Raw genomic sequence first — 68,978 nt, 5'->3', positions numbered from 1 at the left:
GCGGTGCTGCTGACCGCCGTCTAACGTTACGTTACTGTGTGTGATACATTGACTAACGTAATGTTACGTGTAGCTACCTCATGCAACCCTGCTTCAAAAAAATCACTTGACAAAAAGTATGAATAAGGTAGCAAACTGCAGTAGACGCAACATATTGAAGTGTTTGCAATGACGTTATAACCATAGACATCTTATAAGTAGACGCAGCATTGGCTGCTGTGACGCGAGCAATTTGGCCGCCATCTTGAAGTGGTGACGAGGAGCCGGCGAGCAGCCGAAACTGACAGTTGACAGGTAGAAAACAAAGATGCTAAACTGACAGTTGACAGGTAGAAAACAAAGATACTAAACTTACAGTTGACAGGTAGAAAACAAAGATGCTAAACTGACAGTTGACAGGTAGAAAACAAAGATGCTAAACTGACAGTTGACAGGTAGAAAACAAAGATGCTAAACTGACAGTTGACAGGTAGAAAACAAAGATGCTAAACTGACAGTTGACAGGTAGAAAACAAAGATGCTAAACTGACAGTTGACAGGTAGAAAACAAAGATGCTAAACTGACAGTTGACAGGTAGAAAACAAAGATGCTAAACTGACAGTTGACAGCTAGAAAACAAAGATGGTGTTCAGCGTTTTCCTAGTCAAATGAGCGGACTGTTGAAAATAGGAATCGGGGGATTACTTTTCACTAGTAAGATTTAACATTAACATACTATTAGTTGTATTTTGTGAAAAGAATATTAGCACAGAGTTGAGAAGGAGCAAAGATCTTCAATATTTGTACCGGTAAGTGAAAACCACAAAGAAATCTTCTGGGGGAGGATGACTCCCCTACAGAGGTTTGCTTTACAAACTTTCAGCCCCACCTAAAACAAAATTCACCAGCCGCCCCTGATTATGATGCATTCTCATTGTAGGCAAAGTATAAGACAATACTTTCTTAACAGTATAATTGTAACCAGGAATAAGTCTTCAAGTAACAATATTCAAATACTAACATTGTTGGGTAAGACAGAATTTGGTTTTATTGTGAATCCAGTGAAACAGATTGGTGGTTTTAGCTGATATAAAGGCTTTCAGGTGTTTATATATGTTTATGTTGAAGTATTTGGCAGATGCTTTTATCCAAAGCGACATACATAAAAATACATATAAAACAATCAGTGTAAACATGATCATTTAAGGGAAGAATGTAATAGAAAATATCAATACAAAGTGTCAAGACAGAATAAACTCTGCTCCTGCAGCAACAGAGACCCTAACCCTAACCCTAACCCTAGGGTTAGGGTTAGGGTTAGGGTTAAGTTTAGGGTTGGGGTTGGGGTTAGGGTTAGGGTTAGGGTTAGGGTTAAGTTTAGCGTTAAGGTTAGGGTTAGGGTTGGGGTTGGGGTTGGGGTTAGGGTTAGGTTTAGTGTTTAGGGTTAGGGCTAGGGTTAGGGTTAGGGTTAGGGTTAGGGTTAGGGTTAGGGTTGGATACAGTCTATAGGTCCCTAAGATATATAGATATTTAATGTATTCATACATTGTTTTTTTGTAGGACATACACATGTATATATAACCTAATCATATTGTTACTTTATTATTATTATTAGCCTTTATTTAACCAGGTAAAATCCCATTGAGATCAAAGATCTCTTTTCCAAGGGAGACCTGGCCAAGAGGGCAGCAGCAAGGTTACATTAAAAACAGTAAACAACACATAAAACATCACATTTACAACATTAAAACTTGCTGACATGACACATGTGCATACAGACAAGGTAGACTGCAATCCTTTCACAGAAGCTTTCAACTCATTCAACGTAACTAGGGTTTGAAGTTGAAGATTGGATTGTAGGTTATTCCAAGCCTTCACTGCTGAAAACCTAAATGCTTTCTTGCCCAGTTCAGTTCTTACTTTGGGGACGACAAATTGCAGAACATTCATTGAACGAAGATTGTGACTTCCTTGTTTCTTTGTTAAAAGACAAGACAGATAAGATGGAGTGATACCCAGAATGGTTTTGTAGATGAAAACATACCAATGATTGAGGCGTCGAGCACATAAAGATGTCCAGTTAACCATTGAGTATAACACACAATGGTGAGTAAGTTAACCATTGAGTATAACACATAATGGTGAGTAAGTTAACCATTGAGTATAACACACAATGGTGAGTAAGTTAACCATTGAGTATAACACACAATGGTGAGTAAGTTAACCATTGAGTATAACACACAATGGTGAGTAAGTTAACCATTGAGTATAACACACAATGGTGAGTAAGTTAACCATTGAGTATAACACACAATGGTGAGTAAGTTAACCATTGAGTATAACACACAATGGTGAGTAAGTTAACCATTGAGTATAACACACAATGGTGAGTAAGTTAACCATTGAGTATAACACACAATGGTGAGTAAGTTAACCATTGAGTACAACACACAATGGTGAGTAAGTTGGTGATGCCCCGTGGTACACACTATCCAGCTTGTGGAGACAAGCAGCAGTAGCATTCATGTACAACACATCTCCATAGTCAATAACAGGTAAAAAGGTTGTTTCCACCAATTTCTGTTTCACAGTAAAAGAAAAGCAAGACTTGTTTCTAGAATAAAATCCCAGTAAAAGTTTCAGGTTTTTTTACAACATACTGAATGTGCTCCTTAAAACTCAAGTGGTCATCAATTAAAAATCCTAAATATTTAAAAACAGATACTAACATAATTTGTTGCCCATTTCTTGTTCAAATATTCTCACATTTTAATTTAAAAATAGCTGACCGTATTTTTAGGGTTATGGTTAGTGTTGGAGTTTAGGGTTAGGGTTAGGGTTAGTGTTAGGGTTGGGGTTGGGGTTGGGGTTAGGGTTAGGGTTAGGGTTATGGTTGTGTTAGGGTTAGGGTTAGGGTCGGGGTTGGGGTTAGGGTTAGGGTTATGGTTGTGTTAGGGTTAGGGTTAGGGTTGGGGTTGGGGTTAGGGTTAGGTTTAGGTTCAGGGTTTAGGGTTAGGGTTAGGGTTAGGATTAGGGTTAGGGTTAGGGTTGGGGTTGGGGTTGGGGTTAGGTTAGATACAGTCTATAGGTCCCTAAGATATATAGATATTTAATGTATTCATACATTGTTTATGTAGCATGTATATATAACCTCATCATATTGTTACTTTAATTTAAAAATAGCTGACTGTTATTTTAGGGTTAGGGTTAGGGTTGGAGTTTAGGGTTAGGGTTAGGGTTAGGGTTAGGGTTAAGGTTAGGGTTAGGGTTAGGGTTAGGGTTGGGGTTAGGGTTAGGGTTAGGGTTGGTGTTGGGGTTAGGTTAGATACAGTCTATAGGTTCCTAAGATATATAAATATTTAATGTATCATACATTGTTTATGTAGGACATACGCATGTATATATAACCTAATCATATTGTTACTTTAATTTAAAAATAGCTGACTGTTATTTTAGGGTTAGGGTTAGGGTTGGAGTTTAGGGTTAGGGTTAGGGTTAGGGTTAGGGTTAGGGTTAGGGTTAGGGTTAGGGTTGGGGTTAGGGTTAGGGTTAGGGTTAGGGTTGGGGTTGGGGTTAGGTTAGATACAGTCTATAGGTCCCTAAGATATATAGATATTTAATGTATTCATACATTGTTTATGTAGCATGTATATACAACCTAATCATATTGTTACTTTAATTTAAAAATAGCTAAACGTTTTTTTAGGGTTAGGGTTAGGGTTAGGGTTAGGGTTAGGGTTGGAGTTTAGGGTTAGGGTTAGGGTTAGGGTTAGGGTTAGGGTTGGGGTTGGGGTTGGGGTTAGGGTTAGGGTTAGGGTTATGGTTGTGTTAGGGTTAGGGTTAGGTTAGATACAGTCTATAGGTCCCTAAGATATATAGATATTTAGTGTATTCATACATTGTTTATGTAGGACATACGCATGTATATATAACCTAATCATATTGTTACTTTAATTTAAAAATAGCTGACTGTTATTTTAGGGTTAGGGTTAGGGTTGGAGTTTAGGGTTAGGGTTAGGGTTAGGGTTAGGGTTAAGGTTAGGGTTAGGGTTAGGGTTGGGGTTAGGGTTAGGGTTAGGGTTAGGGTTGGGGTTGGGGTTAGGTTAGATACAGTCTATAGGTCCCTAAGATATATAGATATTTAATGTATTCATACATTGTTTATGTAGCATGTATATACAACCTAATCATATTGTTACTTTAATTTAAAAATAGCTAAACGTTTTTTTAGGGTTAGGGTTAGGGTTAGGGTTAGGGTTAGGGTTGGAGTTTAGGGTTAGGGTTAGGGTTAGGGTTGGGGTTGGGGTTGGGGTTAGGGTTAGGGTTAGGGTTAGGGTTATGGTTGTGTTAGGGTTAGGGTTAGGTTAGATACAGTCTATAGGTCCCTAAGATATATAGATATTTAGTGTATTCATACATTGTTTATGTAGGACATACACATGTATATATAACCTAATCATATTGTTACTTTAATTTAAATATAGCTGACCGTTTTTTTAGGGTTAGGGTTAGGGTTAGGGTTGGAGGTTAGGGTTAGGGTTAGGGTTAGGGTTGGGGTTGGGGTTAGGGTTAGGGTTAGGGTTGGAGTTATGGTTGTGTTAGGGCTAGGGCTAGGGTTAGGGTTAGGTTTAGGTTTAGGGTTAGGGTTAGGGTTGGGGTTGGGGTTAGGGTTAGGTTAGATACAGTCTATAGGTCCCTAAGATATATAGATATTTAATGTATTCATACATTGTTTATGTAGCATGTATATATAACCTAATCATATTGTTACTTTAATTTAAAAATAGCTGATAGTTTTTTTAGGGTTAGGGTTAGGTTTAGGGTTAGAGTTGGGGTTAGGGGGGGGGGGGTTATATATATATAACCCTAACCCTAAGTAGTGTGTATTATTAGTGTGTACAAAGTATAAAGTAGTGTGTACTACTAGTATGTACAAACTATAAAATAGTGTGTACTACTAGCGTGTACAAAGTATAAAGTACAGTGTATTATTAGTGTGTACAAAATATAAAATAGTGTGTACTATTAGTGTGTACAACTATACAATAGTGTGTACTATTAGTGTGTACAACCATATAATAGTGTGTACTATTAGTGTGTACAACTATATAATAGTGTGTACTATTCTTGTGTACAACGTATACAATAGTGTGTATTCTTCATGTGTACAAAGTATAAAATAGTGGGTACTACTAGTGTGTACAAAGTATAAAATAGTGTATACTATTAGTGTGTACAAAGTATAAAATAGTGTGTACTATTAGTGTGTACAAAGTATAAAATAGTGTATACTATTAGTGTGTACAAAGTATAAAATACTGTGTACTATTAGTGTGTACAAAGTATAAAATACTGTGTACTATTAGTGTGTACAAAGTATAAAATTGTGGGTACTATTAGTGTGTACAAAGTATAAAATAGTGTGTACTATTAGTGTGGACAAAGTATAGATAATGGATACTACTAGTATGTAAAAAGTATAAACTAGTGCGTACTACTAGTGTGTAGAAAGTATAAAGTAGTGTGTATTATTAGTGTGTACAAAGTATAAAATTGTGGGTACTATTAGTGTGTACAAAGTATAGATAATGGGTACTACTAGTATGTAAAAAGTATAAACTAGTGGGTACTACTAGTATGTAAAAAGTATAAACTAGTGCGTACTACTAGTGTGTAGAAAGTAGAAAATAGTGCGTACTACTAGTGTTTAGAAAGTATAAAATAGTGTATACTATTAGTGTGTACAAAGTATCAAATAGTGTGTACTATTAGTGTGTACAAAGTATAAAATAGTGTGTACTATTAGTGTGGACAAAGTATAAAATTGTGGGTACTATTAGTGTGTACAAAGTATAGATAATGGGTACTACTAGTATGTAAAAAGTATAAAATAGTGCGTACTACTAGTGTGTAGAAAGTATAAAGTAGTGTGTATTATTAGTGTGTACAAAGTATAAAATTGTGGGTACTATTAGTGTGTACAAAGTATAGATAATGGGTACTACTTGTATGTAAAAAGTATAAACTAGTGGGTACTACTAGTATGTAAAAAGTATAAAATAGTGTGTACTACTAGTGTGTAGAAAGTATAAAATAGTGTATACTATTAGTGTGTACAAAGTATAAAATAGTGTGTTTTCTTCATGTGTACAAAGTATAAAATAGTGGGTACTACTAGTGTGTACAAAGTATAAAATAGTGTATACTATTAGTGTGTACAAAGTATAAAATAGTGTGTACTATTAGTGTGTACAAAGTATAAAATAGTGTATACTATTAGTGTGTACAAAGTATAAAATACTGTGTACTATTAGTGTGTACAAAGTATAAAATAGTGTATACTATTAGTGTGTACAAAGTATAAAATACTGTGTACTATTAGTGTGTACAAAGTATAAAATTGTGTGTACTATTAGTGTGTACAAAGTATAAAATTGTGTGTACTATTAGTGTGTACAAAGTATAAAATTGTGGGTACTATTAGTGTGTACAAAGTATAGATAATGGGTACTACTAGTATGTAAAAAGTACAAAATAGTGCGTACTACTAGTGTGTAGAAAGTATAAAGTAGTGTGTATTATTAGTGTGTACAAAGTATAAAATTGTGGGTACTATTAGTGTGTACAAAGTATAGATAATGGATACTACTAGTATGTAAAAAGTATAAACTAGTGGGTACTACTAGTATGTAAAAAGTATAAACTAGTGCGTACTACTAGTGTGTAGAAAGTATAAAATAGTGCGTACTACTAGTGTGTAGAAAGTATAAAATAGTGTATACTATTAGTGTGTACAAAGTATCAAATAGTGTGTACTATTAGTGTGTACAAAGTATAAAATAGTGTGTACTATTAGTGTGGACAAAGTATAAAATTGTGGGTACTATTAGTGTGTACAAAGTATAGATAATGGGTACTACTAGTATGTAAAAAGTATAAACTAGTGGGTACTACTAGTATGTAAAAAGTATAAACTAGTGCGTACTACTAGTGTGTAGAAAGTATAAAATAGTGCGTACTACTAGTGTGTAGAAAGTATAAAATAGTGTATACTATTAGTGTGTACAAAGTATCAAATAGTGTATACTATTAGTGTGTACAAAGTATAAAATAGTGGGTACTATTAGTGTGTACAAAGTATAGATAATGGGTACTACTAGTATGTAAAAAGTATAAAATAGTGCGTACTACTAGTGTGTAGAAAGTATAAAGTAGTGTGTATTATTAGTGTGTACAAAGTATAAAATTGTGGGTACTATTAGTGTGTACAAAGTATAGATAATGGGTACTACTTGTATGTAAAAAGTATAAACTAGTGGGTACTACTAGTATGTAAAAAGTATAAAATAGTGTGTACTACTAGTGTGTAGAAAGTATAAAATAGTGTATACTATTAGTGTGTACAAAGTATAAAATAGTGTGTTTTCTTCATGTGTACAAAGTATAAAATAGTGGGTACTACTAGTGTGTACAAAGTATAAAATAGTGTATACTATTAGTGTGTACAAAGTATAAAATAGTGTGTACTATTAGTGTGTACAAAGTATAAAATAGTGTATATTATTAGTGTGTACAAAGTATAAAATACTGTGTACTATTAGTGTGTACAAAGTATAAAATAGTGTATACTATTAGTGTGTACAAAGTATAAAATACTGTGTACTATTAGTGTGTACAAAGTATAAAATTGTGTGTACTATTAGTGTGTACAAAGTATAAAATTGTGTGTACTATTAGTGTGTACAAAGTATAAAATTGTGGGTACTATTAGTGTGTACAAAGTATAGATAATGGGTACTACTAGTATGTAAAAAGTATAAAATAGTGCGTACTACTAGTGTGTAGAAAGTATAAAGTAGTGTGTATTATTAGTGTGTACAAAGTATAAAATTGTGGGTACTATTAGTGTGTACAAAGTATAGATAATGGGTACTACTAGTATGTAAAAAGTATAAACTAGTGGGTACTACTAGTATGTAAAAAGTATAAAATAGTGCGTACTACTAGTGTGTAGAAAGTATAAAATAGTGCGTACTACTAGTGTGTAGAAAGTATAAAATAGTGTATACTATTAGTGTGTACAAAGTATAAAATAGTGGGTACTATTAGTGTGTACAAAGTATAGATAATGGGTACTACTAGTATGTAAAAAGTATAAAATAGTGCGTACTACTAGTGTGTAGAAAGTATAAAGTAGTGTGTATTATTAGTGTGTACAAAGTATAAAATTGTGGGTACTATTAGTGTGTACAAAGTATAGATAATGGGTACTACTAGTATGTAAAAAGTATAAACTAGTGGGTACTACTAGTATGTAAAAAGTATAAAATAGTGCGTACTACTAGTGTGTAGAAAGTATAAAATAGTGCGTACTACTAGTGTGTAGAAAGTATAAAATAGTGTATACTATTAGTGTGTACAAAGTATAAAATAGTGTGTACTATTAGTGTGTACAAAGTATAAAATAGTGTGTACTATTAGTGTGGACAAAGTATAAAATTGTGGGTACTATTAGTGTGTACAAAGTATAGATAATGAATACTACTAGTATGTAAAAAGTATAAACTAGTGGGTACTACTAGTATGTAAAAAGTATAAAATAGTGCGTACTACTAGTGTGTAGAAAGTATAAAGTAGTGTGTATTATTAGTGTGTACAAAGTATAAAATTGTGGGTACTATTAGTGTGTACAAAGTATAGATAATGGGTACTACTAGTATGTAAAAAGTATAAACTAGTGGGTACTACTAGTATGTAAAAAGTATAAAATAGTGCGTACTACTAGTGTGTAGAAAGTATAAAATAGTGCGTACTACTAGTGTGTAGAAAGTATAAAATAGTGTATACTATTAGTGTGTACAAAGTATAAAATAGTGTGTACTATTAGTGTGTACAAAGTATAAAATAGTGTGTACTATTAGTGTGGACAAAGTATAAAATTGTGGGTACTATTAGTGTGTACAAAGTATAGATAATGGGTACTACTAGTATGTAAAAAGTATAAAATAGTGCGTACTACTAGTGTGTAGAAAGTATAAAGTAGTGTGTATTATTAGTGTGTACAAAGTATAAAATTGTGGGTACTATTAGTGTGTACAAAGTATAGATAATGGGTACTACTAGTATGTAAAAAGTATAAACTAGTGGGTACTACTAGTATGTAAAAAGTATAAAATAGTGCGTACTACCAGTGTGTAGAAAGTATAAAATAGTGTATACTATTAGTGTGTAGAAAGTATAAAATAGTGTATACTATTAGTGTGTACAAAGTATAAAATTGTTGGTACTATTAGTGTGTACAAAGTATAAAATAGTGTGTACTATTAGTGTGGACAAAGTATAAAATTGTGGGTACTATTAGTGTGTACAAAGTATAGATAATGGATACTACTAGTATGTAAAAAGTATAAACTAGTGCGTACTACTAGTGTGTAGAAAGTATAAAGTAGTGTGTATTATTAGTGTGTACAAAGTATAAAATTGTGGGTACTATTAGTGTGTACAAAGTATAGATAATGGGTACTACTAGTATGTAAAAAGTATAAACTAGTGGGTACTACTAGTATGTAAAAAGTATAAAATAGTGCGTACTACTAGTGTGTAGAAAGTATAAAATAGTGCGTACTACTAGTATGTAGAAAGTATAAAGTAGTGTGTATTATTAGTGTGTACAAAGTATAAAATAGTGTGTACTAAGTCTATTAGTGTGTAGAAAGTATAAAATACTAAATATATATTCTCTCTCTATGCCTCAGAGTGACTGCAGACAGTCTGTTTCAAAGCTGGTAGCAAACATGGCGTCCTGTTGTCACGTGAGGGGCTTTTGACCAATCAGACGGAGTATGGCCAGACAATCTCTTTAAACGATTGGTGACGACCGGGCGCCATGTTTGCTACCAGCTTTGAAACAGGGTTGTCCATACTCGGCTCTGCCCCTCCCCCCCCCACTGAAAGGGGCGGAGCCTCCTCCTCAGACAGCGATGGAAGAGCAGCAGGTCTCCATAGAAGCAATGTGCTCTCCAGTCTGCCAGTCAGCTGCACCTTCACCACCTTCTGACGTCGCAGCTGCCGCATGGACGGCGAGGATGGACACGAAAGGAGGCGAGGACGGAGCGGCCATGTTGAGTGAATGAATGAATGAATCGGTGATTTCATGTTTGCAGGTAAGAAGAATGTTCTCATCAATACTAATAATCATCCATGTTTGCACGGCTCGTCTTTTTGCTTGCATGCATGTAGCAATCATTTCATATTTATATCATATTTTTACATACTGTACATATTTCCATATACAGTACATGTGATGTACAGTACATGCATGGTCATCATCACGTCGTTAGAAGGATACACCCACATAACCTTGACAATATACCCCCAAACAGACAGACGCACATTTACATAACCACACACACACACACACACACACACACACACACACACACACACACACACACACACACACACACACACACACACACACACACACAGCAGATGCTGCAATGAAAACGAGTTAAATAGAAATCAAAGCAGCTTGCACAATCCCAGACATCTCCTGTCCTTATATGTACTTTAACCTGCTGCACAATGTGTATAAATGTATAATACAGGTAAAAGCCAGTAAATTAGAATATTTTGAAAAACTTGATTTATTTCAGTAATTGCATTCAAAAGGTGTAACTTGTACATTATATTTATTCATTGCACACAGACTGATGCATTCAAATGTTTATTTCATTTAATTTTGATGATTTGAAGTGGCAACAAATGAAAATCCAAAATTCCGTGTGTCACAAAATTAGAATATTACTTAAGGCTAATACAAAAAAGGGATTTTTAGAAATGTTGGCCAACTGAAAAGTATGACAATGAAAAATATGAGCATGTACAATACTCAATACTTGGTTGGAGCTCCTTTTGCCTCAATTACTGCGTTAATGCGGCGTGGCATGGAGTCGATGAGTTTCTGGCACTGCTCAGGTGTTATGAGAGCCCAGGTTGCTCTGATAGTGGCCTTCAACTCTTCTGCGTTTTTGGGTCTGGCATTCTGCATCTTCCTTTTCACAATACCCCACAGATTTTCTATGGGGCTAAGGTCAGGGGAGTTGGCGGGCCAATTTAGAACAGAAATACCATGGTCCGTAAACCAGGCACGGGTAGATTTTGCGCTGTGTGCAGGCGCCAAGTCCTGTTGGAACTTGAAATCTCCATCTCCATAGAGCAGGTCAGCAGCAGGAAGCATGAAGTGCTCTAAAACTTGCTGGTAGACGGCTGCGTTGACCCTGGATCTCAGGAAACAGAGTGGACCGACACCAGCAGATGACATGGCACCCCAAACCATCACTGATGGTGGAAACTTTACACTAGACTTCAGGCAACGTGGATCCTGTGCCTCTCCTGTCTTCCTCCAGACTCTGGGACATCAATTTCCAAAGGAAATGCAAAATTTGCATGGTTGGGTGATGGTTTGGGGTGCCATGTCATCTGCTGGTGTCGGTCCACTCTGTTTCCTGAGATCCAAGGTCAACGCAGCCGTCTACCAGCAAGTTTTAGAGCACTTCATGCTTCCTGCTGCTGACCTGCTCTATGGAGATGGAGATTTCAAGTTCCAACAGGACTTGGCGCCTGCACACAGCGCAAAATCTACCCGTGCCTGGTTTACGGACCATGGTATTTCTGTTCTAAATTGGCCCGCCAACTCCCCTGACCTTAGCCCCATAGAAAATCTGTGGGGTATTGTGAAAAGGAAGATGCAGAATGCCAGACCCAAAAACGCAGAAGAGTTGAAGGCCACTATCAGAGCAACCTGGGCTCTCATAACACCTGAGCAGTGCCAGAAACTCATCGACTCCATGCCACGCCGCATTAAAGCAGTAATTGAGGCAAAAGGAGCTCCAACCAAGTATTGAGTATTGTACATGCTCATATTTTTCATTTTCATACTTTTCAGTTGGCCAACATTTCTAAAAATCCCTTTTTTGTATTAGCCTTAAGTAATATTCTAATTTTGTGACACACAGAATTTTGGATTTTCATTTGTTGCCACTTCAAATCATCAAAATTAAATGAAATAAACATTTGAATGCATCAGTCTGTGTGCAATGAATAAATATAATGTACAAGTTACACCTTTTGAATGCAATTACTGAAAAAAATCAAGTTTTTCAAAATATTCTAATTTACTGGCTTTTACCTGTATACATATACATCCTTTAACCTGCTGCACAATGTGTATGAATGCATAATATACATATACATCCATTCTATATATATATATGATGTAAAAAAGTCCAAATATTTTTCCACAATTAAGTCCAATTCAATTAATTTTTAAAATGCATTTTAATAAATATGTTTTTAATTTAAATTTTATTCATTTATTTACAAGGAATTAAAATAGAATATTATCATTACTAAAAATATAAATAACTCCTATAACGATTGTCTTTTTCCTGACAGTTTTAAAAACAAAAAGTACAGAATGTTTAGAGAATAACATATATATATATATATATATATATATATATATATATATATATATATATATATATATATATATACACACACATATAATAATGTTGTTTTTAACGGTATGTAGTTGTATATATATATATATATATATATATATATATATATATATATATACATATATATATATATATATATATATATATATATATATATATATATATATTAGACGTTTCTCTTCTTTTTTGATCATTAAATATTCCTGATTATCTTGGTTCTTTATACAGCAAATATGATGTACTAACTACTACAATAATGTTAATCATATAAGGAAATATTATATATAATATATTTAAATCTAAATAAGTTACTAAAATAGAATAAAAATACTTAGATAGTGCTACAGTCATTTTAATATTACATGAAGAAATATTGGATAATTTAGAAAAATGTAATTCATGATCATTGAAAACATAAATAACTCCTATAACGAATGTCTTTTTCCTGACAGTTTTAAAAACAAAAAGTACAGAATGTTTAGAGATTGGACTTTTCTTTCATTCTTTTTTTGGATAATTAAATATTCCTGATAATCTTGGTTCTATATATATGATGTACAAAAGTCCATTCCAAAATGTGTATGAATGCATAATATACATATACATCCTTTAACCTGCTGCACAATGTGTATAAATGCAGAATATACATATACATCCTTTAACCTGCTGCACAATGTGTATAAATGCATAATATACATATCACTAGTAGATCCTTTTAAGGAGCGTTATTGCAGCATCGTTTCACAATAAAAGAAGGCAGTGAAGAGTTGAATCATTTCAAATGTGAACAGCAGAAGATCAAACGTTCTGTCAAACAGGCACAAAAAATAAGGGAAACATTTTTGCAAAAATATGTCATCTTTAATATGGCAATATAAAAAACAAAACAAATAGTCCGTTGTTTTTAAATGTAAAGTTTTTTTTAAAATTTTAAGTGATCATGTGTACTTTTACAACATGTTTTGTATTGATTTATTTTGTATAATTAAAATTATGGTAGCACTTCATGAGACATTTTTTTTAAACTTAAGTAACATATTTAAAATAAACTTTTTTTAAATCATCCAATATTTCTTTATGTATTAATAAAATCACTAGCACTATCCAAGTATTGTTTATTCTATTTTATTAACTTATTTAGATTTTAAAATATGTTATGTAATATTTCCTTATGTATGATTAACATTACTGTCGTACACAAAAAAAACATTTTCTGTCAAGAAAAAGACAATCGTTACAGTAATTATTTATATTTTTAATGATCATGAATTACTTTTTAAATCATCCAATATTTATTCATGTATTATTAAAATTACTGTAGCACTAAGTATTTTTTATTCTATTTTAGTAACTTATTTAGATTTTAAAATATTTTATGTAATATTTCATTATGTATGATTAACATTACTGTAGTACATAAAGAAACATTTTCTGTATTTTTGGTAACTTAGATTTTTATTCAGAGTTTTTTTTTAAATGTATTAATACGTTTATCGTAGCAATTTATTATTTTATTAAATATAATATTATATTTTAATTAATTGTAAAAAATAAATAAATATTAACACAGCGAAAATGCATTTATTAAAATACATTTTAAAATTAATTGTATTGGACTTGTGAAAAAAAATATTTGGACTTTTGTACATCATATATATAGAACCAAGATTATCAGGAATATTTAATTATCCAAAAAAAAGAATGAAAGAAAAGTTCAATCTCTAAACATTCTGTACTTTTTGTTTTTAAAACTGTCAGGAAAAAGACATTCGTTATAGGAGTTATTTATGTTTTCAATTATCATGAATTACATTTTTCTAAATTATACAATATTTCTTCATGTAATATTAAAATGACTGTAGCACTATCTAAGTATTTTTATTCTATTTTAGTAACTTATTTAGATTTAAAAATATTTCCTTATATGATTAACATTATTGTAGTAGTTAGTACATCATATTTGCTGTATAAAGAACCAAGATAATCAGGAATATTTAATGATCAAAAAAGAAGAGAAACGTCTAATATATATATATATATATATATATATATATATATATATATATATATATATATATATATATATATATATATATATATATATGTTATTCTCTAAACATTCTGTACTTTTTGTTTTTAAAACTGTCAGGAAAAAGACAATCGTTATAGGAATTATTTATATTTTTAATAATGATAATATTCTATTTTAATTCCTTGTAAATAAATGAATAAAATTTAAATTAAAAACATATTTATTAAAATGCATTTTAAAAATTAATTAAATTGGACTTAATTGTGGAAAAATATTTGGACTTTTTTACATCATATATATATAGAACCAAGATAATCAGGAATATTTAATTATCAAAACAAAAAAGAAAACATTCTGTACTTTGTTTTTAAAAAAGATAAACCTTTATAGTAGTTATTTATATTTTTAATTATCCTTAATTATATTTTTTTATAATAATAAAAATGTATTGTTTCTGAATGAACTATTGAGGAATAAAAGAATGAAATTGCAGATTTAAGGACCAGCGTGTTGTTGGTAGTTGAGCTCCCTCTAGTGGTCATTAACACAACTGCAGACATTTTATTGCGCCAAAACTGATGAAGAACGCTCTTGTTCCTCCGGCAGGTTGGGTCCATGATGGAGTCGTCCCACCTCCTGGCCGCCGCTAAGAAGCGCGTGAAGATCCACCCTCACACGGTCACCGCCAAGTACGCTACACACCCCCCCTACTCCCCGCAGCCTGGAGGCCACACCCACTTCCCCCAGCCCGGGGACGAAGGCTACGACGACGCGCCGTCTTTTGAGGACTTCGGCTCCTTCCTGGAGGAGACCTCGGACCGGAAGCCGCTGTCGGAGGCCAAGCCGTGGCCCCTGAGTCTGTTCGGGTCCAAGGACAAGGAGAAGGGCGCCGCCCCGAGACCCCAGGCGGACTGCAGCGGCGATGCCGCAGCCAAGGTGGCGAAAGCCTCCGGGAAAGGAGTCGGGGAGCAGCTGGCCAGTTTCGGGGAGGCCTCCGTGTCCGCGTCCCGGCTCACCTGGGTCGGAGTTCTGGGGGCGGCGCTGGCTAACGGCTGCGTGATTATTCTGACTCGTGTGGCGTCGGAGCGGCTGGGCTTGGGCGCCATCTTTCTTCTCTTGGTGCGCTGCGTGGTGCAGCTGCTGGCCGTGGTCGTGCCGCTCCACCGGGGGGAGAACCCTTTCGGACCGGAAGGCTACCGTCTGCGTCTGCTGGGTTACGGCGTGGCCTACTCCCTCTCGCTCTGCTGCGCCTACTCCTCGCTGACCTTCGCCAACCCAGACACAGCCGCCACCACCTGGCGCCTGGCGACCACGGCGCTGTCAGCCGCCCTCGCCTTCCTGCTGCTGGAGGAGCGTCTGGGCCTGGCGGACGGCATCACCTTAGGGGCGGGACTGTGCGGCTTGGGGGTTCTGCTACTTCCGGCTGCAGATGAGAGCAACTCCGACTCCCCGACTGACCCGGTGGTGTTCTGGAGGGGGGCCTTCGGGTGGTCGCTGGCTGCCCTCGCCGGGCTGTGGATGGCCCTGGCCTTAGTTGGGTACCGCTCCCTGAAGGAGCGAGTGGGCGTGGCCACGGCTCTGTTCACAGTGAGCTGGACTGGATGCCTGCTGGCCCCGCTGGCGCTGGTTCTGCTCCAGGAGGGCTGGTCTTGGCCCCAGGGAGCCCAAGCCTGGGGCCTGATCCTGGGCTTGGTGGCCTGCTCGGCCGCCGCCTTCCTGGGGGTGACCCACGGCCTGGCCCGCCTCCACCCGGCGCTGGTGTCTGCCTGCCAAAGCATGGAGGTGCCGCTGGCCACGGCGCTGCACCTGGCCTTGCTGCCCATGGCGCCTACCGCCACCGAGGTGGTGGGGAACACCATGGTGATACTGAGTGTAGGCTGGTTGGTCGCCGTCAAGCTGCTTCCCTCACGCGGCGCCGGGCGGCGCCACCGGGAGGAGTACGAGGAGATCCTGGACTCGCCCATTAAATAAAGACTAAATACCTCTGCCAAGCACAAAGTTCATGAACTGATCGCCATTTCTTTGTTTCATGGCCACTTTTACTCGACTTTATTACCTCTGCCAAGCACAAAGTTCAGTATCCATCGCCATTTCTTTACCGGGTTTTCTGCTCCGCCGCTCCCAGTCTGTGGAACGCTCTCCCTGACCACCTGAGGGTACCACAGACTGTGGATGCATTTAAAAAAGGCTTAAAAACCCTTCTTTTTAAAAAAGCCTTTTTTTTTTTTCTTTTTTTTTTAGATATATGCATACTAGTTTTAGCTATTTGGCTGTTCTACTTTTTATTAGGGACCGAGTCCCTTTGGGACAGAGGACCCTATTGTATTTCTAGCGTTTTATTATTATTATTCCGCCACCTCTTTGAGCTGTAATTTGACCCCCTTAACATGCTCTAAAACTCACCAAATTGGACTAGCGAAAATTGCGATCTAATCAAAAAACCAAACCCCAAAACTCAAAATTGCGCTCTAGCGCCCCCTAGGAAGAAAACACAGACAAAACTGCCTGTAACTTCCAGTAGGAATGTCGTAGATACATGAAACAAAAACCTCTATGTAGGTCTCACTTAGACCTAGATTCCATACACTGACAACCCTCAGCAAAAATCTACAGGAAGTTTGCAATTCCCCCTTCAAAACAAAAGTTGAGTAAAAACAGTCACCTTTTTTCAAACATTATCTCCTCTGAGCGCGTTTGTCGTGTCGGCTTCAAATTAGCACAGGAGAGAGATTGAACCCTTCGGATTAAAAGTTGATGAAAGAGTTTTAATTACTGCTCCGGTTTGGATTTTATGAGCCGTCAAAGTCGGTCCCGTCCATCGCTGCTTGCAGTTTTTTTTTTTTTTTAATTATTTTATTTATTTTTAATACACTGTAGCACTTTGAGGTTGTTTACTCAATGTAAAGTGCTTTTTACAAATACAATCTATTATTATTATTTTTTTGTTTCATGGCCACTTTTTCCCCGGCTCGCTTGATGCCAACAACAACAAGAAGGACAATAAATTATTTCACGGTTCTGGGAACAATCAAGTCGTGAGTCCAGGCTTGTTTCTGACATTATGGAACGCCCGCTTTTGGCTCCAAGATGTGGGCGGGGCTAGATCGGCCCGCTGACGTCACAGACGGAAGACAATATTTCACGACGCATCGTTTCGTGTTTTTGTTGTGTCGTCATGTCGAATGTTCGCGCAAAATTGGAAGAAAAAGTGCAAAATACCCCAGAGGGGAAGACAAAGTGTGTAAATATTGTGTACATTAAATGTTGTTGAACAACTTTCAGGTCTTTCTTAGAATATAGTTAATAATAATACTCATGTAAACATGGACTTGTGCTCAAAAAGGAAGAAAAAGAGAACGAGAGAAAGAAGGTAAGTTTCTACTTTTCAATTTTGTGTCCTCTTCTACTGATGTGTTATTGCTGGAGTTGGACTGCACTTGAGAAAGAACATCAATAATGGATTAATCTTCAGGATGAATACACAAGGAAACATGCAAGGTTGACTAATAATGAATAAAGATGAAAAATGTCATATTATTAATAATAAAAATAAAACATTTAAGACAGGCAGATACAGAAGATAAACAAACAAAGGTTTATGTACAAATATGTTATATTTGTATTTAGTTTGTGCAGTTTGAATGTTGGAGCAAACATGAAAATAATATTTTGACATGTTTATTTCATCTTTCTATGCGGGGAAATGACCAGCAGGGGGCAACATATCAGTACAGTAATTATCCACACATTACTAACTGCTATTCTAAATACTTTATTTGTTCCTTACATTTCAGTCATCTGGACGCTACAATGAAGTCAATTTGTTCAATTCAAAGATTGAAATGATAGAATTAAACATTTGCAGTTATGACTGTACTTATGAATTTTATGACTGTAGTCATCACTGTACTTATGACTTACATACATACTGTACATATAGACACATGTATACACACATAAATACATATATGTATGTATACATTTACATATACACACATACAGACATATGTATGTGTGTGTATATATATACACACATACAGACATATATGTATGTGTGTATATATATATATATATATATATATATATATACACACATTAATATATATATATTTACATGTATGTATGTATGTACACATATGTACACATGGATGTATAGCTATATATATATATATATATATATATATATATATATATATATATATATATATCGGAGGCAGATATTTACATATATCCGAATTTAAGTTGTACTTCTTTTATTTCATAGTCATATTTGAAAACAGCTGGTGTTTTCCATTTCTTCTCTTGCTGCTTTGTCTGCAAGTAAACTGTGTGTGCTTAACCTTGAAGTGAGGAATGTTAGAGAGAGCGAAAATAAGCATTTTGTTTTGGCTAAGAGAGACATGACTGGTGGGGGGGGGAGAGAGGGGTTTTTGGGAGCGGGAAGACAGACCATTTTTGGCGGCGCAATAGAATGTTCTATGGTTAGACTGGTCTCAAAAAGTATATTTGCAAAGCTTTGAAAATATACAACAAAATACCTATTCTGTCTCTGGTGGTTTTTCAACTCAGCTTTAAGTGTCGTAAAGAGCTTGGGAGCGAATTGTGACTTGAATTCCCTGGGAGGAACAACTGGTCCAAAATGCAACAGTATGTATGTACACATATGTACACATGGATGTATAGCTATATATATATATATACTTAAATATACACATGGATGTATATCTACAAATATGTATAGACAGTATATATATATATATATATACACACACATACAGTAAATACTTATATATACATATACAGTATATATATACAAATATATATAGTATATATATATATACACATACATAAGCATATATATAGTATATATATATACACATACATATACATGTAAATATACATTAGGTCAGGAAAAAACACAAGAGGCTATTTCATCCCTACAAGCCTGTTTCGCAGGTTTCTCTGCTCTTCAGGGTTTTTTATATGTATGTGCATATATACTGTATATTTATACATATAGATGGTACATTTACAAAACATTTAACGAGCCTTACGAGCAGAACTTCAAATGTATTATTGTTGATATGAATGTTGTGTTGGTGATGAAGTCTGCTCTTGCATGTTTTCTTTGTTGACAATTGCACAGTTGTACAGTGACACTCCTCCCAGGAAGTAGACAGGTCCCTCCCATCATGTATTATTCATGGTTAGTCTGTCTTCTCTTCTTGGCTGCCATCAGTCTGTGTCACATCCTGACAACCATCAACACTCTTCACTATCTTGGCTGCCATCACATCCTGACAACCATCAACACTCTCCACTATCCCACACTCAGCCTCATCTTTCCTGCTTTCACCTTTGCTACTTTGCTGAGGCGATGCAGGCGGACTCTTACTTGTCTCCTCAGCACCAACTTCTAATGTCCAAGAGTCTCGCTCCAAACCTGGAAGGTGTGGAACCAAGATGGACGCCCTTTGCTGATCATTTGTATTGATAAGTTCGTTGGTTATTGATGACTGCCACCTGCTGGAGCACAACACTGCTGGGATGCTGAAGGTACACATGTTGAGAAGGAGATATATAGATATATGATGATGATCTTACATATACATACATATATATATATTTATATATATACACATAGTGGTGATATTGATGATGAAAGTGTGTATGCACCTGGCCAGGTGTTTCCTCAGCTCCAAGGCGTGTTGCTTGCAGTGTGCGTAGAAACACGTCTGAGCATCCACAAAGTCCATCAGACTCTGCATGTGTTTGTTCTGAACACACACATCAACATCACATTCTTATTACACAATTATCATATTTGTGTGTGTCCCTACCTACATGTGTGCTGTGTAACTCTCCCACAATATTACTATATGCGTGTGTTTCTACCTACATGTGGTTTTCTTTGTGTGCAAGAAGTTGGCTTTTCCGTTTGAATGTCACATCAACTCGAGTAGCCGATATGAATGTATTGGTTAAGATGATCTCCTAAAGCTTTAGTAAAACTTGAAAATATTCCAATTCTGTCTTGATGGTCCTTCTTACTCAGCATATATGTCATCGAAAGAATTTGGGATTGACCAGTAACTTAGATTCCCTGGGAGGAAGAACTGGTCCGACCCAACACTCTTCCACAATATTACTATGTGTGTGTTTCTACCTACATGTGTTTTATGTAACTCTCCCACAATATTTCTATATGTGTGTGTTTCTACCTACATGTGTGTTGTGTAACTCTCCCACAATATTACTATATGCGTGTGTTTCTACCTACATGTGTGTTGTGTAACTCTCCCACAATATTACTATATGCGTGTGTTTCTACCTACATGTGTGTTGTGTAACTCTCCCACAATATTACTATATGCGTGTGTTTCTACCTACATGTGTGTTGTGTAACTCTCCCACAATATTACTATATGCGTGTGTTTCTACCTACATGTGGTTTTCTTTGTGTGCAAGAAGTTGGCTTTTCCGTTTGAATGTCACATCAACTAGAGTAGCCGATATGAATGTATTGGTTAAGATGATCTCCTAAAGCTTTAGTAAAACTTGAAAATATTCCAATTCTGTCTTGATGGTCCTTCTTACTCAGCATATATGTCATCGAAAGAACTTGGGATTGACCAGTAACTTAGATTCCCTGGGAAGAAGAACTGGTCCAACCCAACACTCTCCCACAATATGACTATATGTGTGTGTTCCTACCTACATGTGTGTTGTGTAACTCCCACAATATTACTATATGTGTGTGTTTCTACCAACATGTGTGTTGTGTAACTCTCCCACAATATTACTATATGCGTGTGTTTCGACCTACATGTGTGTTGTGTAACTCTCCCACAATATTACTATATGCGTGTGTTTCGACCTACATGTGTGTTGTGTAACTCTCCCACAATATGACTATATGTGTGTGTTTCTACCTACATGTGTGTTGTGTAACTCTCCCACAATATGACTATATGTGTGTGTTTCTACCTACATGTGTGTTGTGTAACTATTGTGGAGGATGCATATATGAGTTATTTCTCTATTCATAGCCATGTTTAGAGTATCTAGTACTTTTCCTTTGTATATTCTACCAGTCTCTCTTTGTCTTCAGATTGTCTGTCTAGTGTCTTAAACCATCAGGAATGTGAAACCAAACCCCCAAATCTTCCTTATCAGTGTTGCGAGGGGGGGAGATGGGGGTTTTCTTTGTGTGCAAGAAGTTGGCTTTTCCGTTTGAATGTCATATCAACTAGAGTAGCCGATATGAATGTATTGGTTAAGATGATCTCCTAAAGCTTTAGTAAAACTTGAAAATATTCCAATTCTGTCTTGATGGTCCTTCTTACTCAGCATATATGTCATCGAAAGAACTTGGGATTGACCAGTAACTTAGATTCCCTGGGAGGAAGAACTGGTCCAACCCAACACTCTCCCGCAATACTACTATGTGTGTGTTTCTACCTACATGTGTTTTATGTAACTCTCCCACAATATTTCTATATGTGTGTGTTTCTACCTACATGTGTGTTGTGTAACTCTCCCACAATATGACTATATGCGTGTGTTTCGACCTACATGTGTGTTGTGTAACTCTCCCACAATATTACTATATGTGTGTGTTTCTACCTACATGTGTGTTGTGTAACTCTCCCACAATATGACTAAATGTGTGTGTTTCTACCTACATGTGTGTTGTGTAACTATTGTGGAGGATGCATATACGAGTTATTTCTCTATTCATAGCCATGTTTAGAGGATCTAGTACTTTTCCTTTGTATATTCTACCAGTCTCTCTTTGTCTTCAGATTGTCTGTTTAGTGTCTTAAACCATCAGGAATGTAAAACCAAACCCCCAAATCTTCCTTATCAGTGTTGCGAGGGGGGAAGATGGGGGTTTTCTTTGTGTGCAATAAGTTGGCTTTTCCTTTTGAATGTCAGATCAACTAGAGTAGCCAATATGAATGTATTGGTTAAGATGATCTCCTAAAACTTTAGTAAAACTTGAAAATATTCCAATTCTGTCTTGATGGTCCTTCTTACTCAGCATATATGTCATCGAAAGAACTTGGGATTGACCAGTAACTTAGATTCCCTGGGAGGAAGAACTGGTCCGACGCAACACTCTCCCACAATATTACTATGTGTGTGTTTCTACCTACATGTGTTTTATGTAACTCTCCCACAATATTTTTATATGTGTGTGATTCTGCCTACATGTGTGTTGTGTAACTCTCCCACAATATTACTATATGTGTGTGTTTCTACCTACATGTGTGTTGTGTAACTCTCCCACAATATTACTATATGTGTGTGTTTCTACCTACATGTGTGTTGTGTAACTCTCCCACAATATTACTATATGCGTGTGTTTCTACCTACATGTGTGTTGTGTAACTCTCCCACAATATGACTATATGTGTGTGTTTCTACCTACATGTGTGTTGTGTAACTATTGTGGAGGATGCATGTATAAGTTATTTCTCTATTCATAGCCATGTTTAGAGTACCTAGTACTTTTCCTTTGTATATTCCACCAGTCTCTCTTTGTCTTCAGATTGTCTGTTTAGTGTCTTCAACCATCAGGAATGTGAAACCAAACCCCCAAATCTTCCTTATCAGTGTTGCGAGGGGGAGAGATGGGGGTTTTCTTTGTGTGCAAGAAGTTGGCTTTTCCGTTTGAATGTCACATCAACTAGAGTAGCCGATATGAATGTATTGGTTAAGATGATTTCCTAAAGCTTTAGTAAAACTTGAAAATATTCCAATTCTGTCTTGATGGTCCTTCTTACTCAGCATATATGTCATCGAAAGAACTTGGGATTGACCAGTAACTTAGATTCCCTGGGAGGAAGAACTGGTCCGACCCAACACTCTCCCACAATATTACTATGTGTGTGTTTCTACCTACATGTGTTTTATGTAACTCTCCCACAATATTTCTATATGTGTGTGTTTCTACCTACATGTGTGTTGTGTAACTCTCCCACAATATTACTATATGTGTGTGTTTCTACCTACATGTGTGTTGTGTAACTCTCCCACAATATGACTATATGTGTGTGTTTCTACCTACATGTGTGTTGTGTAACTCTCCCACAAGTTGTCGTGTCACATCTGAGTGACGATCAAAGGAGGACTGACATATCCTCAGCTGCATCTCCGCCTACAAACATTTATTGTGTATTAGTTGTCATCTGCTTTGAGACAAATCAAACATTAAGAGCTCACCTGAGAGACTTCCTGAGCCCACATCTGATTGGACGAGAGACACAGAAGATGAGAAGTCATCATTTCAAGGTTTTCTTCTGGAGTCTCTCACTCACCTTCAGCCAGCCAACACGCACACAGCTGAACATGAAGGACATGTAGTCGTCCTGCCGGGTGTTGTTGAGTCTCTACACACACATGACACACAGTCAACTAAATGTCAACAACTTTTACTAAATATAGTCTTTTTCTGACCCTTGTTACAACAACAAGTGTCAATAGTTTGTTACAACAACAAGTGTCAATAGTTTGTTACAAGAAGAAAAAAGCCTCACAGTGGACTCCTGTTGAGCCAGGTGAGATCTCCTAAGTCTACTCTTGGCGATGTCCAAGTCCAAGCGCTTGTTGAGCAGCATCCTGCGCGCCTCCTAAGGACACACACACACACACACACACACACACACACACACACACACACACACACACACACACACACACACACACACACACACACACACACACACACACACACACACACACACGTTATTTACCTGAATGACTTAAGTGTTATTTACCTTAGTGACTTCAGTGTTATTTACCTGGATGACTTAAGTGTTATTTACCTGGATGACTTAAGTGTTATTTACCTGCAGGACTTAAGTGTTATTTACCTGGATGACTTAAGTGTTATTTACCTGGATGACTTAAGTGTTATTTACCTGGATGACTTAAGCGTTATTTACCTGCAGGACTTAAGTGTTATTTACCTGGATGACTTGTGTCTTATTTACCTGGATGACTTGTGTCTTATTTACCTGGATGACTACAGTGTTATTTACCTTAATGACTGCAGTGTTATTTACCTGGATGACTTAAGTGTTATTTACCTGGATGACTTAAGTGTTATTTACCTGCAGGACTTAAGTGTTATTTACCTGGATGACTTAAGTGTTATTTACCTGGATGACTTAAGTGTTATTTACCTGGATGACTTAAGTGTTATTTACCTGGATGACTTAAGTGTTATTTACCTGAATGACTTAAGTGTTATTTACCTGGATGACTTAAGTGTTATTTACCTGGATGACTTAAGTGTTATTTACCTGCAGGATTTAAGTGTTATTTACCTGGATGACTTAAGTGTTATTTACCTGCAGGATTTAAGTGTTATTTAACTGGATGACTTAAGTGTTATTTACCTGGATGACTTAAGTTTTATTTACCTGGATGACTTGTGTCTTATTTACCTGGATGGCTTAAGTGTTATTTACCTTAATGACTGCAGTGTTATTTACCTGGATGACTTCAGTGTTATTTACCTGGATGACTTAAGTGTTATTTACCTGGATGACTTAAGTGTTATTTACCTGGATGTGTTATATACCTGGATGACTTAAGTTGTATTTACCTGGATGACTTGTGTCTTATTTACCTTGGCGACTTAAGGGTTATTTACCTGGATGACTTGTGTCTTATTTACCTGCAGGACTTAAGTGTTATTTACCTGCAGGACTTAAGTGTTATTTACCTGGATGACTTAAGTGTTATTTACCTGGATGACTTAAGGGTTATTTACCTGGATGACTTGTGTCTTATTTACCTGCAGGACTTAAGTGTTATTTACCTGCAGGACTTAAGTGTTATTTACCTGGATGACTTAAGTGTTATTTACCTGGATGACTTAAGTGTTATTTACCTGGATGACTTAAGTGTTATTTACCTGGATGACTTAAGTGTTATTTACCTGAATGACTTAAGTGTTATTTACCTGCAGGACTTAAGTGTTATTTACCTGGATGACTTAAGTGTTATTTACCTGGATGACTTAAGTGTTATTTACCTGGATGACTTAAGTGCTATTTACCTGGATGACTTAAGTGTTATTTACCTGAATGACTTAAGTGTTATTTACCTGGATGACTTAAGTGTTATTTACCTGAATGACTTAAGTGTTATTTACCTGGATGACTTAAGTGTTATTTACCTGCAGGATTTAAGTGTTATTTACCTGGATGACTTAAGTGTTATTTACCTGCAGGATTTAAGTGTTATTTAACTGGATGACTTAAGTGTTATTTACCTGGATGACTTAAGTTTTATTTACCTGGATGACTTGTGTCTTATTTACCTGGATGACTTAAGTGTTATTTACCTGGATGACTTAAGTGTTATTTACCTGAATGACTTAAGTGTTATTTACCTTAATGACTGCAGTGTTATTTACCTGGATGACTTCAGTGTTATTTACCTGGATGACTTAAGTGTTATTTACCTGGATGACTTAAGTGTTATTTACCTGGATGTGTTATATACCTGGATGACTTAAGTTGTATTTACCTGGATGACTTGTGTCTTATTTACCTTGGCGACTTAAGGGTTATTTACCTGGATGACTTGTGTCTTATTTACCTGCAGGACTTAAGTGTTATTTACCTGCAGGACTTAAGTGTTATTTACCTGGATGACTTAAGTGTTATTTACCTGGATGACTTAAGTGTTATTTACCTGGATGACTTAAGTGTTATTTACCTGGATGACTTAAGTGTTATTTACCTGGATGACTTAAGTGTTATTTACCTGAATGACTTAAGTGTTATTTACCTGCAGGACTTAAGTGTTATTTACCTGGATGACTTAAGTGTTATTCACCTGGATGACTTGTGTGTTATTTACCTGGATGACTTAAGTGTTATTTACCTGGATGACTTAAGTGTTATTTACCTGGATGACTTAAGTGTTATTTACCTGGATGACTTAAGTGTTATTCACCTGGATGACTTAAGTGTTATTTACCTGGATGACTTAAGTGTTATTTACCTGGATGACTTCAGTGTTATTTACCTGGATGACTTAAGTGTTATTTACCTGGATGACTTAAGTTGTATTTACCTGGATGACTTGTGTCTTATTTACCTTGGCGACTTAAGGGTTATTTACCTGGATGACTTGTGTCTTATTTACCTGCAGGACTTAAGTGTTATTTACCTGCAGGACTTAAGTGTTATTTACCTGGATGACTTAAGTGTTATTTACCTGGATGACTTAAGTGTTATTTACCTGGATGACTTAAGTGTTATTTACCTGGATGACTTAAGTGTTATTTACCTGGATGACTTAAGTGTTATTTACCTGAATGACTTAAGTGTTATTTACCTGCAGGACTTAAGTGTTATTTACCTGGATGACTTAAGTGTTATTCACCTGGATGACTTAAGTGTTATTCACCTGAATGACTTAAGTGTTATTTACCTAGATGACTTAAGTGTTATTCACCTGGATGACTTAAGTGTTATTTACCTGGATGACTTAAGTGTTATTTACCTGGATGACTTAAGTGTTATTCACCTGGATGACTTAAGTGTTATTTACCTGGATGACTTAAGTGTTATTCACCTGGATGACTTAAGTGTTATTTACTTGAATGACTTAAGTGTTATTTACCTGGATGACTTAAGTGTTATTTACCTGGATGACTTAAGTGTTATTTACCTGGATGACTTAAGTGTTATTCACCTGGATGACTTAAGTGTTATTTACTTGAATGACTTAAGTGTTATTTACCTAGATGACTTAAGTGTTATTCACCTGGATGACTTAAGTGTTATTTACCTGGATGACTTAAGTGTTATTCACCTGGATGACTTAAGTGTTATTTACCTGGATGACTTAAGTGTTATTTACCTGGATGACTTAAGTGTTATTCACCTGGATGACTTAAGTGTTATTTACCTGGATGACTTAAGTGTTATTCACCTGGATGACTTAAGTGTTATTTACCTGCAGGACTTAAGTGTTATTTACCTGAATGACTTAAGTGTTATTTACCTGAATGACTTAAGTGTTATTTACCTGGATGACTTAAGTGTTATTTACCTGGATGACTTAAGTGTTATTTACCTGGATGACTTAAGTGTTATTTACCTGGATGACTTAAGTGTTATTTACCTGGATGTGTTATATACCTGGATGACTTAAGTTGTATTTACCTGGATGACTTGTGTCTTATTTACCTTGGCGACTTAAGGGTTATTTACCTGGATGACTTGTGTCTTATTTACCTGCAGGACTTAAGTGTTATTTACCTGCAGGACTTAAGTGTTATTTACCTGGATGACTTAAGTGTTATTTACCTGGATGACTTAAGTGTTATTTACCTGGATGACTTAAGTGTTATTTACCTGGATGACTTAAGTGTTATTTACCTGGATGACTTAAGTGTTATTTACCTGAATGACGTAAGTGTTATTTACCTGCAGGACTTAAGTGTTATTTACCTGGATGACTTAAGTGTTATTCACCTGGATGACTTAAGTGTTATTCACCTGGATGACTTAAGTGTTATTCACCTGGATGACTTAAGTGTTATTTACCTGGATGACTTAAGTGTTATTCACCTGGATGACTTAAGTGTTATTCACCTGGATGACTTAAGTGTTATTTACCTGGATGACTTAAGTGTTATTTACCTGGATGACTTAAGTGTTATTTACCTGGATGACTTAAGTGTTATTCACCTGGATGACTTAAGTGTTATTTACCTGGATGACTTAAGTGTTATTTACCTGGATGACTTAAGTGTTATTCACCTGGATGACTTAAGTGTTATTTACCTGGATGACTTAAGTGTTATTCACCTGGATGACTTAAGTGTTATTTACCTGGATGACTTAAGTGTTATTTACCTGGATGACTTAAGTGTTATTCACCTGGATGACTTAAGTGTTATTTACCTGGATGACTTAAGTGTTATTCACCTGGATGACTTAAGTGTTATTCACCTGGATGACTTAAGTGTTATTTACCTGGATGACTTAAGTGTTATTCACCTGGATGACTTAAGTGTTATTTACTTGAATGACTTAAGTGTTATTTACCTGGATGACTTAAGTGTTATTTACCTGAATGACTTAAGTGTTATTTACCTGGATGACTTAAGTGTTATTTACCTGGATGACTTAAGTGTTATTTACCTGGATGACTTAAGTGTTATTTACCTGGATGACTTAAGTGTTATTTACCTGGATGACTTAAGTGTTATTTACCTGGATGTGTTATATACCTGGATGACTTAAGTTGTATTTACCTGGATGACTTGTGTCTTATTTACCTTGGCGACTTAAGGGTTATTTACCTGGATGACTTGTGTCTTATTTACCTGCAGGACTTAAGTGTTATTTACCTGCAGGACTTAAGTGTTATTTACCTGGATGACTTAAGTGTTATTTACCTGGATGACTTAAGTGTTATTTACCTGGATGACTTAAGTGTTATTTACCTGAATGACGTAAGTGTTATTTACCTGCAGGACTTAAGTGTTATTTACCTGGATGACTTAAGTGTTATTCACCTGGATGACTTAAGTGTTATTCACCTGGATGACTTAAGTGTTATTCACCTGGATGACTTAAGTGTTATTTACCTGGATGACTTAAGTGTTATTTACCTGGATGACTTAAGTGTTATTCACCTGAATGACTTAAGTGTTATTTACCTAGATGACTTAAGTGTTATTCACCTGGATGACTTAAGTGTTATTTACCTGGATGACTTAAGTGTTATTCACCTGGATGACTTAAGTGTTATTTACCTGGATGACTTAAGTGTTATTTACCTGGATGACTTAAGTGTTATTCACCTGGATGACTTAAGTGTTATTTACCTGGATGACTTAAGTGTTATTCACCTGGATGACTTAAGTGTTATTCACCTGGATGACTTAAGTGTTATTTACCTGGATGACTTAAGTGTTATTCACCTGGATGACTTAAGTGTTATTTACTTGAATGACTTAAGTGTTATTTACCTGGATGACTTAAGTGTTATTTACCTGGATGACTTAAGTGTTATTCACCTGGATGACTTAAGTGTTATTTACTTGAATGACTTAAGTGTTATTTACCTAGATGACTTAAGTGTTATTCACCTGGATGACTTAAGTGTTATTTACCTGGATGACTTAAGTGTTATTCACCTGGATGACTTAAGTGTTATTTACCTGGATGACTTAAGTGTTATTTACCTGGATGACTTAAGTGTTATTCACCTGGATGACTTAAGTGTTATTTACCTGGATGACTTAAGTGTTATTCACCTGGATGACTTAAGTGTTATTTACCTGGATGACTTAAGTGTTATTCACCTGGATGACTTAAGTGTTATTTATTTGAATGACTTAAGTGTTATTTACCTGGATGACTTAAGTGTTATTTACCTGAATGACTTAAGTGTTATTTACCTGGATGACTTAAGTGTTATTTACCTGGATGACTTAAGTGTTATTCACCTGGATGACTTAAGTGTTATTTACTTGAATGACTTAAGTGTTATTTACCTGGATGACTTAAGTGTTATTTACCTGGATGACTTAAGTGTTATTTACCTGGATGACTTAAGTGTTATTTACCTGGATGACTTTGTAGTCACAGTTAGTAAAATGTTGCAGAGGAGTCACAAAGTGAATGTTGGCACTTTGGACAAAATGTCTTTGGGCCTCGCCAAACTGCTTCTGGGTCTCACCACACCTGAGCAGCGCTCTGCCTGCATATATCATATTCATATTTCAAAATTATACATATGACATATTCATACACAATACAATAATGCAGCACGCACCATAAGGGGTGTTGTTGCCCATCTCAAAGCCAGCTTCAATCATTTGCTCTCCCAGGACCTGATGAGCGTGAGGGCGAAGGGGGCGGGGCCAGTCCAGGTGTTCGTATAGTCGCTCTTCAAGACGTGCCGCTGCTCATAACACAACAATATTAAATCTGCTTAGTCATTGGCCAAGTATGTTTAACACGCAAGGAATTTTAATTGGTCGACCGTGCTCTTTTTGTTCAGTGCAAGACACTAATAATATACTGCATGATAAAAACAAGACACTAATAATATACTGCATGATAAAAACAAGACACTAATAATATACTGCATGATAAAAACAAGACACTAATAATATACTGCATGACAAAAACAAGACACTAATAATATACTGCATGATAAAAACAAGACACTAATAATATACTGCATGATAAAAACAAGACACTAATAATATACTGCATGATAAAAACAAGACACTAATAATATACTGCATGATAAAAACAAGACACTAATAATATACTGCATGATAAAAACAAGACACTAATAATATACTGCATGATAAAAACAATACACTAATAATATACTGCATGATAAAAACAAGACACTAATAATATACTGCATGATAAAAACAAGACACTAATAATATACTGCATGATAAAAACAAGACACTAATAATATACTGCATGATAAAAACAAGACACTAATAATATACTTCATGATAAAAACAAGACACTAATAATATACTGCATGATAAAAACAAGACACTAATAATATACTGCATGATAAAAACAAGACACTAATAATATAATGCATGATAAAAACATAACTGCTTATTTATGTTAGTCATAATGTATGATTAAAACAAACAGTGCATGCTCAGTTTAATAAGGTAAGGTACACTTTTGAACAAATGGTGAATAATGGCCCTAAAAATGCCTTTCTAATAAAGCAGCGTTGGTGTGACCTTCCAGGACCTGCTATTCGAACAAGTGTACCGTACTGTAATTAATGAAGTCACATTGGAGTGTCCTTCCAGGACCTTCTCCACAAACAAGTGTACAGTGACAAATTAAGTCACATTGTAGTGTCCTTCCAGGACCTTCCCTACAAACAAGTGCACAGTACCAAATGAAGTCACATTGTCGTGCACTTCCAGGACCTTCTCTACAAACAAGTGTACTGTAATTAATGAAGTCACATTGTAGTGTCCTTCCAGGACCTGCTATACAAACATGTGCACAGTACCTACTGAAGAGGTGTAGTGACCTTCCAGGACATTCTATACAAACAAGTGTACAGTACTAAATTAAGTCACATTGTAGTGTCCTTCAAGGACCTTACCTACAAACAAGTGTACAGTACCAAATTAAGTTACATTGTAGCGTCCTTCCTGGACCTTCTCTACAAACAAGTGTACAGTACCAAATGATGTCACATTGTGGTGTCCTTCCAGGACCTTCTCTACAAACAAGTGTACAGTACCAAATTAAGTTACATTGTAGTGTCCTTCCAGGACCTTCTCTTCAACCAAGTGTACAGTACCAAATGAAGTCACATTGTAGCTTCCTTCCAGGACCTTCTCTACAAAGAAGTGTACAGTACCAAATGAAGTCACTTTGTAGTGTCCTTCCAGGACCTTGTCTTCAACCAAGTGTACAGTACCAAATGATGTCACATTGTAGTTTTCTTCTAGGACCTTCTCTACAAACAAGTGTACAGGTCCTCCTATACAAGCTCACCTAGGCTGGGCTGCAACATGTTGTAGTTACCTTCCTGGTCCTCCTATACAAGCTCACCTAGGCTGGGCTGCAACATGTTGTAGTTACCTTTCAGGACCTCCTGTACAAGCTCACCTAGGCTGGGCTGCAACATGTTGTAGTTACCTTTCAGGACCTCCTGTACAAGCTCACCTAGGCTGGGCTGCAACATGTTGTAGTTACCTTCCAGGACCTCCTATATTAACTCACCTAAGTTAGGCTGTAACATGTTGTAGTTACCTCCCAGGACCTCCTATACAAACTCACCTAGGCTAGGCTGCAACATGTTGTAGTTACCTCCCAGGACCTCCTTTACAAACTCACCTAGGCTAGGCTGCAACATGTTGTAGTTACCTTCCAGGACCTCCTATACAAACTCACCTAGGCTAGGCTGCAACATGTTGTAGTTACCTTCCAGGACCTCCTATATTAACTCACCTAGGCTAGGCTGCAACATGTTGTAGTTACCTTCCAGGACCTCCTATACAAACTCACCTAGGCTAGGCTGCAACATGTTGTAGTTACCTTCCAGGACCTCCTATATTAACTCACCTAGGCTCGGCTGCAACATGTTGTAGTTACCTTCCAGGACCTCCTATACAAACTCACCTAGGCTAGGCTGCAACATGTTGTAGTTACCTTCCAGGACCTCCTATATTAACTCACCTAGGCTAGGCTGCAACATGTTGTAGTTACCTTCCAGGACCTCCTATATTAACTCACCTAGGCTAGGCTGCAACATGTTGTAGTTACCTTCCAGGACCTCCTATACAAACTCACCTAGGCTAGGCTGCAACATGTTGTAGTTACCTTCCAGGACCTCCTATATTAACTCACCTAGGCTAGGCTGCAACATGTTGTAGTTACCTTCCAGGACCTCCTATACAAACTCACCTAGGCTCGGCTGCAACATGTTGTAGTTACCTTCCAGGACCTCCTATATTAACTCACCTAGGCTAGGCTGCAACATGTTGTAGTTACCTTCCAGGACCTCCTATACAAACTCACCTAGGCTAGGCTGCAACATGTTGTAGTTACCTTCCAGGACCTCCTATACAAACTCACCTAGGCTAGGCTGCAACATGTTGTAGTTACCTTCCAGGACCTCCTATACAAACTCACCTAGGCTAGGCTGCAACATGTTGCAGTTACCTTCCAGGACCTCCTATATTAACTCACCTAGGCTAGGCTGTGCAACATGTTGTAGTTACCTTCCAGGACCTCCTATATTAACTCACCTAGGCTAGGCTGCAACATGTTGTAGTTACCTTCCAGGACCTCCTATACAAACTCACCTAGGCTAGGCTGCAACATGTTGTAGTTACCTTCCAGGACCTCCTATATTAACTCACCGAGGCTCGGCTGCAACATGTTGTAGTTACCTTCCAGGACCTCCTATACAAACTCACCTAGGCTAGGCTGCAACATGTTGTAGTTACCTTCCAGGACCTCCTATATTAACTCACCGAGGCTCGGCTGCAACATGTTGTAGTTACCTTCCAGGACCTCCTATACAAACTCACCTAGGCTAGGCTGCAACATGTTGTAGTTACCTTCCAGGACCTCCTATATTAACTCACCGAGGCTCGGCTGCAACATGTTGTAGTTACCTTCCAGGACCTCCTATACAAACTCACCTAGGCTAGGCTGCAACATGTTGTAGTTACCTTCCAGGACCTCCTATACAAACTCACCTAGGCTAGGCTGCAACATGTTATAGTTACCTTCCAGGACCTCCTATATTAACTCACCTAGGCTAGGCTGCAACATGTTGTAGTTACCTTCCAGGACCTCCTATACAAACTCACCTAGGCTAGGCTGCAACATGTTATAGTTACCTTCCAGGACCTCCTATACAAACTCACCTAGGCTAGGCTGCAACATGTTGTAGTTACCTTCCAGGACCTCCTATACAAACTCACCTAGGCTAGGCTGCAACATGTTGTAGTTACCTTCCAGGACCTCCTATATTAACTCACCGAGGCTCGGCTGCAACATGTTGTAGTTACCTTCCAGGACCTCCTATACAAACTCACCTAGGCTAGGCTGCAACATGTTGTAGTTACCTTCCAGGACCTCCTATACAAACTCACCTAGGCTAGGCTGCAACATGTTATAGTTACCTTCCAGGACCTCCTATATTAACTCACCTAGGCTCGGCTGCAACATGTTGTAGTTACCTTCCAGGACCTCCTATATTAACTCACCGAGGCTCGGCTGCAACATGGCTTCCGTTTGAGAGACGATGTTGTCCGTCCAAGTCTTGGTGGCGTCCGCCCGGGTAAGAAGCTCCTCCAGGCCGGAGTTCAACTCGGTCTTATCGGCCTGTCCAAGACTCTCCTCCGTGTACTACATAGTAGCAGAAAAAGATACAATAGACGAATGAATACACTCTTGCTAAAAACAAATGCTGGTTATTCTTCTTTTCCTCACCTGGACGGCCCGGTTGATGAACTGACCAGCATCCACCGCCAACTGCGTCAAATCCATGACGACGTCCTCTCAGCCTGGACACACCTGCACGGGACGGACGTCTACGGGACAAACTACAATCTGTCCGGCAAAGCGAGCCGGCTAAGCCCGTGGAGTGAAGGGTGTCCGCCCGCCCAGCTCCTGGAGGTCGGATTAGTCCAACGAACACCGCGAAGATGACGTCATGTTGTTTTTACTTGAACCTCCTTTCATGCTCGCTCACTCCAGTAACTTGTTGATATTAAATGTCTACAAATACGACATTGAGTGAAATATGAATATATCAATGTGGAGCTTTGGCGTGTGGCGGTTATGACAGTTGCAAGACGACGTATCTTATTGTTAAATTTACTTCTGGTTTTAACCTTCAAAATAAAGGCACGAGCGGAAGCGCCATGTTTACTTTAATACATCCTGGATCTTTGTTGTTTAAGCGGCTGCAAACAATTAGTGCAGTACCGCTACCTCTCGGATGTAAATAATGACTTATAGGCTCGAATTTGTTACAAAATACATATTGTAATTTGATATATATAGATATATATATATATATATATATATATATATATATATATACACACACAAATAAATATGTATATATATATATACAAACTTATATATATATATATACATATATATTTATAAACATACACATATATTTATATACATACATATATACACACACATATATATAAATATATATATACACACATACAAACATATATATATATTCATACACATACATATATATTTATATACATATACACATACATACATATATATTTATATACATACATATATATATACATTACATGTATATACATACAAATATATGTATAAAAAGTAATGACAGCTGACAAAATTAGTGATGATCTTGTTTTATTTCAAGACATTCAATGTTTTATAACCTTTATGATCTATTTTACTTAGTATGTCCATCCCATCCATTTTTTTTAAGTCCAAATGTTACTCCCATGTCTTCTTAATTCAGTGTTTCTCTTTCATATTCAGTGCAATATAAATGAACAAAGATCTACTGTTTGCAGATGGTTACATTTGTCAGTCTCGTGCTTGCCAATTAAAAACATTATTTAATTGAATCCATCATGTCCTGGCCTCAAAGGAGTGATTGTGTGTCCTCCTTTCTGCACCCTGAACCAACTTGATAGTGAAAAATGATCTTCCATTTTTTCCTATGACTGCACCGTCATTAATGCCAAATATTTGTCAGTAACTTTCAAAATAATGACTTCTGATTTACTAATTTTGACAATGAACTGTAATATTTCCTGTCATTATCGCTTGTTTTGCATATTTATCTGCTAGTTCATTTCCCGTCACTCCTCCATGAGCTGGGACCTAAACACATTTGACATATGGTCCTACATGATCAATCATTAAAAGCATTTCTAAAACCTCATATCTCTTTCACTGGTGTTACATGATGTCATCATTTCACCAGCACATAGTGAGCCTGTGCATATGTTTACTCTTAAAGCTTTCATGGGTTCCACCCCGAGTTAAAAATGCACTTTATTCATATTTCGGTATGTTTTTATTTTGTTATTAAAATATTGTGTTTGTGTGAATTTGATCTAAAAAGAGTTCTTTATATTTGTTGATTGACTGTTATTTTATTTGACTCCATCCTGTCAAGCTTCCGTAGTTTCCTCTAGCTTCTGTAGCTCCTCACCTTGCTGCTTACTAGTGATGGGTTGATGAGGCGTCATGAAGCGTTTCGACACATTGCAAAACTGTATTGATACTGTGTCGATACTGTGTCACTAAATACTGACATCTGCTGGACATTAAAAATCCCTACAGGCAACCTATGGACCGACTCAACTGACACTGATTTGATGCCCTAGTACAGGGGTCACCAACCTTTTTGAAACCAAAAACTACTTCTTGGGTACTGATTAATGCGAAGGGCTACCAGTTTGATACACACTTAAATAAATAAATATATTGTCATTTGTAAGTTACACGTAAGTGTCATTTAAACAAGAATAGCTAAATAAATACATTTATATATATAAAAAAATGGGTATTTCTGTCTGTCATTCCGTCGTACATTTTTTTTTCCTTTTACGGAAGGTTTTTTGTAGAGAATAAATGATGAAAAAAAACACTTAATTGAACGGTTTAAAAGAGGAGAAAACACGAAAAAATTTAAAATTAAATTTTGAAACATAGTGTATCTTCAATTTCGACTCTTTATAATTCAAAATTCAACCGACAAAAAGAAGAGAAAAACTAGCTTATTTGAATCTTTTTGAAAAAATTAAAAAAAGAATTTATGGAACATCATTAGTAATTTTTCCTGATTAAGATACATTTTAGAATTTTGATGACATGTTTTAAATTGGTTCAAATCCAATCTGCACTTTGTTAGAATATTTAACAAATTGGACCAAGCTATATTTCTAACAAAGACAAATCAGTATTTCTTCTAGATTTTCCAGAACAACAATTTTAAAAGAAATTCTAAATATTTTGAAAGAAGATTTAAATTTGATTCTACAGATTTTCTAGATTTGCCAGAATAATTTTTTTGAATTTTAATCATAGTAAGTTTGAAGAAATATTTCACAAATATTCTTTGTCGAAAAAACAGAAGCTAAAATATTTATTATTCTTTACAATAAAAAATAAATAAATTTACTTGAACATTGATTTAAATTGTCAGGAAAGAAGAGGAAGAAATTTAAAAGGTAAAAAGGTATATTTGTTTAAAAATCCTAAAATCATTTTTAAGGTTGTATTTTTTCTCTAAAATTGTATTTCTAAAAGTAATAAGAAGCAAAGTAAAAAAAAAAAAAATGAATTTATTTAAACAAGTGAAGACCAAGTCTTTAAAATATTTTCATGGATTTTCAAATTCTATTTGAGTTTTGTCTCTTTTAGAATTAAAAATGTCGAGCAAAGCGAGACCAGCTTGCTAGTAAATAAATGACATTTAAAAAATAGAGGCAGCTCACTGGTAAGTGCTGCTCTTTGAGCTATTTTTAGAACAGGCAAGCGGGCGACTGATCTGGTCCTTACGGGCTACCTGGTGACCGCGGGCACCGCGTTGGTGACCCCTGCCCTAGTATATACAATAATATAAACCAAGTCATTTAGGATTATTTCATATCTTCATTTAAATAAAAATATATTTTTTATCTTTTTTAGATACAGTCAATAAATAATGTGAACATGTATCATAACATGGACATCTAAGAGAACGTGTTGTGGATGATTGTGGACTGGGAATTTTTTTAATTTTATTTTTTTATACATTTTTATTATTTTAGACGATATCTCTTCTTAGTTATTATTTCTCGGGCTGTAGAAAAGAGCCGCTCACAGGGCACAGAGGAGGCGACACAGTTGGCGTATCGGTCACGTGACCAAAACAGCTCATGATGGGTCACGTGACTTTCTAAAAGCGGTAAGCGCACCGACACAGGGTTTTGCTCTATGAGCTCGACGCATGCGCCGATGCATCGGTGTTGCCGGACCCATCACTACTGCTTACAATGCTGAGGTGAGTTGTGTACAAATTGGTGTCGTTTCCTAACAAATGCGAATGGTTTATTTTTGTAATTCTTGCCGTATATTGTTTACTTTTGATGTACCCTTAAGATATCTAATGTTTTTGTGTCATTTTAATCGCTACAAGTGTTTTGTTTGCGTGAGTGTTGGCGCGATATACTTTGAAGCGGTCTTCTTTCATGTCACGCGACCACTACACAGCCTGTTGGTAAAAAGTATGTTTTCTATGTGTAGGAAGCAGAGCGGTACAAGGAGTTTATGTGATTTTTACTTCATTTTCAGGTATGTGTAATACTGTAAATGTGCACGTTGTCTTGCTTTTATTCAACTCCTTCCCTACGCACCTTTTTATTTTGGCCGCTAGTCGGCAGTGTTTCCTTTGTGCATCCAACATGGAGTCAATGCTGTATAATGATAGTGTGTATTTCTTAAAAATGTTCAACTTTGACTTCGCTGCTTGCGATGCTGAGGAAGCAGAGCGGTGCAAGGAGTCACAGAGAGGGAGTTGATGTGGTTTTTACTTCATTTTCAAAATAAAACCTCCTGTAAATAAGTCCATTGTGCGATCGCTGTCAACAAACTCGTCACAAATCCAGACCCGTTACTTTCCACAAGTTGTCCCCGTTCCCAATATTTTGGTACCGGTACCAAAATGTATTTCGATACTTTTGTTAATAAAGGGGACCACAAAAAATGTCATTATTGTAACAACAAATGTTAGTGTACATGAAACATATGTTTATTATTGTCATTTAGTCTTTAAATAAAATAGTGACAGTGTTTCCCACAGGACAGGCATCTATTTGTGGTGGTGTGGTCGGGGGGCGGGGGGTGGCGGCGGCAGCGGCGATGACCAAGAGAACGCGGAGTTGGAATATAATTACAACATTTTATGTACATATTTATATACAGATTTGAACAATTAGTGATTCACTGAAATATATTTATTAATTGTGGTTCTTACAAAAAATATATCTTATAAAATATAAAAGCTAAAATGTCTCTTAAAGCTCTGCCCCTTTAATTAGTGAATACTAAATAATTTAACTTTAGCCTAATACTACAACCATATTATTTACCAGCAACATGAAGTGAAACAGAGGCAGAGGTGTCCTGCCACAGTCAGTCAACCTCCTCCTCCTCCTCCTGCTGAACAGGTCGCACCTGTGGTCCGGACTGCAGGCCTACCTCCTCTCCAAGTCGAGCCCTTTTCGGCCGTTGAAAATATTTTTCTATACTCATCTGTGTGAAGGAGTGAACATCCAACATTAGAATTTATTACTAACGAGCAGAACTGCTCTATGAACAGTGCCGTCTAACCTTAAGCGGCAGCAGCTCAACACATGCAGGGTTCAACGTTAAGGTTTGCCCGACTTCTCAAATCTACTTGCCCCAATATTTTTACTTGTCCTGCCTAGGTTTTTTTCTGGCTGTGTAGTGCTCATGGCTTATATCTTACTAAAATTCTTCCCGTTGACTATTTACAACACTACACAGTATTTATTATTATTATTATTATCTATAATTACATTTAAATGGCATTGCATACATGTAAAATGAAATGCTATTTCACATTATTTGACCAGTAGCAGTTACACCCATCTGAACAGGTCAGCCACCTGTTTAAAGCCCGATCACAGTTGAAATCTTGAAATGAAGGGCCTTTAATGGCCAAAACATTAACCTGGACAACATTTTAACAGCTGGTTGGATCAGATTTTATTCTTTTCATTGCATTCACATGCTGCAGTGGACAGTGGACAATTTAGCTTCAGTCCATGTGTGTTTATTGACAACAGGGCTATAACCTGGACACGTTAGCTCGTCGGTGAAACGCTCGGTGAAATCGCGAGTTAACGTTAAATATATGACGAGCCGCGAGCGATGCAGCTATAACTTATCTACCTATAACACCTGTAAAAATGAAGCAATGCTACCACGCTAGCAAGCGTTAGCTAGCCGGCTATGAGCCACCAAGCTGCTAACTGTCGCCAAAAGGCACCATTTAAGTTTTTTTCCCCATGGCATCCTGGATCAAGGCTTTCAGCAGCTTTTGGACGTTTGAGGTAGAAACGTAGGAAGTGCCATCATTATGAAAAGTAGCCGGCGAGTATTTTGATCCCGTCCCTCTTCTTCTTCTTCTTCTTCTGGCCCACCAGGTGAATTAAGTGCTATTGGCGGAGTTACAATGCATATAGTAGGCTACCGCCACCTACTGCACCGGAGGTGTAACTACAAGCAACATTCACAGACAGTCCCATTGCTTTTATGAGCGGTCGAGCGAGTTAAAAGCCGAAAAATCCATTTGTGGCGGACGTAATTCTTTCGTGGCGGGCCGCCACAAATAAATGAATGTGTGGGAAACACTGAGTGAACATACGAGACAACTTGTCTTTTAGTAGTAAGTAAACAAACAAAGACTCCTAATTAGTCTATGCAGTAACATATTGTGTCATTTATACACCTATTATTTTGTACACATTATGAGGGACAAACTGTAAAAAATGATTATTAATCTACTTGTTCATTTACTGTTAAAATCTGCTTATTTTCTGTTTGAACATGTTCTATCTACACTTCTGTTCAAATGTAATAATCACTTATTCTTCTCTTCTTTGATACTTGACATTAGTTTTGGATGATACCACACATTTAGGTATGGATGTGATACCAAGTAGTTACAGGATCATACATTGGTCATATTCAAAGTCCTCATGTGTCCAGGGACATATTTACTGACTTTATAAAACTAATATTAATTTTAAAAAAGGAAAAAAGATTTTGTGATGCTAAAAAATATCGATGTAATCATAGTAGTGCGCTATAGTACTTGGTATCATTACAGTGGATGTCATGTGTAGATCCACCCATGGCATTTGTTTACATTGTGACGTCGGTGAGCTATTGTATCCTCCTACCGTGTGTAGTGAAGCATGTTTAGCGATTCCTCGTCCTCCAGTGATAATAATACTTGTAAGAAACTTACTTTGGAGACAAGGATTAGTGATTTAGAAGTAACTAGCCATGTGTTAAAGCAGCTCTTCCTGAGGGTGTTTCAGTGTTATAACTTCACCTTTATCTTTACTTTTTACACCAAAATGCGTCCATTCCTTTTCTGTCTACACACTGTGTCTGCTTGTAAGTACTCTGTGTGTGTGCGCTGCCCAACATGCTCCTCTGCTAGTAAAAGCAGCAATGTCACCACGTGACGACGACACGCCGTCATGCCCGTTAAAGAAATAAGGGGGACTGGTACTTTTTAGAGGTGGTATAGTACCGAATATGATTCATTAGTATCCCGGTACTATACTATACCGTACAACCCTGTGTCCATGTTTGTAATGATGACCAGGAGAGACGCTAACTTGAACAGAGGCAGGATGCATGCATTAAGAGGAAGTAATGTGCAGATCCTGGTTTATTCCAAAAACATATAGAAATGTGAACGCTGACTTGTAACGGAAGAAAGCAACATACAGTATGTGTGAGTGCACCTTACAGGTAAGGCCCCCAGCCCAGGTACATCTGACACAGCAGCTTGTCGTCGGTGGATTCCTGAATGAGGTAGTGGACGTGTCCCTCGATGGACAATGGCAGCCCCAGCACTTTGTTCCTGCTCTTGATCACGCCCTGGAGACGCTGCTCGATGTCGCACACGTGAGTCTTGGCCTGACACGGAGGAACACGGTGAGCACACCACGGAGGAAAATCATTTAAAAATGAAGAGTACAGTTCTACGAAGCCCCTAAAGGGACATGGGGGAAAACTTTTTTTTTTTTTATAATTTTTTTTTTTTTAATACATGTATCTCGTGCGCACACGATAGTTTCTAGTGTGCACGAGATACATGTCTAAAAAAAAAAAAAATAATAATAATAATAATTTTTTTTTTTTTAAATAACTTTATATAAAGTTTTTTTGTGCACACGAGATACATGTCTAAAAATTTTTTTTTTTTTTTTAAATAATACTTCTTTTTTTTTTAAATAACTTTATAAAAAGTCTCTCGTGCACACGAGATACATGTCTAAAAAAAAAAAAAAAAAAAATTTTTTTAAAAAAAATAACTATAAAAAGTTTCTCGTGCACACGAGATACATGTCTAAAAAAAAAATACAAAAAAAATAATACTTTTTTTTTTAAAATAACTTTATAAAAAGTCTCTCGTGCACACGAGATACATGTCTAAAAAAAATTAAAAATAAAAAATAATTTATTTTTTTTAAATAACTTTATAAAAAGTTTCTCGTGCACACAAGATACATGTCTAAAAAAATAAAAAATAATAATTTTTTTTTAAAATAACTTTAAAAAAAGTTTCTCGTGCACACGAGATACATGTCTAAAAAAATAAAAAAATATTTTTTTTTTAAATAACTTTATAAAAAGTCTCTCGTGCACACGAGATACATGTCTAAAAAAAATAAAAAAAAAATAAAAAATTTTTTTTAAAAATAACTTTATAAAAAGTTTCTCGTGCACACGAGATACATGTCTAAAAAAAAAATACAAAAAAAATAATACTTTTTTTTTTTTAAATAACTTTATAAAAAGTCTCTCGTGCACACGAGATACATGTCTAAAAAAAAAAAAAAAAATTTTTTTTTTTAAATAACTTTAAAAAAAGTTTCTTGTGCACACGAGATACATGTCTAAAAAAATAAAAAAAAAAATTTTTTTTTTTAAATAACTTTATAAAAAGTCTCTCGTGCACACGAGATACATGTCTAAAAAAATAAAAAATAATAATTTTTTTTTTTTAAATAACTTTATAAAAAGTTTCTCATGCACACAAGATACATGTCTAAAAAAATTAAAAATAATTTTTTTTTAAAAATAACTTTATAAAAAGTCTCTTGTGCACACGAGATACATGTCTAAAAAAAATAAAAAATATTTTTTTTTTTTTTAAATAACTTTAAAAAAAGTTTCTTGTGCACACGATACATGTCTAAAAAAATAAAAAAATAATTTTTTTTTTTTTTAAATAACTTTATAAAAAGTCTCTCGTGCACACGAGATACATGTCTAAAAAAAAATAAATAAATAAAAAATTTTTTTTTTTTAAATAACTTTATAAAAAGTTTCTCGTGCACACGAGATACATGTCTAAAAAAAAAAATACAAAAAAATAATACTTTTTTTTAAAAATAACTTTATAAAAAGTCTCTCGTGCACACGAGATACATGTCTAAAAAAAATAAAAAATAAAAAATAATAATTTATTTTTTTTAAATAACTTTATAAAAAGTTTCTCGTGCACACGAGATACATGTCTAAAAAAAATAAAAAATAAAAAATATTTTTTTTTTAAAATAACTTTATAAAAAGTCTCTTGTGCACACGAGATACATGTCTAAAAAAAAAAAATTTTTTTTTTTTTTAAATAACTATAAAAAGTCTCTCGTGCACACGAGATACATGTCTAAAAAAAATAAAAAAAAATAAAAAATTTTTTTTAAATAACTTTATAAAAAGTTTCTCGTGCACACGAGATACATGTCTAAAAAAATAAAAAATAATTTTTTTTTTAAAAATAACTTTATAAAAAGTCTCTTGTGCACACGAGATACATGTCTAAAAAAAATAAAAAATAATTTTTTTTTTTTAAATAACTTTAAAAAAAGTTTTTTGTGCACACGATACATGTCTAAAAAAATAAAAAAATAATTTTTTTTTTTTTTTAAATAACTTTATAAAAAGTCTCTCGTGCACACGAGATACATGTCTAAAAAAAAATAAATAAATAAAAAAAATTTTTTTTAAATAACTTTATAAAAAGTTTCTCGTGCACACGAGATACATGTCTAAAAAAAAAAATACAAAAAAATAATCCTTTTTTTTTAAAATAACTTTATAAAAAGTCTCTCGTGCACACGAGATACATGTCTAAAAAAAATAAAAAATAAAAAATAATAATTTATTTTTTTTAAATAACTTTATAAAAAGTTTCTCGTGCACACGAGATACATGTCTAAAAAAAATAAAAAATAAAAAATAATTTTTTTTTTAAATAACTTTATAAAAAGTCTCTCGTGCACACGAGATACATGTCTAAAAAAAAAAAAATAAATAAAAAATTTTTTTTTTTAAATAACTTTATAAAAAGTTTCTCGTGCACACGAGATACATGTCTAAAAAAAAAAATACAAAAAAATAATACTTTTTTTTTTAAATAACTTTATAAAAAGTCTCTCGTGCACACGAGATACATGTCTAAAAAAAATAAAAAATAAAAAATAATAATTTATTTTTTTTAAATAACTTTATAAAAAGTCTCTCGTGCACACGAGATACATGTCTAAAAAAAATAAAAAATAAAAAATAATTTTTTTTAAAATAACTTTATAAAAAGTCTCTCGTGCACACGAGATACATGTCTAAAAAAAATAAAAAATAAAAAATAAATATTTTTTTTAAATAACTTTATAAAAAGTTTCTCGTGCACACGAGATACATGTCTAAAAAAAAATTAATAATAATAATAATAATTTTTTTTTTTTAAATAACTTTATAAAAAGTTTCTCGTGCACACGAGATACATGTCTAAAAAAATAAAAAATAATTTTTTTATTTTTTTTAAATAACTTTAAAAAAAGTTTCTCGTGCACACGAGATACATGTCTAAAAAAAATAAAAAATAATAATTTAAAAAAAAAATAACTTTAAAAAAAGTTTCTCGTGCACACGAGATACATGTCTAAAAAAATAAAAAAATATATTTTTTTTAAAATAACTTTATAAAAAGTCTCTCGTGCACACGAGATACATGTCTAAAAAAAATACAAAAAAAAAAAAAAAATTTTTTTTAAAATAACTTTATAAAAAGTTTCTCGTGCACACGAGATACATGTCTAAAAAAAAAAATACAAAAAAAATAATACTTTTTTTTTTTTAAATAACTTTATAAAAAGTCTCTCGTGCACACGAGATACATGTCTAAAAAAAATAAAAAATAAAAAATAATTTATTTTTTTTAAATAACTTTATAAAAAGTTTCTCGTGCACACGAGATACATGTCTAAAAAAATATATATATTTTTTTAAATAACTTTATAAAAAGTCTCTCGTGCACACGAGATACATGTCTAAAAAAAAAAATATATATATATATTTTTTTAAATAACTATAAAAAGTTTCTTGTGCACACGAGATACATGTCTAAAAATAATAAAAAATAAAAAATAATAATTTATTTTTTTTAAATAACTTTATAAAAAGTTTCTCGTGCACACGAGATACATGTCTAAAAAAATAAAAACATTTTTTTAAATAACTTTATAAAAAGTCTCTCGTGCACACGAGATACATGTCTAAAAAAAAAAAAAAAAAAAAATTTTTTTTTTTTTTAAATAACTTTATAAAAATTTCTCGTGCACACGAGATACATGTCTAAAAAAATAAAAATAAAATACAATTTCTCTCATTTCCCTTTAGGGGCTCTGTACAGTTCACCTTTTCGTTGACTATCTCCCCAGTTTGGTTCGCTTGCGTTTTGCAAAGTCCTTTGCCTTGTTTGCTCCACTCCACCAAGGGGTCGTGGAGGAAGGTCTTCAGCACGCTGACCACAAGAGGAAACCACTTAGATTTGACTTGGATAGAAAAGTACGGATTAGGCCTGTCAAACACTGAGAATATTTCAACAATTACCGTATTTTTCGGACTATAAGGTACACTTAAAAATATTTTCATTTTGTCAAAAATCCACAGTGCGCCTAATGTACAGAAGCATTTTGGTTGTGCTTATCAACCTCAAAGCTATTTTATTTGGTACATGGTGAAATGACAAGTGTGACCAGTAGATGGCAGTCACACATAAGAAATACGTGTAGACGGCAATATGAAGGCAGTCACACATAAGAGATACGTGTAGACTGCAATATAATGGCAGTCTCACATAAGAGATACATGTAGACTGCAATATAATGGCAGTCACACATAAGAGATACGTGTAGACTGCAATATGATGGCAGTCACACATAAGAGATACGTGTAGACTGCAATATGATGGCAGTCACACATAAGAGATACGTGTAGACTGCAATATGATGGCAGTCACACAAAAAAATATGTGTAGACTGCAATATGATGGCAGTCACACATAAGAGATACGTGGAGACTGCAATATGATGGCAGTCACACGTAAAAGATACGTGTAGACTGCAATATGATGGCAGTCACACATAAGAGATACGTGTAGTCTGCACTATGATGGCAGTCACACATAAGAGATACGTGTAGACTGCAATATGATGGCAGTCACACATAAGAGATACGTGGAGACTGCAATATGATGGCAGTCACACGTAAGAGATACGTGGAGACTGCAATATGATGGCAGTCACACGTAAGAGATACGTGTAGACTGCAATATGATGGCAGTCACACATAAGAGATACGTGTAAACTGCAATATGATGGCAGTCACACATAAGAGATACGTGTAGTCTGCACTATGATGGCAGTCACACATAAGAGATACATGTAGACTGCAATATGATGGCAGTCACACATAAGAGATACGTGTAAACTGCAATATGATGGCAGTCACACATAAGAGATACGTGTAGTCTGCACTATGATGGCAGTCACACATAAGAGATACGTGTAGACTGCAATATGATGGCAGTCACACATAAGAGATACGTGTAGTCTGCACTATGATGGCAGTCACACATAAGAGATACGTGTAGACTGCAATATGATGGCAGTCACACATAAGAGATACGTGTAAACTGCAATATGATGGCAGTCACACATAAGAGATACGTGTAGTCTGCACTATGATGGCAGTCACACATAAGAGATACGTGTAGACTGCAATATGATGGCAGTCACACATAAGAGATACGTGTAGACTGCAATATGATGGCAGTCACACATAAGAGATACGTGTAGACTGCAATATGATGGCAGTCACACATAAGAAATATGTGTAGACTGCAATATGATGGCAGTCACACATAAAAGATACGTGTGGACTGCAATATGATGGCAGTCACACATAGGAGATACGTGTAGACTGCAATATGATGGCAGTCACACATAAGAGATACGTGTAGACTGCAATATGATGGCAGTCACACATAAGAGATACGTGTAGACTGCAGTATGATGGCAGTCACACATAAGAGATACGTGTAGACTGCAATATGATGGCAGTCACACATAAGAGATACGTGTAGACTGCAATATGATGGCAGTCACACATAAGAGATACGTGTAGACTGCAATATGATGGCAGTCACATATAAGAGATATGTGTAGACTGCAATATGATGGCAGTCACACATAGGAGATACATGTAGACTGCAATATGATGGCAGTCACACATAAGAGATACGTGTAGACTGCAATATGATGGCAGTCACACATAAGAGATACGTGCAGACTGCAATATGATGGCAGTCACACATAAGAGATACGTGTAGACTGCAATATGATGGCAGTCACACATAAGAGATACGTGTAGACTGCAATATGATGGCAGTCACATATAAGAGATACGTGTAGACTGCAATATGATGGCAGTCACACATAAGAGATACGTGTAGACTGCAATATGATGGCAGTCACATATAAGAGATACGTGTAGACTGCAATATGATGGCAGTCACACATAGGAGATACGTGTAGACTGCAATATGATGGCAGTCACATATAAGAGATACGTGTAGACTGCAATATGATGGCAGTCACACATAAAAGATACGTGTGGACTGCAATATGATGGCAGTCACACATAGGAGATACGTGTAGACTGCAATATGATGGCAGTCACACAAAAGAGATACGTGTAGACTGCAATGTGACGGCAGTCACACATAAGAGATACGTGTAGACTGCAATATAATAGCAGTCACACATAAGAGATACATGTAGACTGCAACATAATGGCAGTCACACATAAGAGATACGTGTAGACTGCAATATGATGGCAGTCACACACAAAAAATATGTGTAGACTGCAATATGATGGCAGTCACACATAAGAGATACGTGTAGACTGCAATATGATGGCAGTCACGTAAGAGATACGTGTAGACTGCAATATGATGGCAGTCACACATAAGAGATACGTGTTGACTGCAATATGATGGCAGTCACACATAAGAGATACGTGTAGACTGCAATATGATGGCAGTCACATATAAGAGATACGTGTAGACTGCAATATGATGGCAGTCGCACGTAAGAGATACGTGTAGACTGCAATATGATGGCAGTCACACATAAGAGATACGTGTAGACTGCAATATGATGGCAGTCACACATAAGAGATACATGTAGACTGCAATATGATGGCAGTCACACATAAGAGATACGTGTAGACTGCAATATGATGGCAGTCACATATAAGAGATACGTGTAGACTGCAATATGATGGCAGTCACACATAGGAGATACGTGTAGACTGCAATATGATGGCAGTCACACATAAGAGATACGTGTAGACTGCAATATGATGGCAGTCACACATAAGAGATACGTGTAGACTGCAATATGATGGCAGTCACATATAAGAGATACGTGTAGACTGCAATATGATGGCAGTCGCACGTAAGAGATACGTGTAGACTGCAATATGATGGCAGTCACACATAAGAGATACGTGTAGACTGCAATATGATGGCAGTCACACATAAGAGATACATGTAGACTGCAATATGATGGCAGTCACACATAAGAGATACGTGTAGACTGCAATATGATGGCAGTCACATATAAGAGATACGTGTAGACTGCAATATGATGGCAGTCACACATAGGAGATACGTGTAGACTGCAATATGATGGCAGTCACACATAAGAGATACGTGTAGACTGCAATATGATGGCAGTCACACATAAGAGATACGTGTAGACTGCAATATGATGGCAGTCACACATAAGAGATACGTGTAGACTGCAATATGATGGCAGTCACACATAAGAGATACATGTAGACTGCAATATGATGGCAGTCACACATAAGAGATACGTGTAGACTGCAATATGATGGCAGTCACACATAAGAGATACATGTAGACTACAATATGGGGGGGGAGGTTATGGTATTTTTTTTTTTTTTTTGTCATAAAATACAATCATGTGTGCTTACGGACTGTATCCCTGCAGACTGTATTGATCTAAATTGATATAAAATGTATATATTGTGTTTTTTATGTTGCTTTAATACAAAAAAAAAGAAAAAAATATTTATTTATTTATTTTTTATTTCTTGTGCGGACCGGTACCAATCGGTCCATGGTGGTTGGGGACCACAGATGTAGACCACAAGGAAGTCTTTTACATTTACAAAATAATCCTAATAATATGACTCCTTTAACCTCTTAAGGCCCAGGCTGTTTGTTTACATGCTTTTTTTATTTTTTATTTCTCTTTGCTATTTGGGCTTATTGGACCCTAATTAGAATAAAAACTAAGAATCATCTTTTGATATGATGTACTTAGTCCATAAGTACACAAAAGTGTACTTCATGTTTAGTGACATGCTAATTCTTATTTTTACACTTTTTTTCCCTTCAAATTCCATTGTATGTTATACTCTTCTGACACCACCAGATGGCAGTATAAGTGTCCACATAAGTGGCCATAAGACCCCAATTCAGTAGTGTACACAATTTTGGAAATAAGAGCTAAAAGGTGCTGTCCACGCATGTGGCCACTAATCCTTTAGAGGTTTAATGACATTTTTCCCCCCAACATTATGCCTTTCTAAATAGCTCAACACAAAAAGGACAAACCCACTTTTAAAGAGAATACATGTGTATTCCTGCTGTAGGAGCGCTTACATTCCCAGGAGGAGCTACACCATGTTTAAATACTTAGATGGGTTATTATGGAGTAAAAGTACATTAGTGTGGTGTAGAAGTACCTCATCAGCGGCTCTCTCTGGTTCCTCATCAGTCGCAGTGTGACCTCACAAGCCTGCCTAAAGAGCCCCTCCGTGCCCATGGGCCCCATGGCGTGGACCATGTTTTGAGTCAGGCGGAAGGGAACCACCTCGGGCACGTCGAACGTCTCCCCCTGGTGGAGAAGAATGGGAAAGATGCTTCAGCAATGTGCCGCCATCATCATCATCATCATCGTCATCATCACCTTGTTGAAGAGGCAGTTGAAGTCCACGTGCACACACTCCCCCGTGAAGGAGTCAAAGAGGATGTTTTCTCCATGGCGATCCCCCAAGCCCAGGATGTAACCCACCATGGACATCACTGCTGTGGAGCGGCAGTATGCGGAGCGACTGCTGTACCTGCCAGTTGTTGTGGAAGTAAGAGAAATATTGTCAGAACAACAAAATGCACAACAAGTATGAGTACCATGATGTGGTAATAATTAATAATAATGTACCATGATGTGGTAATAATTAAAGTATGATAATAACCATGTACCATGATGTGGTAATAATGAATAATAATGTACCACGATGTGGTAATAACTAATAATAATGTACCATGATGTAGTAATAATTAAAGTATGATAATACCGTAATGTACCAAGATGTGGTAATAATTAATAATAATGTACCATGATGTAGTAATAATTAAAGTATGATAATAATGTATCATGATGTGGTAAGAATGAATAATGATGTACCATGATGTAGTAATAATTAAAGTATGATAATAATGTACCATGATGTAGTAATAATAATGTACCATGATGTAGTAATAATTAAAGTATGATAATACTGTACCATGATGTAGTAATAATTAATTATAATGTACCATGATGTAGTAATAATTAAAATAATGCCCCATGATGTGGTAATAACTAATAATAATGTACTATGATGTAGTAATAATTAATAATAATGTAGCATGATGTAGTAATAATTAAAGTATGATAATAATGTATCATGATGTGGTAAGAATGAATAATAATGTACCATGATGTGGTAATAATTAATAATAATGTACCATGATGTAGTAATAATTAAAGTATGATAATAATGTATCATGATGTGGTAATAATTAATAATAATGTACCATGATGTGGTAATAATTAATAATAATGTACCATGATGTAGTAATAATTAAAGTATGATAATAATGTATCATGATGTGGTAAGAATGAATAATGATGTACCATGATGTAGTAATAATTAAAGTATGATAATAATGTACCATGATGTAGTAATAATAATGTACCATGATGTAGTAATAATTAAAGTATGATAATACTGTACCATGATGTAGTAATAATTAATTATAATGTACCATGATGTAGTAATAATTAAAATAATGCCCCATGATGTGGTAATAACTAATAATAATGTACTATGATGTAGTAATAATTAATAATAATGTAGCATGATGTAGTAATAATTAAAGTATAATAATAATGTACCATGATGTAGTTATAATTAATAATGTACCATGATGTAGTAATAATTAATAATAATGTACCATGATGTAGTAATAATTAATAATAATGTACCATGATGTGGTAATAATTAAAGTATGATAATAATGTACCATGATGTAGTAATAATGAATAATAATGTACCATGATGTAGTAATAATTGATAACAATGTACCATGATGTAGCAATAATTAATAATAATGTACCATGATGTAGTAATACTTAATAATAATGTACCATAATGTAGTAAAAATGAATAATAATGTACCATGATGAAGTAATAATTAATAATAATGTACCATGATGTACTAATAATTAATAATAATGTACCATGATGTAGTAATAATTAATAATAATGTACCATGATGTAGTAATAATTAATAATAAAGTACCATGATGTAGTAATAATTAATAATAATGTACCATGATGTAGTAATAATAATGTACCATGATGTAGTAATAACGAATAATAATGTATCATGATGTAGTAATAATTAATAATAATGTACCATGATGTAGTAATAATTAATAATAATGTACCATAATGTAGTAAAAATGAATAATAATGTACCATGATGTAGTAATAATTAATAATAATGTACCATGATGTAGTAATAATGAATAATAATGTACCATGATGTAGTAATAATGAATAATAATGTACCATGATGTGGTAATAATTAATAATAATGTACCATGATGTGGTAATAATTAATAATAATGTACCATGATGTGGCAATATTTAATAATAATGTACCATGATGTAGTAATAATAATGTAGCATGATGTAGTAATAATAATGTAGCATGATGCAGTAATAATAATGTACCATGATGTAGTATTAATAATGTACCATGATGTAGTAATAATAATGTACCATGATGTAGTAATAATAATGTAGCATGATGTAGTAATAATAATGTACCATGATGTAGTAATAATAATAATGTACCATGATGTAGTAATAATAATGTACCATGATGTAGTAATAATAATGTACCATGATGTAGTAATAATAATGTACCATGATGTAGTAATAATAATGTAGCATGATGTAGTAATAATAATGTACCATGATGTAGTAATAATAATGTACCATGATGTAGTAATAATAATGTACCATGATGTAGGGTCGGGGAAGGTGTGTAGAAACCACTGGTGGAAGACAGGAGGATGTAATAATAATAATGTACCATGATGTAGTAATAATAATGTACCATGATGTATTATTAATAATGTACCATGATGTAGTAATAATAATGTACCATGATGTAGTAATAATAATGTACCATGATGTAGTAATAATAATGTACCATGATGTAGTAATAATAATGTACCATGATGTAGTAATAATAATGTAGCATGATGTAGTAATAATAATGTACCATGATGTAGTAATAATAATAATGTATCATGATGTATTATTAATAATGTACCATGATGTAGGGTCGGGGAAGGTGTGTAGAAACCACTGGTGGAAGACAGGAGGATGTCGTGCACACAACACTTCCTTGTGCATTCTCAGTTTCTCCTCAAAGGGGGCGCTCTTTGGAAGGATCAGCTTCCTCAGCTCTTTGCCCGACAGGTACACACCTGGACATCATGTGGATGACAAACAATATTCATCCATTCATTTGTTTATATATTCATATTTCTTTATGCAGTGATTTGTTCATTATTTTTTCATTCATTTATTTCAATTTATTTATTCATTTGTTTTTAATTTGTTCATATTTTTTTAATGTATTTGTTAATTTATTCATCCATGTATTTGTTCATTTAGAAATGTACTATTTCATATTTTATTTCAATTATTCCTAAATTTGTTCATTTACGTTTATTAATTCACATATTTATTCATTTATTTGTCATTTAATCCTTTTTTAAATGTATTTGTTCATTCATTCATGTATTTGTTAATTTATTTGTTATTTAATCCTTTTTAAAATGTATTTGTACTTTCATTCATGTATTTGTTCATTCATTTAGTGAAGTGTGAAGTGAATTATATTTATATAGCGCTTTTCTCTAGTGACTCAAAGCGCTCTACATAGTGAAAGCCAATGTCTAAGTTCCATTTAAAGCAGTGTGGGTGTCACTGGGAGCAGGTGGGTAAAGTGTCTTGCCCAAGGACACAACGGCAGTGACTAGGATGGCGGAAGTGGGGATCGAACCTGGAACCCTCAAGTTGCTGGCACGGCCACTCTACCAACTCAGCTATATTGTTATATACTCATTTATGTATGCATTTGTATATTCATTTATTTATTCATCCATTAATTTGTTCATTCTTTTATTTATAAATGTATTTGTCCATTTATTCATTTATGTATTCATCCATTCATTCATGTATTTGTTATTTATTCATTCATGTATGTATTTGTTTATTCATTTATTTATTCATCCATTAGTTTGTTCATTCATATATTTATTTATTTATAAATGTATTTGTCCATTCATTCATTTATATACTTATCCATTCATTCCCTCATTAATTAATAATTAATTCATGTATTTATTTATTCATTCATTTATTTATTGGTTAATAAATGTATTTTGTCATTAATTTATTAATCCATTAATTTGCTAATTTATTTATTTATTAATTTTTAAATGTATTTGTCCATTCATTCATTTACCTTTTCATCCATTCATTTGCTCATTAATTTATTTGTTCATTCATTCATGTATTTGTTCATTCATGTAGTTGTTCATTCATTATTCATTAATGTATTTGTTAATTCATTCATATACGGTCATTCATGTCGTAGTTCATTCATTATGCATTCATGTATTTGTTCATTAATTCATGTATTTCTTCGTTAATTCATGTATTTGTACATTCACTCATGTATTTGTTCATTCATCATTATTCATTCATGTATTGGTTCATTCATTATTCATTCAAGGAATTCAACATTCATTAATGTATTTGTACATGCATTCATTCATGTATTTGTACATTCATTTGTTCTATTTGTTCATTCATTCATGTATTTGTACATTCATTCATTCTATTTGTTCATTCATTCATGTATTCATTCATGTATTTGTCCATTCATTCAAGTATTCAGTCATGTATTTGTTCATTAGTTCATGTATTTGTTCATTCATGTATTCAGTCATTCATTCATGTATTTGTACATTCATTCATGTATTCAGTCATGTATTTGTTCATTCATTCAGTCATGTATTTGTACATTCATTCATGTATTCAGTCATGTATTTGTTCATTCATTCATGTATTCGTTCATGTATTTGTACATTCATTCATGTATTCAGTCATGTATTTGTACATTCATTCAAGTATTCAGTCATGTACCTGTATTTGTTCATTAGTTCATGTATTTGTTCATTCATTCATGTATTCAGTCATTCATTCATGTATTTGTACATTCATTCATGTATTCAGTCATGTATTTGTACATTCATTCATGTATTCATTCATGTATTTGTTCATTCATTCATGTATTCAGTCATGTATTTGTTCATTAGTTCATCTATTTGTTCATTCATTCATGTATGTGTACATTCATTCATGTATTCATTCATGTATTTGTACATTCATTCATGTATTCAGTCATGTATTTGTACATTCATTCAAGTATTCAGTCATGTACCTGTATTTGTTCTTTAGTTCATGTATTTGTTCATTCATTCATGTATTCAGTCATTCATTCATGTATTTGTACATTCATTCATGTATTCAGTCATGTATTTGTTCATTCATTCAGTCATGTATTTGTACATTCATTCATGTATTCAGTCATGTATTTGTTCATTCATTCATGTATTCATTCATGTGTTTGTACATTCATTCATGTATTCAGTCATGTATTTGTACATTCATTCAAGTATTCAGTCATGTACCTGTATTTGTTCATTAGTTCATGTATTTGTTCATTCATTCATGTATTCAGTCATTCATTCATGTATTTGTACATTCATTCATGTATTCAGTCATGTATTTGTTCATTCATTCAGTCATGTATTTGTACATTCATTCATGTATTCAGTCATGTATTTGTTCATTCATTCATGTATTCATTCATGTATTTGTACATTCATTCATGTATTCAGTCATGTATTTGTTCATTCATTCAGTCATGTATTTGTACATTCATTCATGTATTCAGTCATGTATTTGTTCATTCATTCATGTATTCATTCATGTGTTTGTACATTCATTCATGTATTCAGTCATGTATTTGTTCATTAGTTCATCTATTTGTTCATTCATTCATGTATTTGTACATTCATTCATGTATTCATTCATGTATTTGTACATTCATTCATGTATTCAGTCATGTATTTGTATATACATTCAAGTATTCAGTCATGTACCTGTATTTGTTCATTAGTTCATGTATTTGTTCATTCATTCATGTATTTAGTCATTCATTCTTGTATTTGTACATTCATTCATGTATTTGTTCATTCATTCAGTCATGTATTTGTACATTCATTCATGTATTCAGTCATGTATTTGTTCATTCATTCATGTATTCATTCATGTATTTGTGCATTCATTCATGTATTCAGTCATGTATTTGTACATTCATTCAAGTATTCAGTCATGTACCTGTATTTGTTCATTAGTTCATGTATTTGTTCATTCATTCATGTATTTGTACATTCATTCATGTATTCAGTCATGTATTTGTTCATTCATTCAGTCATGTATTTGTACATTAATTCATGTATTCAGTCATGTATTTGTTCATTCATTCATGTATTCATTCATGTATTTGCACATTCATTCATGTATTCAGTCATGTATTTGTTCATTAGTTCATCTATTTGTTCATTCATTCATGTATTTGTACATTCATTCATGTATTCGTTCATTTATTTGTACATTCATTCATGTATTCAGTCATGTATTTGTACATTCATTCAAGTATTCAGTCATGTACCTGTATTTGTTCATTAGTTCATGTATTTGTTCATTCATTCATGTATTCAGTCATTCATTCATGTATTTGTACATTCATTCATGTATTCAGTCATGTATTTGTTCATTCATTCAGTCATGTATTTGTACATTCATTCATGTATTTGTTCATTCATTCATGTATTCATACATTCATTCATGTATTCAGTCATGTATTTGTACATTCATTCATGTATTCAGTCATGTATTTGTACATTCGTTCATGTATTCATTCATGTATTTGTACATTCATTCAAGTATTCAGTCATGTACCTGTATTTGTTCAATAGTTCATGTATTTGTTCATTCATTCATGTATTCAGTCATTCATTCATGTATTTGTACATTCATTCATGTATTCAGTCATGTATTTCTTCATTCATTCAGTCATGTATTTGTACATTCATTCATGTATTCAGTCATGTATTTGTTCATTCATTCATGTATTCAGTCATGTATTTGTACATTCATTCATGTATTCAGTCATGTATTTGTTCATTAGTTCATCTATTTGTTCATTCATTCATGTATTTGTACATTCATTCATGTATTCATTCATGTATTTGTACATTCATTCAAGTATTCAGTCATGTACCTGTATTTGTTCATTAGTTCATGTATTTGTTCATTCATTCATGTATTCAGTCATTCATTCATGTATTTGTACATTCATTCATGTATTCAGTCATGTATTTGTTCATTCATTCAGTCATGTATTTGTACATTCATTCATGTATTCAGTCATGTATTTGTTCATTCATTCATGTATTCATACATTCATTCATGTATTCAGTCATGTATTTGTACATTCATTCATGTATTCAGTCATGTATTTGTACATTCATTCATGTATTCATTCATGTATTTGTACATTCATTCAAGTATTCAGTCATGTACCTGTATTTGTTCAATAGTTCATGTATTTGTTCATTCATTCATGTATTCAGTCATTCATTCATGTATTTGTACATTCATTCATGTATTCAGTCATGTATTTGTTCATTCATTCAGTCATGTATTTGTACATTCATTCATGTATTCAGTCATGTATTTGTTCATTCATTCATGTATTCAGTCATGTATTTGTACATTCATTCATGTATTCAGTCATGTATTTGTTCATTAGTTCATCTATTTGTTCATTCATTCATGTATTTGTACATTCATTCATGTATTCATTCATGTATTTGTACATTCATTCAAGTATTCAGTCATGTACCTGTATTTGTTCAATAGTTCATGTATTTGTTCATTCATTCATGTATTCAGTCATTCATTCATGTATTTGTACATTCATTCATGTATTCAGTCATGTATTTCTTCATTCATTCAGTCATGTATTTGTACATTCATTCATGTATTCAGTCATGTATTTGTTCATTCATTCATGTATTCAGTCATGTATTTGTACATTCATTCATGTATTCAGTCATGTATTTGTTCATTAGTTCATCTATTTGTTCATTCATTCATGTATTTGTACATTCATTCATGTATTCATTCATGTATTTGTACATTCATTCAAGTATTCAGTCATGTACCTGTATTTGTTCATTAGTTCATGTATTTGTTCATTCATTCATGTATTCAGTCATTCATTCATGTATTTGTACATTCATTCATGTATTCAGTCATGTATTTGTTCATTCATTCAGTCATGTATTTGTACATTCATTCATGTATTCAGTCATGTATTTGTTCATTCATTCATGTATTCATACATTCATTCATGTATTCAGTCATGTATTTGTACATTCATTCATGTATTCAGTCATGTATTTGTACATTCATTCATGTATTCATTCATGTATTTGTACATTCATTCAAGTATTCAGTCATGTACCTGTATTTGTTCAATAGTTCATGTATTTGTTCATTCATTCATGTATTCAGTCATTCATTCATGTATTTGTACATTCATTCATGTATTCAGTCATGTATTTGTTCATTCATTCAGTCATGTATTTGTACATTCATTCATGTATTCAGTCATGTATTTGTTCATTCATTCATGTATTCAGTCATGTATTTGTACATTCATTCATGTATTCAGTCATGTATTTGTTCATTAGTTCATCTATTTGTTCATTCATTCATGTATTTGTACATTCATTCATGTATTCATTCATGTATTTGTACATTCATTCATGTATTCAGTCATGTATTTGTACATTCATTCATGTATTCATTCAAGTATTTAAACATTCATTCATGTATTCAGTCATGTATTTGTACATTCATTCATGTATTCATTCATGTATTTGTACATTCATTCATGTATTAAGTCATGTATTTGTACATTCATTCATGTATTCAGTCATGTATTTGTTCATTAGTTCATCTATTTGTTCATTCATTCATGTATTTGTACATTCATTCATGTATTCAGTCATGTATTTGTACATTCATTCATGTATTAAGGCATGTATTTGTTCATTCATTCATGTATTCAGTCATGTATTTGTTCATTCATTCATTATTCATTCGTGTATTTGTTCATTCATGTACTCATTCATGTATTTGTTCATTCATTATTCATTCAAGGAATTCAACATCCATTCGTGTATTTGATCATTCATTAATGTATTTGTACATGCATTCATTTATGTATTTGTTCATTCATTCATGTATTTGTACAGTCATTCATTCATTCATTCATGTATTCAGTCATGCATTCGTACATTCATTCATTCATTCATGTATTCATTCATGTATTTGTATATTCAGTCATGTATTTGTACATTCATTCATGTATTTCTTCATTCATTCATGTATTCTTTCATGTGTTCATTGACAGACAGGCAAGCACCTCTCTCCTTGTACAGTTTGGTGAGGATGTGTCTCAGTCCTGCCGTGTGGTTGACCCACTCGATGATGCCACACTCCTCGTTGAGTGGTATGACAGCGTACGTGCGGATGTGGAGCTCCCGCCGCCGCGACTCCGCGTCCTTCCGTAAGCACTGCAATGTGATCACACCGTAAGCTCCCGCCTCAACTTTATTTACAATGTTTTTGTTAGGTACATAACTCCGCATGTGTTCATTCATAGTTGTGATGGGACTATCTACAATGTAAATAGTCCTGGAAATAAAGAAAACATTGCATTGAAAGAGAAGGTGTGTCCAAACTTTTGGCCTGTACTGTAAGTATATATATATATATATATATATATATATATATATATATATATATATATATATATATATATATATATATATATATATATATATATATATATACACACACACTATATTGCCAAAAGTATTTGGCCACACATCCAAATGATGAGAATCACTAATCACTTGGCCCGGTGTATCAAATCAAGCACTTAGGCATGGAGACTGTTTCTACAAACATTTGTGAAAGAATGGGCCGCTCTCAGTGATTTCCAGCGTGGAACTGTCATAGGATGCCACCTGTACATCGAATCCAGTCGTGAAATTTCCTCGCTCCTAAATAGTCCAAAGTCAACTTTATTATAAGAAAAGTGAAGAGTTTGGGAACAACAGCAACCAAGTGGTCGGCCATGTAAACTGACAGAGAGGTCAGCATAGTGCAAAGACTTTCTGCACAGTCACTTGCTACAGAGCTCCAAACTTCATGAGACCTTCCAATTAGCCCACGTACAGTACGCAGAGAGCTTCATGGAATGGGTTTCCACGGCTGGGCAGCTGCATCTAAGCCATACATCACCAAGTCCAATGCCAGTGGTGTAAAGGACATCACCACTGGACTCTAGAGCAGTGGAGACGCCTTCTCTGGACTGATGAATCACACTTTTACATCTGGCAATCTGATGGACCAGTCTGGGTTTGGAGGTTGCCAGGAGAACGCAACATTTCGGACTGCATTGTGCCGAGTGTGACATTTGGTGGAGGAGGAATTATGGTGTGGGGTTGTTTTTCAGGAGTTGGGCTTGGCCCCTTAGTTCCAGTGAAAGGAACTTTGAATGCTCCAGGATACTAAAACATTTTGGACAATTCCATGGGATGGCACTTCAAGTTCATATGTGAGTAAAGGCAGGTGGCCAAATACTTTTGGCAATATATATATATATATATATACATATATACATATATATACATATATATATCCATCCATCCATCCATCCATCCATCTTCTTCCGCTTATCCGAGGTCGGGTCGCGGGGGCAGCAGCCTAAGCAGGGAAGCCCAGACTTCCCTCTCCCCAGCCACTTCGTCCAGCTCCTCCCGGGGGATCCCGAGGCGTTCCCAGGCCAGCCGGGAGACATAGTCTTCCCAACGTGTCCTGGGTCTTCCCCGTGGCCTCCTACCGGTCGGACATGCTCGAAACACCTTCCTAGGGAGGCGTTCGGATGGCATCCTGACCAGATGCCCGAACCACCTCATCTGGCTCCTCTCCATGTGGAGGAGCAGCGGCTTTACTTTGAGCTCCCCCCGAATGACAGAGCTTCTCACCCTATCTCTAAGGGAGAGCCCCGCCACCCGGCGGAGGAAACTCATTTCGGCCGCTTGTACCCGTGATCTTGTCCTTTCGGTCATGACCCAAAGCTCATGACCATAGGTGAGGATGGGAACGTAGATCGACCGGTAAATCGAGAGCTTTGCCTTCCGGCTCAGCTCCTTCTTCACCACAACGGATCGATACAGCGTCCGCATTACTGAAGACGCCGCACCGATCCGCCTGTCGATCTCACGATCCACTCTTCCCTCACTCGTGAACAAGACTCCGAGGTACTTAAACTCCTCCACTTGGGGCAAGATCTCCTCCCCAACCCGGAGATGGCACTCCACCCTTTTCCGGGAGAGAACCATGGACTCGGACTTGGAGGTGCTGATTCTCATCCCAGTCGCTTCACACTCGGCTGCGAACCGATCCAGTGAGAGCTGAAGATCTTGGCCAGAGGAAGCCATCAGGACCACATCATCTGCAAATAGCAGAGACCTAATCCTCCAGCCACCAAACCAGATCCCCTCAACGCCTTGACTGCGCCTAGAAATTCTGTCCATTAAGGTTATGAACAGAATGGGTGACAAAGGGCAGCCTTGGCGGAGTCCAACCCTCACTGGAAACGTGTCCGACTTACTGCCGGCAATGCGGACCAAGCTCTGGCACTGATCATACAGGGAGCGAACTGCCACAATAAGACAGTCCGATACCCCATACTCTCTGAGCACTCCCCACAGGACTTCCCGGGGTACACGGTCGAATGCCTTCTCCAAGTCCACAAAGCACATGTAGACTGGTTGGGCAAACTCCCATGCACCCTCAAGGACCCTGCCCAGAGTATAGAGCTGGTCCACAGTTCCACGACCAGGACGAAAACCACACTGTTCTTCCTGAATCCGAGGTTCGACTATCCGGCGTAGCCTCATCTCCAGTACACCTGAATAGACCTTACCGGGAAGGCTGAGGAGTGTGATCCCACGATAGTTGGAACACACCCTCCGGTTCCCCTTCTTAAAGAGAGGCACCACCACCCCGGTCTGCCAATCCAGAGGTACCGCCCCCGATGTCCACGCGATGTTGCAGAGTCTTGTCAACCAAGACAGCCCCACAGCATCCAGAGCCTTAAGGAACTCCGGGCGGATCTCATCCACCCCCGGGGCCTTGCCACCGAGGAGCTTTTTAACTACCTCGGCAACCTCAGCCCCAGAAATAGGAGAGCCCACCACAGATTCCCCAGGCCCTGCTTCCTCATAGGAAGACGTGCTGGTAGGATTGAGGAGGTCTTCGAAGTATTCCCTCCACCGATCCACAACATCCGCAGTCGAGGTCAGCAGAGCACCATCCCCACCATACACGGTGTTGACACTGCACTGCTTCCCCTTCCTGAGGCGGCGGATGGTGGTCCAGAATTGCTTCGAAGCCGCCCGGAAGTCTTTTTCCATGGCCTCCCCGAACTCCTCCCATGTCCGAGTTTTTGCCTCCGCAACCGCTGAAGCCGCACACCGCTTGGCCTGTCGGTACCTGTCTGCTGCCTCAGGAGTCCCATGAGCCAAAAGAACCCGATAGGACTGGTGCTCTTCTAACTGGCCTACAATATGAGCCCTCCTTTAATGCAACACTTGCCTTGACCTAAAAAAGTAAAAATTGGGGACCTGTACACTCATCTAGCGAGGTGAGGGTCAGAAAAGTATCATGTCATCATGGTAATGATGAATTGATTTCACGATAAACGCCACACATGACCATAACACACACTACACTGTAATATATGTTAGTATTGTTATAATACATTATTAGTAGTATTGTTGATTATAAAGATGTACAAGATGTTAATAGTAGCATATTCCTGGTAGTGTGTGGCACCTTGTTAATGAGGCAGTTGAACTCCATAAGTCTGCAGTCTTTCCTCAGGTCGTCTTTAGGTTTGCACATCATGGTGTAGCTCCGCCCATCTGACCCCTTCAGACTGATCTTCTTGGGCTTCTGTAAGGAGGCCAGGATCTCCACCTGCATGCACACGCACCATCATCATGACCACTGGGAAACACACACACAGCACTTCAGTCATTTCCCTCACAGAGTCTTCAAAGCCGTGCAGGTAGGCCCAGTGTCCCGGGAAGGCGTCGTGCGTGGCGTTGGCGCCGCCGGTAGAGGGCAGCGTTGGGATGAGCACGGACTGCAGCGGGATCAGGATCTGGCTGAAGGTGGGCTCCTCCACCAGACGTTTCAGCTGCTTGAAGTGCACGCTCATGCTCAGGCTGCTGCTGTTACCATCCACCTGCACAAACATCAGAATAATCAGCATTTACCACCATTTACTTTTGCTGGGAATTTGTACACCGGAAAAGTATTAACCAACTTTTCTTACCGATTAGTACCCCGTTTTTGTGTATTTGGGATCTGCACAAGTCCCCAAAATATGAACTCAAAGCATTGAGGGATGGCAAAGATATTTATGAAACAATCTTGCCTTCCTTCACACTTTCTCCAAAAGAGCCATTTGGAATTTGAGTAGCGAGTTATGTCAGCGGATATATCTTGACATTGAGAGAAAAAAATGTAGCCAATGTGTATAAATGATATATACACTGTACAGTATGTGGGTTTGGCTCCCTTTTTTCCAAGAACACTAATACCAAAAATCACAATGTCCAATAGAGTTCTAAAAAAGTTATGACAGACCGCCTCAAAAAAATGGAATGGAATTTGACAGTTTTTTACTGAATGAGACACCCAAAATGTACATGAAAATAAAGAAAGTGGGATTTACAATATTAACTATGAACAATAAAACACTGAATATTAACAACATATGAACGTCACTCCTCTTTCACGTGGGATTTACAATATTAACTATGAACAATAAAACACTGAATATTAACAACATATGAACGTCGCTCCTCTTTTACGTGGGATTTACAATATTAACTATGAACAATAAAACACTGAATATTAACAACTTGCTCAAGCTTTTCATTTAATCAACTAACTGGAGTCATTGGGAAAAGATGGAAACAAATTATTAATTATAGAACTACTAAATTATTAGTTTGTAAACCTCTAATAAGAAATTCGAGTTGGCAAAAAGGAACTAAAATAAATAGAAAAATATATAAGTTTTATTTAATAAAGAAATCTTTGAAGGCTGCCCCATACAACACATTTGGAAAATGGGAGGACTTTTTTGACTGCCCGTTGCCGTGGGATGCCATATTCAAACTAATCTATAAAACTACTACTGATGTGCAAAATCGTTATTTTCAAATTAAAATTATTTATAACTTCTTACCCACGGGGAAAATGTTAAAATGATGGAATATGACAGAGTCAGATGACTGCCGATTTTGTTGTCAGGAGTCTGAATCCACCCTGCATTTGTTTTGGTATTGTCATATTGTGTCTTCCTTTTGGGTGGAAAGTTGAAAAAATGTGTTTAAGGATTGGTTTGTTTATGAAGCTTGATGTGGTTTCTGTTATTTTGGGAGAGTTCATTGACAATCATGATTTAATCAATTTAATTATAGTACTAGGTAAAAGGTTTATTTTTAAGGCCAAAAACAGATATTCACTTAGTATTACTTTCTTTAAAACATTTATTCAGTATTTTTTAACTTTAGAAAGTTACATGGTTGAAAACGATAATGATGCCAAAAAACATAAAAAAAAGATGGGAAGTCCTCAAAGGCTTATGTTGAAAGTGTAATTATGTTTATAGATTATATGCTATCTGTTGTTGTATTCCCTAATTTTTAGTGACCTGAACATAAGCTGGACTGTACATACATTTTTTGTTTTTGTTTTTAAAATGTAATTTTGTTTATAGATTATATGCAATCTGTTGTGTTCCAAAATTTTCTGTTATTATTATTTTTTGTTTTTCTCAGTGTACATGAATGAAGGTGTGTGTTGCTGGACCCGACTTGGACATTATCTGGACTGGACCTGGTTTAAAAAAAACAACAACAACCTTTAAACGAAGCTAATTTCATTTACAACCAGGTCTGGTGAAGATAAGGTCCTTTCTTTCCTTTTTTATTTTTTATAGATAAGATAAATAAATATTTTCTTGGATAAAAAGGAAAGTAAACAATATAAAAATAATTACATAGGGGAGAAAAAAGAAAGAAAAAATAGTAATTAAATGAAAATGTTAGTGGACCAGCAGCACAAACAATCAAGTGTGCTTCAGGGACTGTGTTGTGTCCCTTGCAGAAGTGTTGTCCATGTTGTGGGAACCAGAGTATTGATGGCAGAAAGAAACAACCCCTTTTGTGTGAGTGGGTGTGTGTGAGTGTGAATGGGGGAGGGAGGTTTTTTTTTTTGGGTTGATGCACTAGTTGAAAGTGTATCGTGTGTTTTTTTCTATGTTGATTTAATAAAAAAAAAATAAAAAAAAATAAAAAAAATATTAACAACATATGAACATCGCTTCTCTTACGTGGGATTTACAATATTAACTATGAACAATAAAACACTGAATATTAACAACATATGAACGTCGCTCCTCTTTTACGTGGGATTTACAATATTAACTATGAACAATAAAACACTGAATATTAACAACATATCAAATCAAATCAAATCAACTTTATTTATAAAGCACATTTAAAATTTACCACAGGGGTAGCCAAAGTGCTGTACAATGAACAGGTTAAAAGATAAAACGAGTACCGAGCAAACACAACACAACACACACAGAACACGATAAAAAATAAATAATTAAAATAGAATTAATAAAAACATAAAAACAGGATCACAGCAGGTGTATTATGGGGCGCCATTGCAGGATGGATATCACTCAGTGTTAAAAGCCATGGAATAAAAGTATGTTTTTAAGAGAGATTTAAAAACAGGAAGAGAGGAGGCTTGTCTAACACTCAGGGGTAGGTCGTTCCAGAGCTTGGGAGCAGCAACGGCGAAAGCTCTGTCACCTCTAAGCTTCAGCCTTGTGTCAGGGACCGTCAACAGCAGCTGATCGGCTGATCTTAAGGATCGGGTGGGGCAGTAAGGCTGAAGGAGGTCGGAGAGATAGGTTGGCGCGAGGTTGTTTAGACATTTAAAAACAAATAAAAGGAGTTTAAAATGTATTCGGTAACGCACAGGGAGCCAGTGAAGGGACGCTAAAATAGGGGTGATGTGCTCACGTCTGCGGGTCTGTGTTAGCAGACGAGCAGCAGAGTTCTGCACGAGCTGCAGGCGGGCGAGGGAGGCCTGGCTAATGCCTACATACAGGGCATTACAATAATCAAGACGAGTCGAGATAAAAGCGTGGATTAATTTCTCAAGATCATGTCTTGATAGAAGCGGTTTCACTTTCGCTATTTGGCGTAATTGATAAAAGCTTTTTTGAACGACGCTGCTGATTTGTTTTTCGAATTTAAAATCTGAGTCAAACTTTACCCCCAGGTTTGTGACAGAGTCGCTGAGATACGGGGTCAGAGTGCCGAGGTCAACGTTGGGGGAGGGAGAGCGACTTGGACCGAACAACATAACTTCTGTTTTATCTTCATTTAGGCTCAGGAAGTTAGCTGAAAGCCAGACTTTGATGTCGTGCAGGCAGTCAATAAGATGTTGAACCGTGTTATTTTGTGCCATGGGAAAATAAATCTGGCAATCATCGGCATAAAAATGAAATGCAATACTGTACTTCCTAAAAATAGAACCAAGGGGGAGAAGGTAAAGCGCAAATAAAATTGGGGCAAGGATTGAGCCCTGGGGGACCCCATGTGGTAAAGGAGCTGTGGACGACATAAAACTGTCTACTTTTACACAAAATAAACATATGAACATCATTTACTTCTCAGACCAGCTCCTCGATAGTTGTGTCAATCAATCATTGAGTTAAATGAGTAGAAAGTACAGTAAAGAGTGAAAGTGAAAGTATTTGGTGCTGACCGGCTTGTTGCAGAGCTCCAGCAGCTTGTCGGTGAGCCTGTTGGCGTCGTTGATGAACTTCTCCAGCGAGGGCTTGAGGCTGATGGCCTTCTTCAGGATCTGATTGCAGCGATTCATGCGAGTGGGATAAGACGACTAGGGGGAGAAAAACATCCCGTAAAAAAAGAAACTTCCCCAAAGTCCGTGTACAAGTTTGCCGCACCTTTGACACGGCCGCCATCAGCCACATGGCCTGCTGCGGGTACGCCAGGAAGACCTTGGCCACGATGGTCATGAGGACGGTGAAGACCTCGTCGCTGGAGTGGCACACCCTGGAGATGAGCTGCGAGAAGGCGGTCAGGAACTGGTACGGCGCCAAGTTGTCGCAGTGCTCGCTCACGGCCGCGTTGATCTTGGACAGCTCCTGGCGCATCTGTCTGTCGGTGCGGCCGGCTGCAGGCAGACAGGTGGACAGGTGCTGTTACCTGTCGCACGCCAACAAGTGTGTCGGTGCCGACGACACCTACCTTTCTCACACTCGCACACCTTGGCTCCAAAGTCCAGCCAGAGGGACAACATGCGAGGCATGGCCTGGTAGATGTACTGGTTACCAAACTGCAAGGCTCTGCAACCGCAAGATGTGAATGAATGAATTTTATTCATGTCATCATTCTTACTTCTGCAATTCTTACATACTGTAAAGAGAAACAACCATTTATTTCTTATATATTCATTTATCTATGCATTTGTTTATTCTTTCATCCATTGTTTTGTTCATTCATTTATTTATAAATGTATTTGTCCATTCATCTGTTCATCCATTCATTATTTGTTCATTCATTCATGTATTTGTTCATTTATTTGTTATTTATTCGTTTATTTACTTATTTATAAATTTGTCCATTAATCCATTTATGTATTCATCCATTCATTCCCTCATTAGTCGAATAATCCATTCATGTATTTATTCATTCATTAATTTATTTATTCGTTAATAAATGTATTTTTTCATTAAATCATCAATTTATTCATCCATTAATTTGTTGATTGATTTATTCATTTTTAAATGTATTTGCCCATTCATTCATTTACATATTCATCCATTCATTCGCTCATAAATTTTTGTTCATTCATTCATGTATTTGTTCATTCATCCATGTAGTTGTTCATTCATTATTCATTCATGTATTTGTTTATTAATTCATGTATTTGTTCATTCATTCATGTATTTGTTCATTCATTCATGTAGTTGTTCATTCATGTATTTGTTCATTAATTCATGTATTCATTTATGTATTTGTTCATTCATTCAAGTATTCATTCATGTATTTGTTCATTCATTCAAGTATTCACTCATGTATTTGTACATTCATTCATGTATCTGTTCATTCATTCATGCATTTAATCATTCATTCATGTGTTTGTAAATTCATTCATTTATTTGTTCATTCATTCATGTATTTGTTCACTAACGTATTCATTCATGTATTTGTTCATTAATTCACGTATTCATTTATGCATGTTCATTCATTCATTCATGTATGTGTACATTCATTCATGTATGTGTACATTCATTCATGTATTTGTTCATTCATTCATATATTTGTTCATTTATTCATATATGTTAATTCATTCATGTCGTTCATTCATGTATTCGTACGTTCATTCATGTATTTGTACATCCATTCATGTATTTGTTCATTCATTCATGTATTCATTCATGTATTTATACATTAATTCATGTATTTGTTCATTCATTCAAGTATTCACTCATGTATTTGTACATTCATTCATGTATCTGTTCATTCATTCATGCATTTAATCATTCATTCATGTTTGTAAATTAATTTATTCATTCATTCATGTATTTGTTCATTAATTCACGTATTCATTTACGCATGTTCATTCATTCATTCATGTATGTGTACATTCATTCATGTATGTGTACATTCATTCATGTATTTGTTCATTCATTTATATATTTGTTCATTTATTCATATATGTTCATTCATTCATGTCGTTCATTCATGTATTCGTACGTTCATTCATGTATTTGTACATTCATTCATGTATTTGTTCATTCATTCATGTATTTGTACATTCATTCATGTATTTGTTCATTCATTCAAGTATTCACTCATGTATTTGTACATTCATTCATGTATCTGTTCATTCATTCATGCATTTAATCATTCATTCATGTTTGTAAATTTATTTATTTGTTCATTCATTCATTCATGTATTTGTTCATTAATTCACGTATTCAT

General features: G+C 35.4%; 3 protein-coding genes across 3 annotated transcripts in view; 1 reads left to right on the top strand and 2 right to left on the bottom strand.

The window, feature by feature from the left end:
• The first annotated feature begins 10,017 nt into the window (after positions 1–10,017).
• Positions 10,018–17,811, top strand: slc35g2a (solute carrier family 35 member G2a). Its single transcript, XM_061924473.1, has 2 exons — positions 10,018–10,143; positions 15,143–17,811. The coding sequence occupies exons 1-2, from the start codon at positions 10,114–10,116 to the stop codon at positions 16,505–16,507; spliced, it is 1,395 nt and encodes a 464-aa protein (XP_061780457.1). The 5' UTR covers positions 10,018–10,113; the 3' UTR covers positions 16,508–17,811.
• A 1,575-nt stretch (positions 17,812–19,386) lies between these two features.
• LOC133571933 (endophilin-B1-like) lies at positions 19,387–34,679 on the bottom strand. The gene is made up of 10 exons (XM_061924474.1): positions 34,531–34,679; positions 34,305–34,446; positions 30,356–30,484; positions 30,147–30,280; positions 24,079–24,171; positions 23,860–23,931; positions 23,765–23,788; positions 23,610–23,699; positions 20,213–20,313; positions 19,387–20,086 (listed from the first exon to the last, which is right to left on the bottom strand). The coding sequence occupies exons 1-10, from the start codon at positions 34,585–34,587 to the stop codon at positions 19,744–19,746; spliced, it is 1,185 nt and encodes a 394-aa protein (XP_061780458.1). The 5' UTR covers positions 34,588–34,679; the 3' UTR covers positions 19,387–19,743.
• Positions 34,680–41,471: 6,792 nt separating this feature from the next.
• The window catches only part of atr (ATR serine/threonine kinase), a 123,664-nt gene continuing 96,157 nt past the window's right edge, over positions 41,472–68,978 (bottom strand). The window contains exons 37-47 of the mRNA XM_061924475.2: positions 67,239–67,336; positions 66,935–67,164; positions 66,733–66,867; positions 62,915–63,115; positions 62,701–62,844; positions 59,216–59,366; positions 52,910–53,066; positions 50,208–50,361; positions 49,984–50,135; positions 45,562–45,667; positions 41,472–41,775 (exon numbers count right to left, since the gene is read on the bottom strand). Of these exons, the coding sequence (XP_061780459.2) occupies positions 41,602–41,775; positions 45,562–45,667; positions 49,984–50,135; positions 50,208–50,361; positions 52,910–53,066; positions 59,216–59,366; positions 62,701–62,844; positions 62,915–63,115; positions 66,733–66,867; positions 66,935–67,164; positions 67,239–67,336 (1,702 nt within the window). The 3' untranslated portion in view covers positions 41,472–41,601. The remainder of the gene's footprint in view (positions 41,776–45,561; positions 45,668–49,983; positions 50,136–50,207; positions 50,362–52,909; positions 53,067–59,215; positions 59,367–62,700; positions 62,845–62,914; positions 63,116–66,732; positions 66,868–66,934; positions 67,165–67,238; positions 67,337–68,978) is intronic.

This window comes from Nerophis lumbriciformis, linkage group LG29 (assembly GCF_033978685.3).
Source record: "Nerophis lumbriciformis linkage group LG29, RoL_Nlum_v2.1, whole genome shotgun sequence".
NCBI classification, from domain to species: Eukaryota; Metazoa; Chordata; class Actinopteri; order Syngnathiformes; family Syngnathidae; genus Nerophis; species Nerophis lumbriciformis.
The sequence above is the reverse complement of the archived record's forward strand: the minus strand, read 5'-3'. Positions and strand labels throughout refer to the sequence as shown.

What these genes read in the sequence shown, in the direction of transcription:
- slc35g2a (XM_061924473.1), top strand. Translation starts at nt 10,114, where the DNA reads ATGAATGAATCGGTGATTTCATGTTTGCAG. An exon ending in CGGTGATTTCATGTTTGCAG is followed by an intron (nt 10,144 to 15,142) that starts GTAAGAAGAATG and finishes TTCCTCCGGCAG; the next exon opens with GTTGGGTCCATGATGGAGTC.
- LOC133571933 (XM_061924474.1), bottom strand. Translation starts at nt 34,587, where the DNA reads ATGGATTTGACGCAGTTGGCGGTGGATGCTGGTCAGTTCATCAACCGG. An exon ending in TGGCTCAACAGGAGTCCACT is followed by an intron (nt 23,932 to 24,078) that starts GTGAGGCTTTTT and finishes ATGTGTGTGTAG; the next exon opens with AGACTCAACAACACCCGGCA. An exon ending in TGCGTGTTGGCTGGCTGAAG is followed by an intron (nt 23,789 to 23,859) that starts GTGAGTGAGAGA and finishes TCGTCCAATCAG; the next exon opens with ATGTGGGCTCAGGAAGTCTC.